The sequence below is a fragment of the Chanodichthys erythropterus genome, chromosome 3 (genome assembly GCF_024489055.1).
Source record: "Chanodichthys erythropterus isolate Z2021 chromosome 3, ASM2448905v1, whole genome shotgun sequence".
NCBI classification, from domain to species: Eukaryota; Metazoa; Chordata; class Actinopteri; order Cypriniformes; family Xenocyprididae; genus Chanodichthys; species Chanodichthys erythropterus.
In genome coordinates this window covers 44,500,446-44,572,534 of record NC_090223.1, presented here as the reverse complement: position 1 = coordinate 44,572,534, position 72,089 = coordinate 44,500,446, and the positions used below count along the sequence as shown (strand labels likewise).

The 72,089-nt window shown below is 36.8% G+C and overlaps 1 protein-coding gene across 4 annotated transcripts; it reads right to left on the bottom strand.

Annotated features, from left to right (window-relative positions):
• Positions 1 to 50,802: 50,802 nt before the first annotated feature.
• micall2a (mical-like 2a) lies at positions 50,803 to 66,395 on the bottom strand. 4 transcript variants are annotated; one of them, XM_067382460.1, is made up of 19 exons: positions 66,067 to 66,192; positions 65,711 to 65,848; positions 64,244 to 64,292; positions 62,524 to 62,665; positions 61,609 to 61,931; positions 61,320 to 61,450; positions 60,713 to 61,222; positions 59,547 to 59,743; positions 59,138 to 59,210; positions 58,598 to 58,734; positions 58,407 to 58,511; positions 58,230 to 58,331; positions 57,929 to 57,987; positions 57,716 to 57,839; positions 54,193 to 54,295; positions 53,374 to 53,447; positions 52,160 to 52,274; positions 51,967 to 52,013; positions 50,803 to 51,735 (listed from the first exon to the last, which is right to left on the bottom strand). In XM_067382460.1, exons 4-19 carry the CDS (start codon positions 62,606 to 62,608, stop codon positions 51,650 to 51,652), a joined length of 2,271 nt encoding a protein of 756 aa, XP_067238561.1. In that variant the 5' UTR covers positions 62,609 to 62,665; positions 64,244 to 64,292; positions 65,711 to 65,848; positions 66,067 to 66,192; the 3' UTR covers positions 50,803 to 51,649. The 4 variants fall into 4 exon arrangements, 3 of the variants coding, with proteins under 3 accessions (XP_067238561.1, XP_067238559.1, XP_067238562.1); XR_010894645.1 differs by lacking the exon at positions 65,711 to 65,848 and having other exon boundaries at positions 51,967 to 52,046; positions 66,067 to 66,395; XM_067382458.1 differs by lacking the exon at positions 65,711 to 65,848 and having other exon boundaries at positions 66,067 to 66,395.
• Positions 66,396 to 72,089: the final 5,694 nt, after the last annotated feature.

Sequence of the window (72,089 nt, the reverse complement as noted above, 5' to 3'; positions counted from 1 at the left end):
CAATGGAGTGGTCTCTAGAAACCCAGCTGGATAATAACAAAGCCGAGCGGCTCAGAAAACGCCAGACCGCCCATGTCACGTATTACTCAGGCGTCCCGGCCCACCTCAGTGTTGACATTTGTGTTGATATTGTCATTGAAGAGAACAGCAGTGACATGGATTCTCCCAAGGCTTATCATCAACACTTCAATGGCCGATTTAAGATGACCTGTCATTGGTTGAATCACCACGGCATACCAAAACTTTTCGGATCTGGTTTCACTGTAAAACTACGACAGCACAAACACTGTTAAAGCTGAGTGACCTTATCAAAGACTTTGGAGTCATTCAGTTCACCGACGCAACACAATATAAACACTTAATGAGACACGTGAAACAAGCGCTTATGAATATTAGGACCTTGGTGTGTGACATTACTTTTAATATTAGCTGGATTTCTAAATTACACAATTTCCATAAAATATTCTTGATGGGATAACGCTCTAACCTGCTTTATAATAAAGCTTGGCTGGTAAGGTTAACACTGAAGAGCTTTGTGCCATTAAAATTATGCAGAGAAACATTAGTTTGCGCATGAATCCCTTTTAATGGATTAGAGGGTGCGCTCGTAAATAGACTCCACGTTAGAGAGGTGCCTGCCACAGTAACGGGCTGAAAGTAGAGGATAACAGCCAAACTTTACACACGTTTCACACGGTGGAAAAACTCTCCTATATGTCTATGGCAGAAAGAAAAAAATCATTTTGTTAATCAGTAGTTTGGTCTTGAGAAGCAAAATTGCGTAGCATATTAAATGGATAGTTCATCCGGAAATTAAAATTCTGTCATCATTTACTCAACCTCAATGTTTTTCCAAAACCAGCATGACTTTCTGTGGAGCATGATTGAAGATACTCTGAAGACTGTGTTGGCAGCTCATTGCCATGCAAATTGCATTGAACTGGGACTCGAAAAGGACACAAAAGCAGCATGAAAGTGGTCCACGCAACTTTTATGTCAAATCAAGTTGGTTATACAGAGCTTTATTCAATACAAATGAATTCAAAGCAGCTTTACTTCCATTCGAATGTTTTTGCGTTTTAATATTAGCATCCGCGCTAATGCACAATAATGTTCTGTTTATTATAAGCTTATGCTGTAGTTTCATTGCCTGATGCTTTAAATACTCAAGCTCTTTGAAGCAAGATGGATTGTGATTGGCTGTCAATGTTTTTATTGTTCATTAGTTGGAAAAAAAAATAAATCTGAAAGTAATTCCAACTATATTGATACTCTGTTCCATAACTGTTATAGTGACTTCACTATTCTCACAGACAACGATTATTAAAATTTATAGTTAACATTATAGTTATCATCCTTGGAGTGAACAGGCTTTTAAAAAATTGTTAAACTTCTATATAAAAAAAAAAAAAAAAAAAAAAAAAAAAAAACCTCTTGAAACCTTGCATTTTTTCCCATTCCACTGGCCTGCATTTCACATTTTTAAGGCAGAGGTCTTAAACTCTCCAGGACAGTGGGTCCCCAGGAGCAGGGCTGAAGACCTCTGTTTTAAGGCATAAACAACAATTTTCCAAGTCTCGCTTTGTGTAAGAATTGCAGTGTTGGGGAAAATTACTTTTAATGCATTACAATATTACGTTACTCCCTAAAAAAAGTAACTAATTGCGTTACTTATAAAAAGTAATGCATTATATTTTTCTCACCTGGGCGGGGCGTGTTTGTTTAATAATAATAACAAAAAAGTGCTATTTTTGGCGAAGGTTAAGGCCCTTTCACAACAAAAGTGTGAATCAATAAGCCTCAGGCTGAAGGAAATGCATATTTATGCCTGTACAGTAGAGGGCACAACTCAAACAAACCTTTTAGCTGTGCTGCCATTCTGGATTGAAGAAGAATAGGATACAGGAGAAGGAAGTTTAACACTCTGGCTGCGTCCGAAAACCTAGGTAGCTGTCTTGCTGCCTCGCTGTCTTATAAGAGAATCACATGTACGGCAGCGTTTGTTCATGAAGGTACCTCACGAAATAAATTTCGGACAGACTTCTGAGGCAGCCAAACAGTTTAATGATCTACAGCAATATAGCACGAGCTTTGGTGGGAACTAAACAAATATTTAATTACTACAGTAGTAATTTCTCGATAGAAATGATATCAAAATTGAAATATGTTGGTCAAAATCGTACTTTTATACACAAACTGAGCAGCGAACGCAACTTTCGGACGCCATCTTTATTTTTCTAGCTCAACTGTCAATGGAATGGAAAGCACAGGATTGTGGGATATCAAAGGCAGCTAAGGATACATCTATGCTTCCTTCAAAAAATCGATCTGAGGAAGGTATCTCATGAGAGAGGAAGTGAAGATAACATTGGATTCGGACGTGCCTTGATGCCTTACTACCTTGAAATGTGTCCTCAGAAGGCAGAATTTTCCAGTTTTCGGACGCAGCCTCTTATTTCTAAATCTAAAGTCATTTTTGCTTATTAGATAATTGATAATATTAGGTTGAATTAGATAATTGAAGGTCAGCAGCAAAGACACTGGTTAATAAAGTGAGATTAAATACATAAAGTATATTTGTGTAATTAATGCTGCCTTCACATGCTCTCGGAATTATCGTAAATACGAGTTTCCTAGGTAAAAATTGCATATGAACGCCCTCCCATTTCGAACTTGAATGCGATGAGCTTGTAATCATGACTTCAGAAGTGGGAATTATCAAATTTCTGATAGCAGCTGAAGGCAGCATTAATATAGTTAATTATTACAGGTTTGCATACAATTCTGAGTTTCACTGTTTTTATTCATTTTGAGGAATACTGAATGTTTTTGTGCAAGTGAGATGAGTAAACGCATATTCACATTTAGTCTAGAGCTACAATAAGCATCATGTTCACACAGCGCACACAACACCTTAGCACTTTATTTCTCTCAACATGGGGACAGGAGGGCTGTCCGTCAATAAATGTGAAAAAGTAACTTAGATATTTTGTTGTAAACTGAAAAAGTTATGCATTACTTTACTAGCTACTTGAAAACGTAATTTGATTACGTAATTCGTTACTTGTAATGCGATACTCCTAACTCTGAAGAATTACTTTGTGTACAGATGTGTAAGTAACAGACCGAAATGTAAGTTGTTAGTTGCTAAAATTGAATATCACTACTTGACTCATCCATGAGAGTTTGGAATGGCATGAAGGTGAGTAAATGACTTTTGATGATTTTATAAGACTTATTTTGGGAGAACATAATGAGGGTTAAGTTTAATTTTCTTACTCTGTTTGCATATTGTTGTGCATACTACGATTTGTAAATTTCTCGTTTTTTTACTGGAAAACACGACTGATTAGGAAAATGATTTTTGCAGTGCAGCAATAGAAGCTCACACAGAACAAAATCATCGGTGATGCACCGAAGTGATTGTGCTGCTGGTTTTTGCACTTGCTCATAGTTTCATCATGTTGACGTAAGTAATGAAAGCAGCAGTTTCTGGTGCCGTTTATAACACTGGAGGCTGGAATCTGAACAAGTCTCTTCTCTGAGGCATTGAAGGGGTCTTTTTTCTTCTTCTTCCGTCTCTGGAGCAACAGTAATATGAGCATTTTCTACCTATCAGTGGATAATGGATTTGGTATTGGGTTTTCCCATGACATTTAGAGGTTAATTTGCACTGGTTTCATGGTTACTTATTGACGGCTAGCCCGGATATTTGCATTCACTACGCTTTTTATTGACACAAATGATTAATATCCTGCCAAATCAAATAGGATAGCCAGTCAGAGGGGCAGAGTGTTGTGCTCATACTCTGTACATTTTGTAATCTGTTTCAGTTTTGTAGGATGCATCAGCCAGATAAAAAAAGAGAGGATTATTTCAACCAAATTCCTTCCATGTTACTGTCATTGTTTTTGGCTTCTCCTCACAGATCCAAACCACTCTGCCAAATTCACAGCTACTGTAACTCACAAACGTATTTCGCAATGAACACATTCATAAATCTCATTTTCACCCATAAAATCATGACTTTTCATCACGGCTGACATGTACGCTCAGCTGACGGAGGACGGCGCAGTCATGGAGCCGCTGCTGCAGCTTTGATCCCTTCCTTGGCAGGAACTGCAGGAGGAAGAGGAAGAGAAGATTCTTCACGGCCTGCCGTACAACTCTGACCCTGGATTTGTTTTCATCCCTACTAATGTGCTGACAGGCTTGAAGAATCAATCATGTTGCTGGTTCTTTCCCTCTCTGTACCTACTTCTGAACAGGTCTTTACAGCATCGTAAGTTTGGAAATGAACTCTTTTACTGTCAAGAATAATTTCTTGCTACTGTATTCAAGAGTTTTGACATTGCTATATGGTTCTTAAAAATCGTTTTGACACATTGATGGTCCTTCAGGTCAGTGTATTGGTTCTAGCAATCATTTGTTATAGCTCTAACAAGTTTTGAAGCACTGTTACATCCATTTTTTTTTTTTTTTTGAACCACAGAACTTTTAATTGTTCTCTATAGCATCTCCTACTGCTCTGTAAGAGATTCAAAGTGTTGTACAATGTCAATGTAGTCCAATGAGGTCACTGACTTGGAAATTTTTGAGCTTCTGTGTTCTTCAATGATATCATAGGAGCCAAAAATGCCTTTCTACAACATCAATGTTCTCAAAAGAGCTGTTCTCCCTTCTATGACATCAAAGGAGCTTAAAAATGTTCTATTATGATGTCATACATTGTAGGCGCTTACAAATGTTCTCCTACAATGCCAATGTTCACCATAGCAGGAGCATACAAAATGTTCTCCTGTGACATCATAGGAGCTTAAACATGTTCTATTATGATGTCATAGGAGCTTAAAAAATTTCTACTAGGTTTTCATGGCATAACCCGCCAAAAACTAGTCCAAAACCAGCCCAATCGTGTTTTGGGGGGTACCCCAGAAAAAAAAAAAATCACATTCTGGGGGGGTCAAATCCACATTTTTGTGGTTTCCCTGGTAAAATTCACATTCCAGGAGCTAAATATCATGTTATTTGGGGTCGCTTCAACCCGCGGCAACAGTATTAAAGTAGACCAATTCCACGGGAAAAGCGCGGACATGGCAACACTGGTTGAGCGTCTGTGACCTAGCCTACTTTCAGGTTCATTTACGGAAGTTTGCGCGTCGGCTTGCTGTTGTGATGCGTGATGCAGTAGCGCTGTCATATCTGGCTAAAACATGTTATATTTATTTCGCCTATAACACGCTCTCGCTTTTATTTTTTTATATTTTTGGGAGGAGTAAAATGTACATATGTGGTTTCAACAACATTTAGGCCTGTTCAGTTGTGATTGGAATGTGTCTCAGACCACTTCCTAAAGTGGTTTGAGCGATTGGATTTAAAGGTGCCTTAGAATCAGAATTTGAATTTTCCTCGGCATAGTTGAATAACAAGAGTTCAGTACATGGAAAAGACATACATTGAGTTTCAAACTCCATTGCTTCCTCCTTATGTAAATCTCATTTGTTTAAAAGACTTACGGAAAACACTCGGATCTCAATATAACACCAACTGTTACGTAACAGTCGGGATCATTAATATGTATGACCCCAATATTTGCATAATGCCAGCCCATTCGACGCATTAGACAAGGAAAGGCAGTATTAACAGCTGGATCTGTGCACAGACAAGGTAAGCCAGCAAGAACAACAGCGAAAAATGGCAGATGGAGCAATAATAACTGACATGATCCATGATATGATATTTTTAGTCATATTTGTAAATTGTCTTTCTAAATGTTTCATTAGTATGTTGCTAATGTACTGTTAAATTTGGTTAAAGTTACCATCGTTTCTTACTGTATTCACGGAGACGAGAGCCGTCGCTATTTTCCTTTTTTTAAACGTGCAGTCTGTATAATTCATAAACAACTTCATTCTTTATAAATCTCTCCAACAGTGTGTAATGTTAGCTTTAGCCCGTTAGCCACAGAGCACAGCCTCAAACTAACACAGAATCAAACGTAACCATCTAAATAAATACTTTACTCACATAATTCGAAGCATGCATGCAGCATGCATGACGAACATCTTGTAAAGATCCATTTGAGGGTTATATTAGCTGTACGAACTGTGTTTATGCGATGTATATATAGTTGATAGCTTGTGTGGCAGAGGAAGTGCATCTCTTAAAGGGGCCGTGCTGAAAAAAATCAGTGCATAGTTAATGATGCCCCAAAATAGGCAGCTAAAAAAATTAATAAAAAAAAAAAATCTATGGGGTATTTTGAGCTGAAACTTCACAGACACATTCAGGGGACACCTTAGACTTATATTACATCTTGTGAAAGAACAATCTAGGGCACCTTTAAAGCAGTCTCGAGTGCATTTCGGAGGGCATTTCTTTTCAGGATCGGATAGCTATCCAATTAGAGAAAAAGCATGAAGTGACCAGGTGTAAACAAGCCCTATGAGCTTAAAAATGTTCTCAAATTACATCATTGGAGCTTGAAAAATCATTCTCTTATGATATCATAGGCGAGTAGAAATCTTCTCTTACAATGCCAGTGTTATTCATTGCTTGAGATGTTTTCCTATGATGTAATAGGATCCTAAAAATAACATTGGTCCACAACTTTTCAAGTCATCTGTTTCAGAGATAAAATGTGCTTTTTATTATGTATTTTGATGTGCTGAATTCAAATATGACCCTTCACAGGTAGTTTGATTGACAGGCAATCTAACCAATCATAATGCCAAATCCACCATTTTGTCAGACAAAGCAGTCAGGGGAGTTAGTAGATGTCGGTGGATTCGAATTTGAAAAATGGTGTGTACTGATATCTTTCCACAGTTGAAACAACATTCCTTCTGATGTTCATTCATGTTTATTTGATGCTATAAATTAGGAAAAGATGATAGGTTCATGAGCCGCTTGAACTGAGGTGATCTGTCACGACACATTTAAGGGTTAGTTCATCCAAAAATGAAAATGTCATTAATTACTCGCCCTCATGTCGTTCTACAGCCGTAAGACCTTCGTTCATCTTCAGAACACAAAGTAAGATATTGTTGATGAAATCCAATGGCTCAGTGAGGCCTCCATTGAGAGCAATGACATTTCAACTGTCAAGGTCCAGAAAGGTATTAAAAATATTTTTGAAACAGTTCATGTGAGTTCAGTGGTTCTATCTTAATATTATATGACAAGAATACTTTTTGTGTGGCAAAAAAACCAAAAAAAAAAAAAAAAAAAACACTAAATTACAAATCGAATCAGTGAATCGGAGCCCCAAAGTCACGTGATGTCAGCAGTTTAGCCGTTTGATAGGAGATCCGGACCACTTATTTGAAAAGATTCATAAAGCTGCTTCATGAAGCAGTGTTTTGAAATTGCCCCATATAGATATTGTTGAAAATTCGTTATTTTAGGGGGTTTATTTGGCACACAAAAAGTATTCTTGTTGCTTAATATTAATATTGAACCACTGAACTCACATGAACTGATTTAAATATGTTTTTAGTACATTAATGGACCTTGAGAGGTTCAGTGGCTTTGCTCTCAATAGAGGCCTCACTGAGCAATCAGATTTCATCAAAAATATCTTAATCTGAAGATGAACGAAGGTCTTACGGGTGTGGAACGACATGAGGGTGAGTAATAAATGACATTATTTTCATTTTTGGGTGAACTAATCCTTTAAAGATGCAATACAAAACGATTTTGCTTAATTTAAAAAAAAAATAAAAAAATAAATAAAAAAAAAAAGACAAAATTTGACATTTGAGACTTGTTTCATATCAAAAGTAACCTACTCTGTCTTGTCTGTCGGCACGTTGTCAGTGTCCTCTTTGCTCCGCAATGTATTTTTCACTCTGTGAAAAATTATGTATGGCTTGAGAGCGGCATGGCTTGTCAGACGTAGCAACACGCGTCTCGGTCAATTAAAACAAATGATTGGCTACGGTTTCCAAGATATTTAGGTTTTTACATATGTTTATGTATATTGTGTAAAAAAAAACAGGAAAAGTGACAGGTACTATGTAACACTTTAAAAATCAGCAAAAGGGTTTTATAAATAAATGTATTATGAAACAAAAGGGAAAAAACTATTATGTACATAGTTTAGTCAGTTCAGCACTTCATGGCTTGTCTTTTGTATTCATTAAATGGAGCATCTGTTGTCACCATCCAGCAACAATCTGCAAGCATTGATGGGCTTCATTTGCCCTGATAGTGTTTCTCCATTGTTGCAATATCCTGGTGAAATCACTCACCGTGCTCATTGCTCTCTGCTCCGCAGTTCAGTTGGAAGAAAATCTAGATGAGTGTGCAAAAAAAAAAAAAAGCATCTTTAGTGACGTGTTGCACACTCTTAGCCCGGATTTTATATTAACTTAAAAATATAATTACAATATACTTAAAATATTTAAGTTTGGTTGCATTACTTATAAAATATAAGTAAATTCTACTAATTTGTGGGTGTATTTGAATGTGTTAATAAATGTAAGTTAAATGCACTTAAATTATGAAGTTTTTCTCCTGACCACGCCTCCTACACACTGGTTTGCGGCAAGTAATGACGCCATTTTGTTGTGGTGTGTGTGAATTCAAGGAGCTGTTGATGAGCAGTTGGAACATTTGTTTTGGCTGTTCTACAGGCATTTTTTCCAAACAGTTACCTTTTTATAGTTTTTCACCAAAGGAGAAAATCACAATTTTTAAGTTACCATCATCGAGGGTCAGGGTTTGTTTTAGTTGAGCTCTTGACCCTTAACTTTTTAATATTAGATTTTGTTTGGGCAGTTTTAACTGCATTAAAACCAACCAGACAAGCAAAGTCAAAAGATGATCAGGTGTTGGGTATGTTTTCACATAATCATTATTTGATCTAAATCACTGAACTCATTTAGAGTCCAATCTCTGAGTTAGATTTACATTATTGATTACAGCAGAACTGTGATTCTACAGTGGAGGATCAACTTTTATAATAAATTTTTTTTTTTTTAAGTTGTCCTTATCACAAAAAAATATATATATATATATATATTTTAGGCACATACAGACATCAAGAATCAGCCTGTGAATCTCAACGACGGTGACAAGCAACATGTTCTGATAAACAGATCAACTCTGAACATTAGAAAACAAGCTGCTAAAAAGTCACAGAAAAACAGCAAAATTTAAATAGTGAGAATAAAGAAATTACTAAGACAATTCAGCTCATAATTTATTCATGCAGCAATGCATGATGGGAGGCATGGATGAATTTTGATTGGTGGCAAGTTAACTTGCTTAGTACATTGAACTTAAATATACTAGTTGTAATAACTACAAAGTAATTAATATTACAAAACATTTTAAGTTAAATGAACTTGAATTATTAAGTTCACATTACTTAAAAAATTTGAGGAAACTGGTTGCCCTAAAAAAATTAAGTAATGATTAAGTAAATTCAACTTATCCGGGCTAACAGTGCAACCAAGGCTTTTATATAGCCTTGAGAAGGTGTTCCACCAACAACCAGTAGTTGTCTACCTCATTGTTTCCAAGAAAAATTGCCACTGGAAGGCTTTGCATGCAGTCTAATCCTTGCCACACAGTGCATGATCAAATGCATCATCTCAAAGAAGTTCACGAATCGGAGGACCAACAAAGACACCTTCCTTTATCTTAGCTTCACTTATCCTTGGTAATTTACCATGGAAGTACTTGAAAGCTGCTTGTATTTCATCCACGGTCTTGACAAAGTTCTTCCTCAGAACCAGCTTGATGTGAAAGGGTGGTAACAAAATCTTCCTTGATTCAACAAGAGGTGGATGCTGAACACTTTTCCTCCTAGGTTCCATTGACTGTCGTAGTGGCCAGTCATTCTTGATTTAGTGGGAATCTCTTGCACAACTATCCCATTCGCAAAGAAAACAGCAATACTTTGTGTATCGTCCACAGAACAAACAAGAGAGCAACAATCTTCAAATTGCCACAAAGCTGCTCATAGTTTATGATGTTCCATGTTATCATACGTTTCCTTCATATGGATTGCATGACCAACTGGAATTGATGGCAAAACATTGTCATTTTGCAGAAAACACAAAACAGCTTAAAGACTGTTCATACTGTCGTATATACTGACCCAACAGCCTAGAGCCAATTAACAATTTTCAGCATAATTTTCGTTCTCAGTGACCCAGAATTAGTCAAGTTTGACTACATTCAATTCCAAAGCATTTTGACTGTAGACCACAGTATGACATCACAGGAGCATAAAAATCTTTTCCTACAATGTCAATGTTCTCCAATGGCAATCAGAAGTTAAAAAGCTCTTATGGCATCAGGCTGTAAAATCCTTTTGTAACCTTTTATATTTAGGAATTAATAATATAATCTTTATGTAAGATTACCCTTAAACTGATTTTTAGATTAGTTCCGTGTGATTTTTTTTAGATGCAGTATATTTTCTCATAGTTCACTTTAACAAAGCCTATCATTCTTTGCGACTGGCATGAGTTTGCGTGGTAAGAGATCATAAGTTTCAGGCACATCAACGGGGAGGAAACACTGGCATTGCACCTTCAACACCGTGGTGAATCACACGGCTCTTGATATTCAGCAAACTCCACAATGCATCTTTACAGCCTCTCATCTCGCACCTAATGCCGAGCAGTTGTGCTTAAATGTGTATAATTTTACATCCTCAGATTCACACGGCATGTCAGCAGCTCAGAGTGAAGTACACTAATGTTCAAAGGAGTTGTAATATGGAATGATGGGAGGCCTGCAGGAGCTCAAAGTGGTTGACACACAGCTGTCTTTGCAATAAATCTTGTAAATCCACAGTACAAAAAAAAAAAAAAAAATACAGAAAAAAAAAAAAAAAAAAGTGTCTCTCCAGAGGCTTCTTTGTGCGGTATTACCAAAGCTCTGAACAGCTAGCTGAAGTGTAAAAAAAATGCTGTAGGACTTCAGCTTTACTTGCTAGAAAATCTCAGCCCTCTGTGGAAATAAATTGATAATTAGTTTGAATTAGACTATGTAAGTTGCGGTCAACTGACTGCCGAAAATGAAAATCCAAATGACCTTATAAACAAAGCTATGCCCACAAGATTCAAGCATGCAGTAAATAAAAAGAAAAATGACAAATTAAGGTTCAATACAAGCTCACATCAACAGCATGTGTCGCATAATGTTTCAAAAAGTAATGTTAACATGAGCTTATAGTGTGAAAAACAGCTTACATTTTCTCTGTACACTATACCCAATTTTACAACCATAAAGAAAAACAAGAAGAAAAGTTTACAGCTCAAATAATACAGAAGAATTGATGCAAGTGCTTATATCAAATTATAAGCTTGACAATTCAGCTTTTAAATCTTGACCATATTTATATTGTGACTCAGCAACTTGTAATATCCCTTTTAATACACAGAATAGGATATGCTTAGGAGACAAGGTTAATCTCATAAGTTACAACAACTGCCTTACTTCATAACATGTGATTTTCCTTGTCTGCAGGGTACAGATATATGGGAAGGTTATGATGTAACGTCAGTTCATGCTTTGGGTCAAGAACAAATTGCACCACTTAATATTTTAGCTTTATATTCAGGCTGGGTGAAAAAAAGAGAAAAATGCAGCTTCACATTTTTGTGTAATGAATCTTACATTATTAATGATGTGAATGGGGAATATACTTGAACTCTATCTGAGCTATGAGACCCTCCACTTTAAGATCTGCTTGCAAGTTCATTAATGTAGTTATTGAACTGGGATGTCGCATCCAACGTTATGTACCTTCCTGTCCCAAACATGTTCAATGAATGTTTGAACAACCCAGAGGGACCCCGATTCTCTCGTGCCAAAACTTACTCAAATCCATCCAAGGCTTCACGCAGAGATTTCCCTAATACTTTAAATGAAGGACTGTAGCGGAAGTCGAACTTCAACGACAGTCGTAATACACTTTGCAACTTGGCACACAATGGCACAAAGCCGAGAGCCGAGGTGCTCGCCGTCAGAAGCGCAATTCATGCTGAGTTTTTAACCTAACCTTGCTTTATTAGCTTATTTGATTCGCCATTCTTCTTTTAGTTGATTCAATACATCTCCTATTTGCATAAAACTGGCCGGTAAGATTATCTTCACTTATTCGATCTATCCTAAGAGTCACCTTGTTCTGGATCTTCTACGAATAATGAGATTTTAAATTGGAAGACACTCACACAGAGAGGGAGCCATTTACAGTTAATTCATCTCATTGAGGTACATTGCTTAGAGGTATTGGAAGGTTTAGATTTTCATTCAAGCATCATATTTAACAACGGCTGCCTCCTCCACTTCACTCGCATTCAAATTTAAATGGCTTGAATTTGACTGATCCAATATTGCGTTTGACTGTTGTTATTTTCCTTAAAGCAAACATTTTGGCAAAATTCCTTTCTTGCGAGAAAATTACGTGGTGGCGGGGGGAAGAAGGGGATGTGAGGGAGAGAGAAAGCATGTGTCTTTTTGTGTGCACTTTGGAGGATTTATTCATTTTCTTCCACAGGCATCTGGATAACACACAGTAACATGTCCTTTGGGTCATTCTTTGAAACGGGTGGCTTTACCAGTTTGATAAGGTAGCTTTATCTAAATGTGTGTATAATTTTATACAGTCTATCAATAATGTGCATAATTATGCCTTCGGACAGTAACAGCACTGACCATTTTACAGTTTAATTTGACATTACAAGCTTTGTGCTAGGAAGAAAACGTAATGCTAATATATCAGCTGTACAACATCATGGTAACAGTCGACATTTTTAGAACAAATAAAACTCCACTAATATTATAATGACAGTATCATCATTCATCCTTATAAAGAACATAAGAGTTCGCTGTTTGAAAGGATAATGATATTATGTCAGCTGTTATATATGTTGTACACTTGAACCCATATACAAGTAGTAACTACATTCATTTTTTAAATGCACAGTATGTTAAAAATACTACGTTACATTTACTTAATACAGTAATCTCAGGTGGGGAAAAAAGTACACTTCCATAATGTACTTAAAGTGCTCTATTTTCATTCAATAATTTTGTACTTAAAGTGTAACTGATTTTTTTTTTTTAAGGTGTACGTGTTACAGTGCAATTATAATTGTATAAAGGGATATGGTTAGGCTGAGGGTTTGGTTTAGGGCTAATTGCATGAAATTATTCATAATTATTACTATGTAACTACATGTAACATGTAACAATGACACTAAAATAAAGTGTTACCAATTTCTCTTTAGTAGTTCTTAAGATAATCTTAAGTGTACTCAACTGTGCTATTTTGAGACACTATGAATATGAACTAAGAACATAAGAGTTTGCTGTTTGAAAGGATAATGATATTATGTCAGCTGTTATATAAGCTGTTATATATATGTTGTACACTTGAGCCCACATACAAGTAGTAACTACATACATTTTTTAAATGCACAGATAGTATGCTAAAAATACATTTTAGTTCATATTCATAGTGTCTCAAAATAGCACAGTTGAGTACACTTCAGATTATTTTAAGTACTAAAGAAAAATTGGTAACACTTTATTTTAGTGTCATTGTTACACGTTACATGTAGTTACATAGTAATAACTATGCATAATTTCATGCAATTAGCCCTAAACCAAACCCTCAGCCTAACCCTATCCCTTTAGTAAGTACATGAGTTAATTATTATTACTCAGTACTTACAATTATAATTACACTGTAACACGTACACCTTAAAATAAAGTAACTGGTATTTTTTTTTTTTTTTTATTATTGCATGAAAATAGAGCACTTTAAGTACATTATGGAAGTGTACTTTTTTTCCCCACCTGAGATTAATGTAGTAAGTAAATGTAACGTGTAACAAGAAAAATTAAGTGTCACCTAAAATATATATATGTTACTTTATTTTATAGTTCCGCAGTCCCTTTAAGACAAGTCATTTCACTCGGCGGACATCTTTGAAACGCCTCTCGGGCATCCTGGGCATCATGCAGCTCCTATCACTTTGAATGGGGAAACATCAGATTCTCCAAAACTGTTCGTCAACCTTACGGTTAAATTTGATATATTCGAAATCACCAATGAAATCTAACAACAACTGACTCATAAATTTAGTTTCTAAACGCTCGAATCATGACAAAAAAACAATTTTTTTCAGGCTGCATCAAGCTAATGCGCATGCGCAGACCTAAATGTGCGTCTCTTCGGAGGCGTGCGTCTGACTGTTTCTATAGAAACCGGTGATTCTAACGGCCGCTGAAGTGACGCGATGACTTTACCAGTCGGCGATTGGCTCTTATTTAGAAGGCGGGACTTATTCCGCCATATTGCGCGTTACACTTTCTCCCATTCAAAACAATACGAGTGACACGTCTTGTAGTTAATTACTATTACCAAAGGCTATAGAATAACACATGTACTTACTATAGTTAGTTACAGAGTTACAGTTAGGGTTAGTTACTTGTAATTATGCATAATTTACTGTTATTACTATAGTAGGTGCGTGTAGTAAAGTGTAACTATGGCACTGTAAAATAAAGGCGTTACCTTCAGCTCTTCATTACTTACATTCATTTACATTCACATTCATGCATTTGGCAGACGCTTAATCCAAAGTGACTTACAATACACTCTTAAAAATAAAGGTTCCAAAAGGGTTTGCAACGATGCAATAGAAGAACCATTTTTGGTTCCCCCAAGAACCTTCAGATCTTAAAATAACCATTTTCTTCATTTTTTACTTTACTTTATGCGCTTTCACAAATTCATCAAAAAATATTAATAACTTTCAAAATAATTACACACATTAAACATTCAGTGCGAACTCAGGAGTAGGATGAAGAACAAATTCTTATTTAACCTACCCCAATCTTATTACAAAGAAAAAGTAACAAAAATACAGATGGCAAAAATTAAGAACCTTTTTCCACTATAAAGAACCTTTAGTGCAGTGGAAAGGTTCCATGGATGTTAAAGGTTCTTAAATGGAACCATCAATGCCAATAAAGAACCTTCATTTTTATTTAAGAGCGAAGGTGTAAACCATTTCATACAAATGTTTAAACGACGAACACAAAAGGCAGCGGTTCTATAGAATGACCCCTCACGTTCGTCCACCACACAGACAGTACCTGAAGGGTAAAGCTCGGTGATGCGGAACCAGTAAGTTTCAATGGCCACATATGCTTTGCGCCCTCCCTTAAGCGGGTTTGCGAATGTGTGTGCGAGTGAAGGTGAAGTTAATTGGCTTTTTATGACTTCAATTATATAACATTATGAACATACAGGCTTAGCAGCTCGTATGTGGCCTCTATTAACAATGTCTTTTGGATTAGCGACTGGGCTTAAGGTTTCTGGCACTGAGCTGTAGCTCATCATAGATTTTAGGAGCATCCGGTGAGAAAGGGCTTCAAAAATGTTCCTCGGGACCGTAATCTTGAAAGAGCGATTGCAAACTTGACCACTCCAGATAGAAATCTGGTATTTCAACGAGCCGCCCCGCGACGGCGTCGCTGACCTCAGCGATTCTTTCACACAAAATACAGTTTCAAAGCGAAAAACACAGTCTCTCTTCATTAAGCCGTTAGTTTATTCTTTAAAAGCAAATGGTGTGGAAGCAAAACAAGCATGTGCCCGTCCTGAAGCGCAGCTCCTGAGGTGTTAACTAATCTCCAGTGACCAGTCTGTGTGCTGCCTTCACTAATTGCTCCCTGTATTTCAGTCTGGTGTGAGAGCAACCATTGTAGCGAGCGCCCGGCTGGCCCCCAGAGGTCTCACACCTTCATTATCACTCTTTATTGCAAAACCTTCCATGGGCACTCAGCACCAAACAGCCTGTGCGATAAAAATAGAGCCTTTCCCCTCCTCTCCTTTTGGTGGTTTCAGTTTTAATTACCAACACAGCGCCCGAGCCCGAGTCCTCAGCAGGCTGGGCTTTTTGTTCACTAATTAAAGCGAGGAGGGAGTTTATTGAAGGGACCCCAACTATGTGCTCTCATCTATTATTAAGAGGGCAGGACAAATCATTTTCAAATTTAAACGCTGAAACCTGTCCAGGGACGCACTGGGGTTCGGGGAGGGGGAGGAGAGACGTGTCGAACGAGCGAGCGAACGGACGGACTGAAACGGAGAAGAAAGCCGGCTTTTGTCTTGCAGAGGGTGCGTGTTGGCACCCATCACGCATTATGACGCTCCTGTCAGGTACAGTCTGGCAGAGATTCTGTTCCCACCCTCTCGGAGCCTGCCATCTGTCTGCTACGTCACCTCATTGACGCTTTCTGGGTCAAACCGCGTAGCATCGACGCTAAACTCACTAGCGACCATCCACAGCTTGGATCCCACCCTGATTTAATTGCTGTACCCCCTATGTGTGTTTTGGCTAAACAGAGGACGCAAATAAGCAAACAGCAGGCAGGTAATAAGAGGGTGGGACGGAAGACGAGATTGATGTGGGGAACTTCCTCTCTTTGACCCGTTTTGCTACAGCATTTGCTCCCGGTACTGACCAATCGGGCCCGACCTTGACAGCTGCATAGTTCAAGGGTTAGTTCACCCAAAAATGAAATTTGTCTCAATTACTCATCCTCATGTCATTCCACACCTGTAAAACATTTGTTCATCTTCAGAACACAAATTAAAGGGTTAGTTCACCCAAAAATGAAAATTCTGTCATTTATTACTCACCCTCATGCCGTTTCACACCCGTAAGACCTCCGCTAATCTTCGGAACACAAATTAAGATATTTTAGTTGAAATCCGATGGCTCAGTGAGGCCTTCAAAGGGAGCAATGACATTTCCTCGCTCAAGATCTATAAAGGTACTAAAAACATATTTAAATCAGTTCATGTGAGTACAGTGGTTCAATATTAATATTATTAAGCGTCGAGAATATTTTTGGTGTGCCAAAAAAACAAAATAACGACTTATTTAGTGATGGCCGATTTCAAAACACTGCTTCAGGAAGATTCGGATCATGAATGAATCAGTGTATCGAATCTGCTGTTCGGAGCGCCAAAGTCACGTGATTTCATCCGTTGGCAGTTTGACACGCGATCTGAATCATGATTCAATACACTGATTCATTCATGATCCGATGCTTCCTGAAGCAGTGTTTTGAAATCGGCCATCACTAAATAAGTCGTTATTTTGTGTTTTTTGGCGCACCAAAAATATTCTCGTTGCTTTATAATATTAATACTGAACCACTGTACGCACATGAACTTATTTAAATATGTTTTTAGTACCTTTATGGATCTTGAGAGAGGAAATGTCATTGCTCCCTATGGAGGCCTCACTGAGCCATCGGATTTTAACTAAAATATCTTAATTTGTGTTCTGAAAATGAACAAAGGTCTTACGGGTGTGAAACAGCATGAGGGTGAGTAATTAATGACAGAATTTTCATTTTTGGGTGAACTAACCCTTTAAGATATTTTTGATGAAATCCAAGAGTTTTTTATTTTTTTATCCCTCATAGAAAGCAACGTAATTACCGTCATTCAGTGTCCAGAAAAGTAGTGAAGACATGGTTAAAATGGTTAAAACTACAGTAGTTCAACCTTAAGAAGTGAAGAGAATACTTTTGTGCTCAAAACAACGACTTTATTCAACAATTTCTTTTCTACCCTGTTTTTGTGCACAAAAAGCATTCTCGTCGCTTTATAACATTAAGGTCGAACCACATTGACTACTGGACCTTGAATGTGGTAATGTTGCTTTCTATTGGGGATATAAAAAAAATATATATTTAAAAGAACTCGGATTTCATCAAAAATATCTTAATGTGTGTTGCAAAAATGAACATGACATGAGGGTGAGTAATAAATGACAGAATTTTCATTTTTGGGTTAACTAACCCTTTAACTCAGTTTAAAATAATTGACCAAACCACATGAACAGCATGAAAACGTATCGTTCAAGTGGACGTGTGGTGTTCACAATTATAACAGAATCACGAAAAAAGCAAGCCGTCACTTACAGTATTGGATGTTTTTCCAAACCCAACCAAAAACTTGGGTTCACTGTAATGGAGCTGGTTGGCTTATTCAAATTAGGCTGGTTTGGTTGCTGTAAGTTGAAGGGGTGCAGTGACTAGCGAAGAGAGGATAATGAATTTAGCTTGGCTGCGGAGTCTGTGAAACTTCCACCGGCCTAACAAGCACTACGCACTCTTTGAGCAATTAGTCACTGTCAAATAGGGGCAAATGTAGCACTCTCTACATGCTTGTTAGGTAAAAATCTACACAGAGGTCAGTGACACTAAGGAAAATACAGCATTACCCACCGCTTCATTGGAAGAACAATACTATTTCTTAAAGCCTAAAGGCAATGGTTTTCTTTTACTGCAAAATAACCAATGAAGAAATTCAGCACAGAATTTGCATAGATTACATCCTTCTGGAACTGTGGGAAGAACGACGAAAAGGAGTGTTGTATTTGGAAATAATCAGTGTTGGGGAAAGGTAATTTTAAAGGTAATGCATTATTACAATATTGCATTGCTCCCTAAAAATAATAACTGATTGCGTTAGTTATTTTTCACGGAAAGTAATGCGTTACGTTACTTTTGCGTTACTTTTTCTGGGCAGTTCTTTGACAAGGCCTTTTCACACCAAAAGTGAAATGAATAAGCATCAGGCTGAAGGAAATGCAAATTCACACCTGTACAGTAGAGGGCGCTTTCACATTGACTGCACTTACGATTTCTCTCAACATGGCAACTGGGCAGCTGTCAGTCAGTAAATTGGAAAACAAAGTAACTTGCGTTACTTTAAATAAATAACTGATATTGTGTTATAAATTTAAAATACGTTACTTTACTAGTTACTTGAAAAAAGTAATCTGATTAAATAAATCGCGAATACTTAATCCAACTTTTGCAGTCAAAAAAGTGTTTTAAATTGGGCGAGATATTGCATTTTGAAAGATCGCTTTGCTATCTCTTGGCTTTGTTGTACAAAGGCGACGGCATGATGTGGCGTCTTAAATTATCTACATCTTCCATTTAATATAGTTCACCATTGTGACCCTTTAAGAACAGGCACTTATGAAGCACCGGTCTTCCGTTTGTTCAGAAAATCAAACACTTCACTAGTACACCAGTCCAAAATAAATGTCACTGCCTCTTGCAATGCAGCTCTGCTCACTTTGAAATATAGATTTTTCAATTACCTACAGAGAAACTACATTTTGGTATCAGACACCCCACCAAGCACTCGTTCACACAAGTGATTTTTATCTTTTTTTTTAACTTTTATGAGTGAGCTATAATCTAACAGCACTGACATTCATTGACGTCAGATCTCTGCAATTTCTCACAATATATAATCAAGATTATGAGTTCGTGATTATCCTGTTTTTATATTTCAAATTATGAGAGTGACATTTTAACACATTTTTGCATTATGCTTTTTTTTTTATCCAGCTAACAGACTGACACCAAATGCTTTTCCCTCCATTTTCATTGTGAAAAATTATTTAATTTCAGGATATGCATTTAAAAAGGTACATTTCTCCCTTGGATGGATTTTTCCAATATATAGAAGGACGGATATATAGGTCAGAGACCCTAACGCCTTATCAGAAATTCACCATTGCCTGGTTATTAAGGACAGCTTAGGTGGAGAAGGCTGAAGTACCACGAGGGGTTAAGGTGAATTGATTGCCTGTGGACATGTTAAACATGACCCTGTCAGGCCTGCACTCCACTCCTAAAATGCGCCAACCTGTGCACCTCACTGCAAGTAATCAGCTGTAGAAAGGGTTTAATAAAATTCGGAGGGCCCGAGAACTGGCCCCAGGGGGTGTTTTCTACCAACTTGAAAATAATCAAAACCCGCGGCAAGAGACATTTGCGGTGTGTTATCGCAGAGAGCATAGTAAATGCCTCACCATATCAGAGCCCTTTAAAAAAAAATATAAATAAAATTGCCGCATGGTCGCGTCGTGCCAAAGCTGCTTGAAACACATGAACTTGCATTGCAGCCCATGTGGACAGGACGGGAGCACAACAATGGCGCGGGGTGTTGGGTAAATGTTCGCCACATTCATAGGCACCAGCTTGCGGCACGGGGGCAATGAGAGGATAATTACGGGGGTAACTTGGGCTCAATCTGTCTGTGTGCCCCCTCCCCCTCCCTCTTGAAGGGGTGTTTCCCTTGATTAGCCCAACTCGGGGTGCAGCCCCCTCTGCGGATAGCAGATTGAAGTTCATCACGGGGGTCTCAGCTGCCAGTGTGTAGCGATGAATTGCCTGCTGTAAGAAGGTGTTGACAGGAGCAGCTGGACATCAGCGAGTGATGAAAAGAAAGGGAAATTCATTGAGACCCGAGACAGAACGGTCCGCTGGGGAGAGAGGGGCCTCGGAGAGAGAATCTGGCATCTGCTGGATGATAACCGAACTGCAACCTGTCCTGAAGGAGTCAAGGAAATCTGGGAGGCAGTGTTATGTCATCAAAAAAAAAAAAAAAAAAAAAAAAAAACCTGTGTTTTAGTATCAATCACTAATTTTTTTCACCTTTTTATTATTAATGTAATAATTTGTGTTGAATGTAAATGTATTATTATTATTATTATAGATACTTTAGATAAGTTAATATTTTGAAAGAAAAAAAAACAAACATTAAGAGTTTTAACAAGCATATTACTAATAATAAACATTTAACATTAAAAGTATTATACTATTACTATCATTATTAATGATGTTAAATTTCAGTGTAGAGTGTGAATTTTATAATATACAAGCAAGTTTTAGATTAAAAAAAAAAACGAATTTCCCCCCACCTTTTTCTTATTAAGAGTAAGAATTTGTTGAATATGATTTTATTTTTATTATTATTTTTATTATTATTATTATTATTATTATTATTATTATTATTATTATTATTATATACTTATTTAGATGCAGGTTTAATAAGTTTAATAATATACACAAGTTTAAATATTTTGAAATAATTAAAAGTTTTTAACAGCAAGAATGATACTAATAATATACATATAACATTAAAAGTATTACAATATTATTACCATTATTATTAATAATAGTAATTTTGTAATTCAGTGTAGAAAGTGAATTAGTATTATTGTTAAATTTTAATAATGTTAAATATTAATAATGTTAACTTTCAGCATAGAGTGTGAATTTAATAATCTACAATTGAATTTTAGATTAAAAAAATAAAACATTTTTTTATTAATAAAGTAATAATGTGTTGAATATGATTTTATTATTATTATTATTATTATTGTCATTATTATTATATATACACTTAATAAACCTGTATAAATAAGTTTAATAATATACACAAGTTTAAATTTTGAAAAATTATTTTGAAAAAATTATTAAAATAGTTTTACATGAATAATACTAATAATATACATTTAACATTATAAATACTACAATATTACTATTAGCATTATTAACAATAATAGTAATTTTATAATTCAGTGTAGAATGTGAATTAGTATTATTATTGATTGTTTTAGATATATACACTGGCTTCCTATCAAATTTAGAGTCAATTTTAAAATTTTACTTTATGTTTATAAAGCTCTTAATAATCTGGCCCCTGAGTACTTGACCAGTTTACTTTCTCACCACTCCCCGTCAAGAACCTTAAGATCATGTGACCAGAGCTTGTACCACGAACTCTACTTAAAAAAACGAGGTGATCGGGCCTTTGCAGTTGTGGGACCCAAATTATGGAATAGCCTACCTTTATATATCAGGCTAGCCCCTTCTGTTGACACATTTAAGTCATCCTTGAAAACATTTCTCTTTTCCTTAGCCTTTCCTTAGCTCTTTATGAATATTTTGCTTTTTATATTATTTTTATGTTTGTGACATGTACAGCACTTTGGTCAGCATCAGCTGTTTTTAAATGTGCTTTATAAATAAAGATTGAATTGAATTGAAATATAAAATAAAAAAAAAAACATTAAACAAATAATATTTCCGTTCAACATTAAAATCATTACACTTAATAATTAGTTATATTTTAACATGCATTCTACAATTAATATTTTAATTTGATTTAACAAGTCATTAAATTATACATTTATAAAAAAACCCACATTTTTTATATTAAAAATAGCCAGTGTTATACAGCGTACATATATTTTTTGTTTTATTAAAACGCATTCAAATGAATTAAAGATCCTCATAATTCCTGTAGGCTAAATAGTGGAAAATCTCATGTGGTTTCACTCGCCCACCACAAAACTGTCAGAACGTCAACAAAGTTATCATGCAAATTGTGTGTGAAAAATAATGACTAATGTCTCAAACCGAAGCTGCTCATGTGAGTAAATAGTAAAAACAAATAGCCTGGCTAGTTGTGATTCCCAGTGTAAATGAGGTATGATCATGGTGAGTGTGCTGGCACACTGAACCTCAGCCTCTGCCAGTGCCCTGGGGTTACACTTGGCTCTATTGGTGTGATTTCACTATCCTTTGCATTAATGAACTGCCTACCCGTGCAAATGAGCTTTTAATGGGTGTTACTCTGCTAGTGCGGTCCCTACCTCGCACAAAAGGCGTTTTACGCACCGACGCCACCCTCCCAATTTCGCTCAAGTAAGTAATTGTGGGTTGCAATCACACCGGCACTCCAATAAAGTGCTAAACAAGGTCACTGCTGTACTCACTGGAATACGATCACCTATTAGGTCTTTCCAAGGGATGCGGCCTACTTTCTCCCAAAAGGTTCTGGAACTGCGCACACTTGTAAGGTTCTTCGTGGACTAACTATATTAGTGGGTGTAAACGTCGCTCCGCTGTTCCAAGCAGCCCTGTGCAGACACAGACGTGATGAAAGCCTCTCTGTTCATGGCCATGTTTGCTGGGATGGCTTCACAGCTATGAGAAGGAAGCCTCACAGCCTTGCTGACACCCGCTACTGCTTAATTAGCCAGAATCAGCCCAGCCCTGTAGGAGAACGAGAGAGACAGGGAGAGAACGACTAATGATTAATGATAAAACTCCATTTGAGTACAACCGCTGACACAACACTACATGTCACAGCGGAGTCCACGTGTAGTACAGCGAGGATTACTCCTCTTTAATGTTGCTTCCTATTTCAGTGCATTAAGCCTCTAACGGCGAGTCTGCACACCATGCCGGTATATGACACCTCTTCTAAAACTCTAAGTGTATTGCTAAATCAATTGGCCGATTGATCCAGGACTAATTAGGCCAGGATAAATGGTTGAAGTACACAAATATTGGTCCACTGATGAGCCAATAGACTGCAAAAGGCATAAATTCAGCGATAGATGGAGAGGTGTCAGACAAGACTTGTTAGTGCCTGTGCTAAACTAAATGAAACGGCGTATGAGGGTATCTGTCAGCTAAATGCTCTCATTGAGAATTTACTCAATCTTCTGGAACCTCACATCAGAGAGATTTATGTGGTGTGGTGAAATGAGACTTCCTTAGTTGGTTTAATAGCATCTGTTTATTCGAGATCCATCGATACACTGCATATGATGATTGTTACATTTGTATAGAAGCGCTTGTTTAGGTGAAATTAAAGCGTAATCATTTATCTCATTATTTATGCATTTATTTGTATTACTAAAAACCAGCAGTTCACTAAAAGGGACAGTTCACCCAATAAAAAAATAAAAAAATGTAATTTATTCCTATGATCAAAGCTGTGTTTTCATCATCATTATTCCAGTCTTCAGTGTCACATGATCCTTCAGAAATCTTTATATGATTTGATGGCTTCACTTTTGATTGAATCAAACATGAATTTTTTTTCAACAAGGATGTAATAAATCAATTTCTTTATAAAAAAAAAAAAAAAAAAAAAAAAAAAAGATACTGACCCCAAACTTTTGAATATTTATTATTACTTTGCCCTCAAATTCTTTTAAGAAGTTCTTCTTATATAATCAAAACAGATGGTAGAAGCTCAGTTTTCCCTTTTCTGAAATGTGACTGATATCCATTTTAGTAATGTTTCTGTGTGGGATTAATTTAACCTCAGCAAAAAAAACATAGAAGAAAGAAAAAACAATTAAACAACTTGATATTTTGAGCACATCTGGGGGTCTCCGAGACCCCAAGCCGAATATGTGGTTTAGTCAGCCCATTTTAGCGGTTATCCCCTTTTATTGGTAGATGGGTGCTGTCCATTTTAACGTCACGGCATTTGACACTTCCCTTATTTTCATTTATGTCTTTTTCTCTCTAAACAGCCCCATTTTGCCATTAGACAGCGTTCCGGTCACACGTCATCAAACTCTAATTAGTTTCAGCTGACAGGGTGTGTCCTTCAGGTCAAAGGTCCCGACCGATTGTAGGGGGATGATGGCGAGTAGAAGGGTCGTGGCAGAGCTCAGGGATCAGAATCCTCATTACAGCGATCCGTTTGCCCTTAAATCAACCTGGCAATGCAGACATCCACTGTGTCTCCCACAGCCCTGTGTTTGTCATACACACAGAGCCTTTCCCAGAGATCTTCTCTTCATCGCTGCTTGTTTGTCCGTTCTTTATTCCCGATGCCCCCAGTGCTAATGTCAAAACAACAGTTGATGTTATTTCTCCAGGGGTGAGGGGGCTCCGCTGCGCCCTCTGCAGGCCGGTCGCGGAAGCACGCTTCAAAAGCACACAGCCCTGACACGCAGCTGAGTCATTAACCCAGAAAACACACCATTTGCTGGGATTGTCAGAACAGATGTTTCAGAACTATTTCCCCGAAAGCTTAAAATCTGGAATACGTCTTAAATTAATAACCACCCCTCCGCCCTTCAGTTCCTCAGTCAATGCTAAGTGCCCTTGTTGACTCAATTGGATTAGCACTAATATGTAAACACAGGAGGTAAAAGAGTAATCCTCCAGTGAAAGCAAAAAAAAAAGGAGATAAATAAATCGAAACGGCATGTTCTCTACTTTATAACAATAAACACGAGACGAACTGAGAATTGATTGAATGAGAGGTTTGATACCGCAGACCTGAATACATTCGAGACGAGTGTTTTGACCATCCAGTGGCAGAGTAATTACCCGTTCGTAACTCAGTTGGATAATAAGAGGCAAACCTTTGGGGGATAAGACACAGAGTTGTTAATTATTAAACGCTTACATCAGCCAAGCGCTAGAGAGTTGCAATTATTAATGTTGTTGTTCTTGTTTGTGCTTAAACACAACTGCTGCTGTTAATATCCTCATTAACCAAAATGAATGATTTTATTACTCTTGATTTGGTCTGGGGTTTGCTAATGCATCTGGGTTGTGTCGTCAGTGAGAATTGAGGGATAAACATCGCCGTCGGATGCACTGCGTCGACGACTGCTAGGGGGGTTTGTTTATTCTCTCCCCCCCACACCTGAGATCCCACACATAACTGGAATATTCAAACCAAACAGACAAACGTGCTGCTCACCTCTAAAAATACACCATAATTGAGCAGTAGAGCCGGTGGAGAATAGCGCGGATGATAGCTGTGGATTTAGACTCAAAATCATTAAAAACTTGCCTGAATTACGCCGCGAATATGCGGCAGAAACAAAATAGTCGGGATTAAGTGGAAACGGCTGAGATGGAGGCGTGTCATTTTAATGCCTCATCTAAAATGGTCTGAGGTTTTTGAGTTTCTACCCCACCCTAGAAACACCAAGGTGTCCTCAAAACGTCTTGTTGCATTAGAGCAAGTCACAGTATTAACATTCAAAATAGGCTACCTCTTCTTTAGAAATCACTTTACAAGGCAAAAAATAAAGTTGAATTAATGAGCTTCACCTTGGATTAAAACGAATAACTGACTATTAATTACATCCAAAATATCAAAAATATTTAAGCTCAAGGATCAAAGGGACATCTGCCAGTATTCATAGCATGGATCTTTATATAGTCGTTTATTCAGCGTTTTTAGGTCAAAAAGGCTAAGCATTAAAGAAATATATTCAGATATTAGACAATCAAGTTATAAAATGCTAATTTTCCACTCTGAATCGTTCTATGAAAGCTGAGAGGCAGGGAGCACAAACAGTCGAGTAAATTCTCATGCTCCCCATAGAGCTGACACACTGCTTTGTAGTATTTACTATTTCAATAATGTGCTAAAAGATTGGCCAATCACTGGATTAGGACTGTTATAACTCTTAAACAGTAAAGCCTCTCTTGACACGGCGATGACACAGTACCTACTTCAATGCCATCGCCTTCTTAAAAAAAATCTTTTGATTGGTTAACTCATGTCAGGGAACAACAACATCTTTTATATTATCTAAACACAATGTGAGTGTTGCTGAGACAAAACTTGCCACAGGGCGTTCCTACAGGGCCCTGTTTTGGTTGATCGGATCACAAGCGGACGAAGGAGACATACCCGCTTACACCTGGTATTTTAAATCGGTCTCTTTTGTCCACTTTCAACCACTTCGGTACTGATTTCTTTGAAGTGAGGGTCTATGGGTGGGTAAATGTATGTTTTTTTTGCATATCTTTTGATCTAACGGACAAAATAAGCTTGCGCAATTTACATATGAACGTGTCCAGAGAAACCCCACACTGTAATGAATTGCTGTAAAAATTACAGCAATATTTTACAGCCGATGGCTGTATTTTAATAATACAGCATATTGCTGTAAATTGCAATGAATTCCGGGGGCGTGGCGGTTTGAATCAAATTTACAGAATGATGCTGTAAATTTCAAATATACAGAGGCATTATGGGATCTCCAACGGTCAAGATTCGGGTAGCAGCAAGAGGAGTGATTTACAACTGTGGTAAGTGACTTATTATTTCATTTCCCCCCTCAGTCTTTGGTAAATATGTATGTATTTACATTCGCGATTCATATTGGTAACCCCGGATTGACGCATCCTCCGTCCGCGGGGCGCGAAGCAGACTTGCGCGGGGTTTTCCTCAGCGCGGTCGCGGTAGGATCTCACACATTCCCCGGTGCTTTAGCATAGCGGCTATGGGCCAAAAATTAATCATTAGAAACAGTTGGAATTCACGAGAACTTCGTGTTCATCAGCGCACTTGGTCGTGATTATTTTATGGCGTAAATCACATTTGTACAGGCAGACAGTCATCTGTTAACGGGCCGAAACGAAAAGGCCTCGCGAGTCGCGACGCGATCAGGCCGCTCACGGAGGATGTGTCACGCAAAATGGTGCTGCTTCATGCTGTTAATGTAACCAATGTGATGTATTTGTTTGCATTACCTTAAGTTAGAAAATGTCCACACTTTAACATATCTGTTTGATATAAGTTTGCCTTGTATAGTTAATTTAATATTACCATTACCAAAACCAAATCTTTTTTTAACTTGAAATGAAATGTGCTATTTAACGTTACAGATATGAACAAACTGATCATCCTGTATCTTACTTGTCTTTTAGATGTACATTTTATATCTATTGAGGCCTTTAACACAACTACAACTAACTATTTGTTTCTCAACTAGATTAGACATATTTTTAGGGTGAATGTTTTAGATGTCTCTCTATTTGACCCTGGCAAACAAATTAGTTAAATAAGGTGTTTAGATTAGTGGGACATCTAAAACTTTCAGGGAGGTAAGTATTCAGGAATGGAGTTGTAGGCTAATACTGCTCTACCACATGGTATAATTTCAAAAACATGATTACATGCCTCAAAAGCTAAAACCAATCTGAATTCTTGACCCTTTAGGCACTTTGTAGGTATTTATCTGGAGAGAGGAACAAAGACGAAAGGAAAAGTGCCATCTAAAACAACAGGCCACAGTTCAGAAGAAACGGGTTGCGTTCAACCTACATGTTACCACTCTTCTGTGCAAAGTGATGGATTTTCAGTGGAATTTCTGAAATGTAAGAAATACACACACACACCAAGATCTATTTTTCCTTTTATTATATACTTTTATTATTCTATATCTGTATCTGACTGTATCTATCATCCCTCTATCTGTCACTGACTGTATCTGTCATCCCTCTATCAGTCTCTTAAAGTATTATGTTTTGTAATATATCTAATATATTGTCCTCTGTGTTCCTTTCAATATTTCTAGCCTCTCTTTGCATCCTGGGATGGAACATCATCTGGAGCAGAATTGTTCTTTTTTGATCGCAAGTTTGTTGGACTTATTGTTTGGCCATGTTGGTATGTTCATGAAGTGATAAAAGTGATCTGGGTTTTAAGAAATGTTTTTATATGACCCTGTTGGTCAAGTTATAGTTATAATTGTATTTCTTTGTGTGAAGGGCCATGATGGCCAATAAGTAATTTAAAAACATTTTCATGACAAAATTTTGTCCCTTTAAAAAATAAAATGATTTTCTAAATAAAAAATAAATTCAAAATAATACACCTTTTATTGCATTTTTTTATGTAAATTTGAAAGATATATTTATTACATTTTGACCGTTTTTTCAAGATTAAGAAGCCTCAAATATCTTTTTTTTTTGGGAGGGGGGTGAATTAAGTTATGCATTATACAACACTTTATGCAGTTAAAATTTGTTTAAAGCTTATGCAATTAATAGATTAAATTTAAAATTCAACTCCCATTAAGTGAGCAATAGCGAAAATATATTGTATACTGCATTTTACATATTCTACTTGACTAAACTACTTGAATGTGTGTATTTGCTATTTAAAGAAGTATGTTAAATGCAGTATACAATATATTTTTTTATAAAAATGCAGAATACAAAATATATAAATTACTGTAAATTTTACAGTAAAATACTGGCAGCAGGGTTGCCAGCCAGTTACTGTAATTTTTACAGTAGTGTTTCTGTAATTTAATTTACATAATTTTACTGTAATTGATAATACAGTAAAATTCTGTAAAATTACAGAAACACTACTGTAAAAATTACAGTAACTGGCTGGCAACCCTGCTGCCAGTATTTTACTGTAAAATTTACAGTAACTTTTTAACAGTGCAATGGAAAAACTGAGAGCATCAGCTTTCGTTTCTGCTCTGACAGCCTCAAGACCACGGCAAATGTGGGTGTTAGAAATCAGGTATGGTGAGCGAACATTGTGCTTGGTACATTTTTCACCTTCAAACCAAACTTGGGTCTTTAGCCAGATGAGATTTCAACTTTGTCGGCTGGTGCGCCTCTCATAATGTTTAAGCATTAGGTCAGTTGGCGGAGAGTAGGCTAGGTGGTCTTTTGTGGCTGTTTGAACGCATTTGACCACATGAGTGTTTACACTATGAAAGCAATCCAGTCGAATGCATTTTCAACTACCTGTGGTCAAAAGTTGACAAGCTCAGACAGTTTTAGACCCCGTTTACACCTGTATTTAGTCACCCACTTATGATCTGATCTACCAAAACACATCTTAATACCAGGTGTAAACAGGGCCTAAGGTGTTCAAAGTGGTTTTTAGCACCTTACTATGCAGTTAAGGATCTGAGGTGATTGCTAACTAACCCAAGGGAAAACAGCCATTTCCCCCCATTTTATTGCCTGTCAAGCAAAAATCCTTAAATCAAATGCTTAGAAAAGTAATTGCACGCCTCTTCTAAAAAAAAAAAAACCTGACAATTTGACGTATCATACATTCATAGAGCAATGCGAGACGAGTTATACATGAAAGCTTAATACTAAACCTAAATCAAAACCACAACAAACAAACAAGTCTTTTATGAAACAGAATGATTTAGAGTTAACTAATACAATAAACTCAGAATAGTCTTAATAGTGGTGACGGCACAGAGGAGTCAGAGGTCAGTTATAACCACAGTGCATGTCTGTGGTCTTTAGGGTCCTTGGGTCTCTTAGCAAAACATTTCCCTCTTCTCCATAACAAGCAGTGAACAAGACATGATAAATTTACAAATCCAACATATACCTACACACACCCACACACATACTAATAAAGATGTCTTCTTAGCACGAAATTGTTTAACAAACCAAACTCTATAGGAAAAGCAAATAAGGCCATTTATGGTGCTAGTTGCTCCTGTGTAATCTGAAGCATATGCAATTTTAAAGGGTGTTTCTCCTGCTAATGGGCCCCGAGGGGCCGGGAGGTTAATTGATGCAGCTGTTGATAGCTTTTACACATGATGCAGGGTTCATCTCCCTTGTGACTCTTATTCCAAGGCACTTTTTAATGAAGTGTTAGACAGAAGGCTTTTTACAGTAGGTTTGTATCTTGGAGAATGCTTCAAAACAAACCTAAAGAGCAGCTTTTAGGAAAAAGCTCTGCAGATGACCATTGATTTAAACGTTAAATAAGAGCTTTTTTGCCACATCGCCATGTTGTTGATTTGCAGCTCCTGATGGGGGGGCCGGAGGCAACAGAAAGTCAGTCACTCCCTATTTTTTTTCCTCGTTTTACACAGGATTACTCACCATTACTATGTGCGCATAAAGATATATTTTGCATGCTAAAACATAACATCTAAGCTGCTTATGCTGTTATTTAATGCATTAAAAAAAAGACTGAAAAATGGTGTTTATGCACATCTGTTGCCAGCTAAAAGCACATGATCCATAGAATGAGACTAAGACTTCAGCTGCTGACATATTAAACGTAAAAAAAGGCCATCAGGAAAAGGACGGCGCAAAAACGTCACCGATTTTACCGCGCTCTTTGTTTATAAAACGTCTGCCTATAGCACTCACACTCACAAACCCTGGCATTTGACAGCTACTTAATTTCACATCTGAGGGTTGAGGGTGACAAGTTCACTTTTTATATTATAATCTCTGGCAGATTTTAATTAAATAGTCATTGGCGAACTTCTATAATTCCTCTGAAGGCCAGGCCTCCATGGGAGCCGGAAAAAACCAATGGGTTTCCTCACAGCTAAAGGGGCTTCTTTACAGAGCAAACATTTACAGATATTTGAGCATTGAAAATTAAATACAAATACATAGCTAAATTTATTTGATCCGAGGCTGTGGAAATGAGCGTGGAGTGTGGAGAGAGCGGGATGTGATGACAGTGTGATGAACTGGATAGCAGCCTCACCCTGAGGATTATACTCCCACAGTCACTAAATTCTGCTCATTAAAGTGACAAACCCAAACACAAAGCCAGTCAAGCGTGAGATTCAGCTGTGTACAGCATCTGGCCCGTACCGGCAACCCCGAGCGCAGCCGTCTCCGCCACAAACACCTCTACACACTGTAACCTCCGTCAAATCTAAAACAATCAACTTGCCTTTCATTTCCAATTTCACCGCCTGCCACAAAGCCCTATTAGAGTCCATGATCATACGCTGCTGCTGATTTACAAACGAGTACGGGGGAGTCCCTGTCCTTCCCGAACCTCTCCTCCGCTCGGTCTCTGGTGCCATCCGTCAGCCTCCTCCATCCTGATTATCTGGAGACAGCAATTTCAAAGAGACATCTTAATGGTGATGTCAACGTATTAATTAGAAGTGTTAATGAGCTAAAAGCAACCCAAATTAAATTAATGCAGCAATAGACACAGAGAGTGAAATTAGCTTCAATTTCTGTAAATGATTCTGAAGTGTGCACAACATATCAGCCTGCCTGAACATTCCCATCCCCCAAAGCTAATCAAGAACTACATTGCAATTAGCTGCTTAATTAAAGCAACACTCTGCTCGGAAAATCCGGCACAATTAAGTAATGGCTGTTATAGCATGAAGGCAGGCCGTATTTGTCTTCGGGAGAGGCGCAAAACACACATGCGCGCGCGCACACACAAAGCATATTATATTTCCAGCGGCCCGCGGGGACCGAAGACGGCCAAGATCTGCTGAGACGGAGATGGTTTGGAAAGTGGAGTGGGTCTGGAGCTGGAAACGGCACGACTCAGTCTGTGACAGAGCGCCAGATCGCACTCCCTAGCCTGAGGTTTCATAGACTGCCGAATTGGCTCGGACTCAGGCGAGTGGGGCCTAATCGCCACTTTCTGTGTTGTCACCTCAACACTTTCCAATTGGACATGGCTAACCGCAGACAGTTGGAGTATTCTTCACTGTTTCAGCTGAGGATGTCTTGGTGACCTTCCAATCCGCAGATTGGCGAATTTAACCACTAGAGCGGAGCCGTACGCTCACGTCCGTGAGAGAACGGCCACCGGATAAGAGCAGACCTCGTGCAGATGTTTCCTCACGCCGAGTCCAGGTGGCAGCCCCTCCCGCCGCAGCGTATTCGGCTTTATTTACCAGTCTGAGCGAGGGGCTGAGCTGTGATTAACACCCCAGCTTGGCTGGGCCGCCCAGGGACGTGGGTGTGAGCGCCATCCTTCAGCAGGTGTAGGCCACTGCAGAGCATATGCCATCAGGCTGCGAGGAGCGCTCTGTGGAGACGTTTCTCCGGCGTTTCCTGGGGCCTTGCTCGACTGGGAACGGGCATCACTCACAAACACCATCTGTCAGGTACGGCCTTACCTGCTAGGAGCATTTAACTGAGAGGCGACGAGTCCTTCTCCCATCTCAGATCTCGTTCACAGCTAGAAGGAGAGGGAGATGAGGAAGAACATGCCATGTTCTTCAGCAGGCTTCTCAGGTTTCCTCGATCACACTGGAGACAAAGAAGAGCCGAGATGCTCCGGGACAGATTTCCCCCTCTCGCGAAGAGACACCTGAAGTGTTCGACGCTAAATTAGGTTTTCAAAAGACAATAATTAGACTTTCTTCCCTAAAGGTAAATTACCTGCTTCCCAATTGATCTGCATTCTAATTATAACAATTTGCCCATGAGCCATTGCTATAGAACCTCACCGTCTACTATGAGTAGATGTTAAACATAGGAAAAGACGTGTAGATATGTGGGAAGTGCTGTAATCAGTTTAATAAGCATTCTGCACCATAACTGGAAGAAATTAATCAACAGTTCTGTGCACCTCTGAGGGTGATAAATTAAATGAATATTAGTGAATATTAGGAGGGCAGAGGACAAGGTCTTTCTCCCCATATGCTGCTGTGAGGTTTCATGATCACAATACAGTCTGAATGGCAAAATCTGCATTTATTCGCCAGCCACTAACTGCATGAAACCTTGATGGATTGTTGCGCGTAGGAGGTCTGAAATCAATAATCAATAAAGTCAATCTTTCCAGAGTATATTATCCCCAAATGCCCAATGAAAAATATACACATAAAAAAAGGTTCTTTGATGGTTTTTTTTTTTTTTTTTTTTTTTTTTTTCACAGCCCTTTACAGTTCAAATGTTTAGAGACAATAAGATTGTTTTGCTCTTATGCTCATCAAGGCTGCGTTTATTTTTGATCAAATTACTCAAACTGTAATATTGTGAAATAGTATTACAGTTAAAATAGTAGTTTTCTGTTAATATATTTTAAAATGTAATTTATTCCTGTGATGCAAAGCTGAATTTTCAGCATCATTACTCCAGTCTTCAGTGTCACATGATCCTTCAGAAATCATTCTAATATGCTGATTTAATGTTCAAGAAACATTTTTTATTATTATCAATGTAGAAAATTGTTGTGCTGCTTAATATTTTTATAGATTTTTTTTTTTTTTTTTTAGGATTTCAATGAATGGAAAGTTCAAATCAGCAGCAGTTAAATTGAAATAGAAGTCTTTTGTGACAATGTAAAATTTTTCTTTCTTTATGATCATACTGACTTTTAATTGGTTTGTCTTTGTAAACCCTTTGAGTCTGCCATCTAAATCTTTGGCAATTAAAATTGATGTTACACTACAAAAAGGACCATTCCAGTTCTGGCTTCTAATTGGTCAATACAGTGCTTTTAAAATTCACTTTATTGCAACAACTGTGACGTCAAACTATCATGGCGGATTCATTATTTTTAGTGCAACACTTTTATACCAGGGAATATCCCTGGATCCGAATAAGTATTCATATGCTAAAAACAGTAGGCAAAATGTTTTTTTTTTTTTTTTATGTAAAAAGCAATATGCAGAATTAATAGTATGGTAGATTATGAAATATAAAACAGTAGACAAAAAAAAAAAAAAAAAACTATACTCTAATGACCTACTAAATCTGCAGTGATTATGAAGTGTGCTTCTGATGAGCACTTTACTATTGTATTAGGCCATGGGAAAGTCAGCTGTATTTGTAAATGGTGGGAAACCGCGAGAGGGCTGGCGTCATAGGTCACATGACAACGTAACGGATGCAGTATGTTGTACAGTACACGTAATATACAAAATATTCTGACAGAATGTGATTTGACGCAATCTACAATAACTTTTTTATAAAATGTTTTATTGTAAACATGTCCTTGATTTTAATTATATGAGGATGTAATAATCAAGACAGATCTGAATGAGAGGGATATTGACATTAATATTACAAATATAACACTACTTTTTTCTTTTCGAAAAATGTCAGCTTAAAAAAAAAAAAAAAAAAAAAGTGAAAAAGGTACTCTGTGGAACAAGGTAAACTTTTGTGCTCTAAAAGTAGAAAGAAAAAAAAAATGGTGAAAGTCCTAGCTGTGGGCAATATTTATTTACATACAAGTGGGTGAAGCTGGCTATTTTAAATGCAGATGTTGGATAATGACAGTGTAGGTGAAGCCGGGGTCCATTAAATCCAGAAGTCACCTCCACACGGCGGCAGTGTGACTGCACACAGACACTTCACGGAGACTGAGAGTGGATATTCAAATTCAGCCCACAGTACCCAGTGCTAATTAATATGTAAATTTCACATTGTTTGTTAACTCCGATGTCAATTTTTGATGTGAGCAGCGGCTTCTATGTTAACAGAGATTCACTGTAGATTGGACCTGGGTTATTGCCAAACCCCTGTCTGTCCATAATCAAATATTTTTTAGGCTGCTAGACTAATATACGTCTCTGAAGCTTATAACTTGGGAGACATGCTAATGATATTTTATTAAGCCAGAGTAATTGAAGGCACCATTTAAATATGTAATTAAGCACTTAAGTATAATTATGCAACACAGTAGGAAACCAAATGAATTAATTTAAAAATACGCCAATACATCAATTTATTTAGGCTCTATTGTGCGTTTCTAACATAAGATGATTAACATTTTAAATAACGAGCTTCAATGAGACAGAATAAAGGAATTTCACATCCGCCTGGAAGTGCGTGGAAAGTTCCTATACACGAGTTGGAAGAGAATAACTGATAGGATAAAGACCTCTGCGCAATTTGAAGAGCAGAGAAGCGATTTACCGTCTAATATACCTGTATGCACAAGCCAGCGATTACTGGGCAAGTTTCCACAGCACTTTTCTTACACTAAATCTCCTATCCATTAGGCTGAAATGATTTAACAGACACTGTTGTGTGGCTTATAAAACCGCGGATGGAGGCGGAGATGGAGAAAGAGAAAATCTGCGTGAGTGTCATACATCCCAAGAAAGAGTGTGTTCATTTCTCCCGGCAGCCACTATGTGGCCCGCTTTAAGAGAGGTTCACAGATAAACACACATCTCCGGCCCCGGTGGAGTCATTTACCTTTCTCCAAGTAGATTCAAGATATTAATTAAGATAAATCTACCTCAATTCTGTGATTCTGCCATCTGGTTATTTATCCGAATTATGTTAATCATTTCTGTAGGGCAGGAGAATGATTACCCATTTTGCGTCTAATTTATATTAATATTTGAAATTAAATACTTAAGCAATAGGTCCATCTGTTTCCTCCACAGCGCATTTAGAACGTACAGTAGCAAATCGCGAGCAGAAACGCACACGGCGGCATCGTCTCCCAAGCAAACAAACAATATGGCAGCATTAACCCCTGCTCCCCGCGTTAACTACTCTGACAAAGTCTTTAATGAAGTTAGCCGAGCGAGTCCAACCATGCATTTCAAACTAAACAAACCTCTAACACAACGACTTACAAGATTTACCACCTCATATGGTTCCAAATCCCACTGATGATCTCACAACCTCCGAGGATACAGACACCCTCGGCCCGAACAGGCAATTAAGGCACCGGTGGCTTTGCGCTTGACTTTGAGCGTTAGTTTGTTAGGCGGTCACGTGTGCAAGGCGCGTGGAGGGGGTGAGGAGAACCCGATCGCACGCTCCGACTCAGGCCAGCCACTAATTAGGGTGAAGAGGAGGCCAGTGGACACGCGGTGTGATTAAATTTAGATCTGGAGGGAGATCTTGACCCTGCGTGCCCCTCATCTAAGTGACATTTACCCAGGATAACCACACTGCAGCTGAGGCTTATTAACCTTTTGTGGGCCTCAACACCACTGACTGGCTTAATTGGCAGATGGATTATTAAATAGAGCAACTTCAAGATGATTGAACATCTCATATCTACAACGCACAGGTTAGTCAGTAAAATCTTATTATCACTTAGGCTTCGGGGTACAGCGGCCTACATATATACCAGAATGGATCATTTTTGGCATTATACTACTAACAATGCAGGCGAGAGCGGAAAAGAGAGGAGTTTTGATGATAATGGTGTTGAACGCGTGATCTGTCAAAGGGTCACTAGCAGAATATCTCCGGTTTCTCGGCATTCACAGTCCCTCGGGAAGTAAAATCCGCCGTTAATCATCAAAATGACCGTTACGCATTGCCAAGCGCTAAACGGTGTCGGATCCGCCCGGAACGACTTAATCCATCACAACCGATTTGGAAACTTTCGAAAATCAGGTTGCTTCTGTGGGGAAATCTCTGAGAGATTTAAGAGAGGACAGAGATGGCGCTCTGGGCCTCGTACAGTAGCGGGCATGTACAGAAACAACCGTTCCCCTGACTCGTACAAAAGAAAATGCTGTACGCTCCTTTTTCTGCATAGCCAAACAGAGCTGCCAGACGTGTGTTTAAGCATGATCCATTCACCAGGCTGCCATGTCAAATCAATGCTTTCAACACTGTAAAACTCAATAAGTTCAGAATACTCAAAACATTTGAGGAAACTTATTACCTCAAAACATTTAAGTTAACTAACTTATTTTTTTTAAGTTAGTAGAACTTAATTTTTTTGTGACAAGTGGGGCGGGGCCGAGAGCCATGGAAGTGGATTAATGCTAGTGTGGTGCACAGGTGTCTCTCATTAACAATCACATCACTGGCATTCCTTCGCTCCCACAGTTCTCAGCCTCGCCCTACTCAAGTACATATAGTTAATTTACATAAACATCACATTCAAATCTTGGTTAAATGTTAGTTAGCAAAAAACACATGCTATTATAATTATCAAAGAGACTGTCAATATATACTTGCATGTATATAATCAAACAACATACAGTATATGTGGTCTTAAAAGTTTTGCAGCCCATCCTCAGCCTAACCACACAATCTACTCTTCACCAGAATGGTAACCCTACAAAACTAACATAACAGAACCCCCTGTCAATCCCAACATAACACAACATTAAACACTAACTTATGTCTCCCTATTTTAATCTTATGCAAAAACACACAAAATAACACTTTATTTCAACATTTAGACAGTCTGATGCAAAGCATGCTGGGAATTAGAAATCTGCTGCAACTAAAACAGTTTAGTTTACTTGAAATATGTCAGTGCTGTGAACTCAAAAGTAAAAGAAAGTTTTAAATACTCATAACTGTTAATTTAACTGAACTAATTTGTTTAATTTAAGTTTGTCCTACTCAAACGAATTAAGTATTTTGAGCATTAGGGTTTACAGTGAAGGGAAGCACGAGTCAGCCATGTTGGATTCGGTTCTGCTTTTGGGAAATAAGTGGATCATATTGGACGCATTACCATACTTGTGTGACTGAGGCGCTCGCTCTCTCATATTCAAAAAGGAGATCATTGCACAGCATGTGATAAATGTCACCTCAGAGCAATGACCCGCATTATGTATTACCCCTGCTGCAGGCGTCCTCCTGCACCTCTGTGATCAGCTGTGGCTACTTACCCCCCATGTAGGCTGCCTCCGACCGTCTATATGGAAAATCAAAATCCTGACACTGGAAAAAAAAAAAAATTGAAAGAGCATGTGTTAAAAACACAAGAGGACTGGTTTGCGTTTCATCTTCTGAGCATTTGTGTGTCTCGATAGGTCAAGCAACCAAAAAGCAAGATATACAAGTTTTAAAGGAATAGGCCACAAAAAAAAAAAATCATTTACTCACCCTCATGTTGTTCCAAACCTGTAGGATGTTGTTCACTAAGAAATACAGCTTTAAAACACCCAACACAATGATGTATCACATTAAATTTGATGTTAATGTCATCAAATACCATTGGGAATTGTGCCATACTGATAACAAGCTAGTTTGATCGTATGGGAAGCATGAATTAGATTTGTAAAGTGTAAAGAGCAGCTCTTTGTCCATTTTAGCTCCAAAACAAAAACATGTAAAAGGTTCTGGGTATTGTGTGGACAGTTCTGGAACTCAGGCTTATTTAGAGATATTTGTGTGTTCCCAGGGAGAAAGAGGAAATAAACGGCATTTCGTTAAGTGGGCTTATCTTGCAGCTGAAAAACTTAAAATCTATACCATTCAGAAGTTTGGGGGTAAAAAAAAAATAAAATAAAAAATATCTATTTTAGCATTGTGATGTCAAAGGTGAATTTTCAACATCATTACTCCAGTCTTAAGTGACACATGATCCTTCAGAAATCATTCTAATATATGATGATTTGCTGCTCAAAGAACATTTAATTCAATTTTTCAAACTTAACTTTTGAACAGCATCTAAAATCTCAACTATGTGTGACCCTGGACCAAAACCAGTCATAAGGGTCAATTTATTTAAATTGAGATTTATACATCTGAATAAATAAGCTTTCCATTGATGTATGATTTGACAGGACAATATTTTTATATTATAAAAATATTAATATTGAGAAAAATCACCTTTAAAGTTGTCCAAATGAAGTCATTAGCAACGCATATCCACTCAAAAATAAATTGATATTTTACAGTAGGAAATTTACAAAATATCTTCATGGAAAATGATCTTTACTTAACATCCTAATGCTAATCTTTGGCATAAAAGAAAAAAAAAAAAAAAATCATTAATTTTGACCCATACAATGTATTGTTGGCTATTGCTACAAATATAACCGTGCGACTTATGACTGGTTTTGTGGTCCAGGGTCACATTTGTCTAATTTTACAGTCAAAATATCTGAACAGAAAAAGTATAAAAGGAACTTAAAACATTCTCTGAAATAAAGTCCTAATATTTTTTGCTCATTTTTAATCTTTTGCTTGATCAAGCTAATTATTCAAATATTTAAATAGGTTAATGACAAATATTGTAATTAAAGAAAATGTTTTGCAGTGCATATTTAGTATTTTTCATAAAATTGTGAAAACCCAATACATATTACATCCTTCAGAAATCATTCTAATATGATGATTTGCTGCTCAAAGAACATTTTTCAAACCTTACTGACTCAAACTTTTGAACAGTATCTAAAATCTCAACTGTATGTGACCATGGGCCACAAAACCAGTCATACATTTTTTGAAAAAGCTGAATAAATAAGCTTTCCATTGATTTGTTTGGTTTGTTAGGACAGGACAATGTTTGGATGAGATACAACCATTTGAAAATCTGGAATCTGAGGGTGAAAAATAAATAAATTTGCATTTAAGTTGTCTAGATGAAGTCCTTAGCAATGCATATCCACTCACAAAAATAAATTTGAGTCAGTAAGAAGATATTTTGTAAATTTCCTACCATAAATGTATCAAACTTTTGAACAGTATCTAAAATCTCAACTATATGTGACCCCTGACCACAAAACCAGTCATAAGGGTAAATTTTTTGAAATTGAGATTCATATATCATCTGAAAGCTAAATAAATAAGCTTTCCATTGATATATGGTTTGTTAGGATAGAACAATATTTAAAACCTGGAATCTGAGGGTGAAAAAAGAAAAAAAAAAAAAAAAAAAAAAAAAATCACCTTTAAAGTTGTCCAGATGAAGTCATTAGCAATGCATATCCACTCACAAAAATAAATTTGATATATTTACAATAGGAAATTTACAAAATATCTTCATGCAACATGATCTTTACTTAGTATCCTAATGATTTTTGGCATAAATGAAAAAAAAAAAAAAAAGATAATTTTGACCCATACAATGTATTGTTGCCTACTGCTACAAATATCCCTGTGCGAAATGTCACATATTTATTAATTTTCTGGTCAAAATATCTGAACAGAAAAAGTATAAAAGGAACTTAACATGCTTTAAAATAAAGTCCTAATATTTGTTGATCATTTTTCCCTCTTTTGCTTTATCAAGCTAAGTATTCGAACATTTAAATAGGTTATTTATTTATTTTATTTTTTTACAAGAAAACAAATATTGTAATTAAAGAAAAGGTTTTGCAGTGCATATTTAGTATTTTTCATAAAATTGTGAAAACTCAATACATACTAATATTCAAAAACATTCTCCAACCAAGCAAACATTATCCTCCTCTATAAAGAGGTTAAGCTCTTTTGTAATTAGCACACACTCTAATACATACCACGATTTAATGGCTTTAGTGAACAAGACAGGCTGCTTGGCCTCTTCAGCAAGGCATTTTCAACACTAAAATGAGTTTAACCTGCATTTGTGTTTACATGAACAACAACAAATACAAAAAAAAAAAAAAAAAAAATTACGCATGAGACTTCACAAGGAGCACTGCATGCAATAAATAAATCCAATTGATAAAGGTGTAATAGTGTGCTTTGAACTTGAAAGTGCAATTATTTTCCACATCAAACACACTTTTGCACATTCGCACAAGAACGCAGCTAGGAGATGCTTATTGCGATATAATTACAGGCTTTCCAAGCTTTGACTCCCATTCCTTAGCCTATAGGCTCTAATTGCAAATCTTTATTCATTAAACGAACACCGCTTCACAGCATTCTTTCCATGATAGACATCTGAACAGAAAACATTTTTCAGCGAGCCATGGCCAATTAAATTTAACGTACGACAATACAGTGGGTCGTGTAGCATACTCCCATCAAACTATTTGGACAGCACGCATCCCAAACTGTTTGTTTGCTCTCTAAATGCTTATAAAAACCCTGAGATGCTCAAAAGCAGACCAAGTGGAAAAAGTGACTTGAGAGATCCATTTCTAATTAGAGATGGCGTTGGGGTTTTATCATTAAACCTCGACACTTCGGAGCGCAACGAAGCCTGCGGTCGCCTCGAACGCCACACGGAAGCAGACGTTCATCGGGGCTTTAGCACTATCGCACTGTAATCTGTCTGGGATTCCACGTGTGTTAACACAGCTAAAAATGTAGAAAGCAAACACTCCAACAACACCGCATGAATGTCTCAATATATTAACCGCACAATAAACAACCTATTCAATTCCAGGGATTTGCATGAGAAATGGGAGTATTAACGTGGAAGGATGTGTGTAGTCATTCAAAGTGCGAGCTGATGGCGGAGGCAAGGCTTTGAAAAGCCCTTCCCAGCGAGAGGGTAGAGAGAGCCCTGCTGTGGTAGAGACTAACACTTCCTCAGTGTTGGCATATCACTGAGCACAATGGCCTAGATTAGCAAAGTGTCAGTACTGAGCTGAAATAAGCTAATTGCTTAATTAGCTGACCCAATTCGATAAGCCTCTTCTAACATATTAGCTCTAGCTATGTAACAAATAGCTTGAATTCATGTAAAAAGTACGGGCTTAATTACAACCGTGAGTATGAAAAGCTAAATGAGACGGCCAGCGTGGTATGAATGTTATTGTGTCGGAGACTATTACCATCCATATATTTATAAGCAGAAGAATGGCATGACTGCGACAGACTTATTGGCTCCGAAAGTATGAAATGGAAACGCGATACTAAAGCGTTTGTTTGTTTCTTCCATTCGGGCTTTGTACCGAAAAGACCTGCTTGTTATTGACAGCTGCTGCACGTTCGCTTGAAACAATTATGGCGCGTATCGGTGAAAGTGATGTCAGCGAGCCGTTGGAAATAGAAAAGTCGGGTTAAAGGTAAAACCATTTTCTCATTAGACTGAACGATGAGTGGGACAGATTAATTTACATTTTCCCCTGACATATTTTACATACACAATCTTTTGCTTAGCACTGGGACTTATGGGCAAAAGAGCTCTATTTGTATAAGATGAAGTCATTTATATGCTAATTCATTGGAATGTAGACCTTCCAGATTCATGTTTACCTATTAGTGCATATAGATGCGAAGGGACATTAGAATATTGGAAATGGAAAGGACGGGGAGGGGGAGCTATGGGCAACAAAAGTATTAGCACAATGTTTCCTTCTATTAATCTCATATTATGAGCCATTTCTGGTTTATTTAAGCAGCACCCAAGAGCCATGCTGGAAGTCGTACAGTAAATGACCATTTTCCTGAATTGACTTTGGTGGCAAAGTCAAAAACATGCACAGCGAATAAGACACGGTAGCCTAAAAGTCCCCAAATGATTCTTAATTCATCCACCTCATTAAATGTTAGTAGGTGTCTGCCATAGTTTAGAGAAAAAAAAATAAATAAAATCTTGATTAATCAAAACAAATTCAATGCAAAAGATTCCCATTGTGTTTGTTCCTGAATATTTCAGCCCACACAATCAATTAGCCATCGTACTTCGCATAAAATCCAGAAAATGAAGGAGTGGGTTGTCAATGCCAGAAAAACAGCACCCGGCCCCGCCACCACTGGCTGGCGAAGAGGTGTGACAGATCATATTACAAGCAAGGCTAAAATGCTAATGTAATTCCACATGAGCCGGGTTTAAAGAGATCCAATCGACCATTCCTGATACCCAGTGTCGTTGTGTCTAAGAAGATGACGTTCCTCCTCTCATTGTCTCAGTAATTCACCAAAATTGCCACTTAGAGCCGCTCCAAGATGTGCGTTTCATCTCCAAGCTTCCTCTGGTCTCTGCTAGTCAGTTCATTTTTACTTCCTCCAAGAGTGCTAGCACTTCATTAACCTTGCCAGGCTCAAGATAAGAGAGGTAGAGCATCAAACGAAGCCAGCCAACAGAGAGAAAAGACAGCACAGTCTCCACCGCACAGCGGCCATCAAACAGACATAAGCACGACCACACACACAGTGTCCCGTGCAAAACACTCAATGAGCTCTCTTTAGCATATCAGGGCTGCTTCTGTGTCTGTCATTATAAGCACCAGAAGCGAGTTAATCACAACCCCTTTATGGATTCTAGGGTTAAGGTATGATAAAGAATTCAAATTTTTGTTTTATTGATAAAACATGTGTACAGCTTTTATATGATCCTTGGCATTGACAGTAAAAAAGAAAAAAGGGTGGGGCAAAAAAGTCAGTTACAGATTCCGAAACATTAAAAAAAGGGAACAAAATTTGATGTAGGCCTACGTAAAAAAAATGTAAAAAAAATTCACTGGTCATACAGAACCAGTGAAACCTTCAGATAAAAGATTTTTTTTTCTCCAGGATTCAAAAGACCTTTTGTAGACAAATAAACTGTCTATTAACTGGAGAAGGAGAGAAAGAAAAGCAGCTACCAGTTGCCCAGTATGTTTGGAATCCCATTTGCTGGAAGAGTCACAGGGAATGACTTCTGATGGCCAACAGGTTTACATTAAATATTCCTTTTAATTATTATAAACTCAAAACTCAAGACCACACAAAAGGGAGTCAAAATGATCAACATCTGTGGAAAAAAACACATGTACAATTTAAGTTTGAGGAATAAAGACAAAAGAAAATACATCAGAACTACGAGATTTAAAAACTCAATATTCTGAGATTTTTTCCATCAGAATTGCAAGTTTACATCCCACAGTTGACTTTTTCCCCCCCTCACAATTGCGAGTTTATATCACAATTCTGAAAAAAAAAAAAAAGTAAATTGAGGTAAAAATGTTATAGGTTTAATTACTAATGTAAAATGTTACAGGTATAAATATTTAATGTTTTAAATGAAGGGATAATAAATATGTCCCCTATGAACTGCATATGTGAATAATACGGAAGAGGATTAGGGCCAAGCAATAATAAAAAAATAAAACCATTGAGATTAAAGTTGTTAAATTTCGAGAAAAAAGTCGAGATAAAATGTTGAGAATAAAGTTAAATTACGAGAACAAATTCGTTAAATTACGACTTTCTCGAAAAATTATGAGAAAAATGTTAAATCGAGAAAGTCGTAATTTAACGAATTTGTTCTTGTAATTTAACTTTATTCTCAACATTTTCTCTCGACTTTTTTCTCGAAATTTAACAACTTTAATCTCGAGATGGTTTTATTTTATTATTATTGCTTTGCCCTAATCCTTTTCTATAGAATAGCGTAGTTACTGTTTACATCAAATTCATGCTTTAGAGTAATTGTCGCAGATTTCAGTCCAGTCTGTCCATTTAAAGGTTTGCAACCATAAACATGTTGTTTTGATTTAAAAGGCATCTTCGACCATCTTTTTGCATTCCAATTCTGACATCCACCAGACATTTTTTCCCCCTCTTATTCAGTGGATCTCTTCCGTTCTCCTCCACTTGTTACCACTGCAGTTGCGCACACATTGTGGTGGCAGAAAAAGAGTGACACAACTGCTCACAAATGGTCTTTCAAATGAATTTCAGTGGTTCCCAACCCTGGTCCTGGAGTATCCCCAAAACTGCACATTTTTGATGTCTCTCTTATTTGACATGAGCTGATGAGTTGAATCAGATGTGCTTGATTAGGGTTTGATTGATCTAAACTGTGCAGTGCTGGGGGTACTCAAGGACCACGGTGATGAGAGATATTATATTCAGTGTATATAAAAGGTGTAATTTCATGTCCCAGTTACTCAATATTGTAATTTTCCTGGTTAAATACACATTAAAAACCGTGACTGATTCACGAATGCACATGGAAACAAGAGGCAGGATTTATCGCACAAACCAATCATAGCGCAATGGAGGCATTGCCTCCTCTCACCCCTTCATTCTCAATCACCCCCCACTAACCCCACAGCCCTCTTTAGGGAGTCTGTTAAAACTCAATGGGCTCAGGGGAGGCAGAGGCCTCCTGATGTAATTTTACCTGAAGGTGTCGCTGTTGGGCAGCGTTAAGGCTTGTGTACACCGGGACGACTATCACACATGCTTTTCACCGACGTTTAACACCCCGTGACTAAACAAATGTGAGTGTGCACACCGTCGCGCAAAACAGCAGGCGTAAAAGCATAATTTAAAAACAAAAGCCTCAGGTTCGCTTTTTTGGTTTGATGCACCATGTTAAAAACTGGCCGACCAAATGAGATTAGTGCTTTTGTTCACGTGCCTGGAGCTGCTGAAGTTACAGTAAAACACAGCTTGGTGGCACTCGAACACAAAACGGTCTTGCTGAACACACACTGATACCAAGATGACGAAGAGAAAGTAGACGAAGAAGACCCCTACAAACTATAGCCTTGCCCAAATACCCATGCTTGCAGTCTTTGCACTTGACCACTTGTCTGCTTATATGACTTATTTCCTGTATTTGGCCCAAGTGTTCAAGTGGGCTTGAAGACCGCAAGTGTGTGTAGAACTTATTTTCAATACTCAGCATTTTAAAATACACTTCTGAACAGACATTTAGTGGTCGCTATGTAACTAACAAGACCATTTTAAAATTGTGGTGCTTCTTTGAGTGATAAAAAGCAGTTGCAATTGTTGTACAAAATACACAGCCTACTCATCTTTGCATCAATAAAATGCGGCAAATTATATGTATTATATAATTAATTTAACTTACATTCGTAATGTTTTCCTTGACATTTTGGGGCATGCGAGTTCCCAAACAATGCATGCTGGGATACGCTTAGCCTTGAATACCACTCAGAAGCTATATTCAAGATAAGTGTGGGTTTAGTGTGCATTAAGGGCAATGCACTTGGGCTTTAAGACATGGGACAGTCTTGCAAACTTACTTCCTGTCGCGTGCACGAGCTCTCAAGTGGCCAAGACCGCTAGTGTGGGAATTTGGACAAGGCATATGGGTGCTCTGCCAGTTCTTAGCCACATCAATAGATGTGTATTGTATGCCATTTTATTTCTGTATTTTATTCATTCATTTTTTTAAACACATTCAAGAAATATAGTTGAGAATGTCCATTTCATAAATGTGTTTATTTGCACTACCGTTGACTTGCACTGCTGTCATTGTGACTTATTTGCACTACCGTTTCTGACTCCCATCTCATGTCATGTATATGCCATTTTATATCTATTTTTATCTTCTTTAATTTTGTTAATTCATAAATATGAATTAACAAAATATACTGTCAGGGAGTGAATTTTCACGTTCAATCTGCGCATCGCTGGGGGGGTAAAATTTTTTTAAAAATTAAAAAAAATCATTGCTTTGGTATGAACACAAAAACGTGTCGAAAAATGTCTCTGGCGATAAGCACACTGTAATCGTCCATGTGCACAAGGCTTTACTTTAGATTTAAAAAAAAAAAAAAGTATAAATAACTAGTTGGTCACATTTTGTAATAATTTGCATTGTTTTGTTTTTATAATATAAATGATTTTCTTATTTTCTTTATTACATGTCTCCTTGGTACAGCCACCTCCAGACTTTTAATATGCGTCTACCAAAACTGTACACCTAAAGCATTGATGTATGCATAAAATTCTGTTCTTACACAGCATGTTCACCATTAATCTCTCCCTTCATTTTGCTATGAAGAGAACAAAATTATTTTTTCTTGGGAGGGAACTGTAAATCCCTGTCTGGGTTCAGTTAAAAGGCTTAAAATGTCACTAAATGACAAATTAAAAGCTTCCTCTGGCGTTTTAAGATGAGATGTTGTGGCATCCGAAAGTTACCTGGAAATTAGGTTAACATGCAGTAAATGTTGGAGTTATTAAAAGCGTCGACTGTCTCATTACCAATCGCCATGAGATCTCAACAGCCATTCAATTGTATAGCAAAGCATTTGTTCACCAGAAAGTGTCACAAGAAAGAGCTCCCATGCTGAGAATTTCAACTGAAGACATTTCAACAGATTCCAGCTGCTTACTGGAAAGCTAAAAATATTCATTTGAAATTCTGAAGAAAAAAAATAAATGAAATAATACAGGCCCTCATCAAAACTGCAATGCTGAACATTTACTTTTGCAATTGCAGAACATGTGATACGAGATGAAACGACAGTTTTTCTGTTCAGCGCAATGCTGTGATATCTCTGTCAGGAGTTGTGTGCCAATGCTGGACATCTAGTGAGCCAGCTCAGATTGTGGCTGAAAAGAGACTTTGGCATTTGTGAAGAGTTTCCATATGTATCACTTCTGTTGTGGGGCCCGTTCCACTGATCCACAAAAACCAGCCGAAAGGATAAAGCGGCAAGTCTCTGTGCCAGTGTAAAGAGCAGCAGATCTTGCGAACGTGTAAAGAGGGAAAAGTTGCCTTGCCGCTGAGCAGAGTCGGGCAGAATCCTGCAATGGCGCTGATAACATGCTTGGATTAGGGATGTTTAAGGGAAGGGAAAATTATTCATTTGAGAAGGATGAAAAGCTGCACTTGTCAAGTCTCCCAGTCATGCACTTTCCATCTCATTCCTAGGAGCCAGTGTGCATATTTTCCCCCTCAATGCAAATGTTCGCACAGTGAAATTGTGAGCACATTACCTCCTCTCTTTAAACACACCAAATGACACAGACTAAATGAATTTTTCTCTGCAAAAAATAATTTTGGGGTGGGTAACTGAAGTTTACAGTGTGATCAGATGAAAAGCCTTTTATATATATATTGTACTATATATTGAGGCGCAAGTACATCAGAAGTGGAAAAATCTTTAGTTTTTATCTCTACAACAGTGGTTCTCAACCAGGGAGACGGGACCCACTAGGGGGCCTCAGCACACCACAAGATGGCTTACAACTATTAAAAATAATAAAAAAAGTTTAGTTTATTTTAATTCATTCACTTAAGAGGGATAGTTCACCCAAAAATTTAAATTATTCCATGATTTACTTACATCCTTAATCTTCCAGACAAACACAATTGGAAATATTTAAAAATATACTTAGTCCTCCAAGGTTTATAATGGTTGTGAATGGCAGCCCAAATTTTGAAGACAAAAAAAAATAAAAAATCCATATGGCTCCAAGGGGGTACATAAAGGCCTTCTTAAGCGAATCAATGCATTTGCGAAAGACAAATATCCCTATTTAAAACTTTAAAGTAAAATAACAAGCTTATGGTGCGACAGCCATACGCATTCAACGTACATCCAAAAAGCGTTAACTTTCGCAACGTAGTACACAATGACATGACGTACTAGCGTAATAAGTCATGTCATTGTGTACTACGTCACGGAAGTTAACGCTTTTTGGACATACAAATGTATGTTATATATATATATATATATATATATATATATATATATATATATATATATATATATATATATATATATATATATATATATATATATATATATATATATATATGCATTTTTTTTCCTTCAAAATTTGGGCTGCCATTCACAACCATTATAAACCTTGGAGGACTAAGGAATATTTTTAAATATTTTTCAGATTGTGTTTGTCTGAAAGAACAGTCATATATACATAGGATGGCTTGAGGGTGAGTAAATCGTGGAATAGAATTCATTTTTGGGTGAACTATCCCTGCAACAGTTATTTTATTTAAGAACCAGGATTCTCATGGTCTTGGAAAACCTGGATGTGAATGGATTTTTAAAAGGGTGATTTCTAGACCTAGAAAAGTCATGGAAGTTTATAAATGAATATATATTCGTCATTAACATTTTACAATAAGGTCTAATTAGTTCACATTTAGTTGATGCATTAACAATGAGCAATAAATGTTAGCATTTATTAATCTTTACTCATGTTAGTAAAAAAAAATCTGTTCAATTTGTTAATGTTCACTCAAATTTATAAAGAGATTTGATTTTAAATGATTCTTCATGTTAATGTTAACTAATGAAAAACAATGTTAACAAATGGAACCTTACGGTTTTTCTAGTTATGTCAAGCTCTAAAATAATTTAATTGGGTAGAATGTATTTTTAACTGTCAAATAAAACACTAACTGTTAAAAATCATTGGCAGTATGGTGTAAAACCTCAACATTGAGTTTAAAACTTTTACAATTATGGAATTTATTTATAATTTTTATAATATAATATATTGCCACTCCTATCAGTAAATAACACATGAATAAAAAAAATATATAAAAAAAAAATTATAAATGCATATAAAGCCAAAAATGATCAAATAAATGTTTTGCCAATACAGCAAAAGTACCAAAAATTTCTTGAGGGGCCTCCAAATATGGCCTTTGCCAATGGGCGGCCTTAAAGTGAAAAAGGTTGAGAACCACTGCTCTAAAAATCAAACTAAGCTATCCAGCGTTTAGAACGCAGTTACCAATTCCGAATCTTTCCTGCAGCTGGATGATACACGGAATATATCAGCTCCGCTATACAAACATTATGATCCGTCTGATGAGAGCCAGGGCTCCAGTCTGGATGGCTAATAAATTAGAAGCACGCTTCTCGTTTACTCATCAGAGCTAATGAGGCTGATAAAATTACCTTGAGGATCATAATTACAGACTAGTGGCAGAAGCACTAGCACCACATCTGCAACGCGCGCGCGCACCTACAGGAAGAGAACAAACAGATCAGCGGCCGCCGCTGGACAAACAGAGTTTGACCTTTAGAATAAACTACGTCAGATAAGTGTAATGTATGCTTTTAATTAAACAATTAAACCACGTCGCATTACACTGAAAGCTTGCGAAGCGTCGCATTAGCGCACTTTCCACCGAAAACACAAAAAAATGCTTAAGTACACTCCATTTTCAAATCCATTTTGTGTTAGTGACCTCCGTTTAGCTGGCCTTGATCAAGCAAATATGTAAATGTCATTCAGTTATGTAGCGAAAGGGAGACGCGTGCGCGCACGCTTGAGTTTAGCGATGGTGCATTTGAGCTGGTGGACCGATTTTGAAATATCAGGCTGGTGACAAACAAGTCGAACCCCGGCATCCTTCATCCCTTCAATTTCATCAGGCGGCTCATATACATTAAGCACTTGATCAGTAATGGCATCTTTTGATGGACACGGGCGGCGTGGACGCGAGCGCTCACCTCGGAGAATTTCATTTCATCAGCCATTCACAGGACGAATTGTTTTACTTATGAATATTAATGTCCGCCTAATTTGAGGCTGTTGTTAATGCTTGTCGCTAGGAGCTTGGCAAATCAGGTCCCATTCCTGTTAAAACCATGTATTAGACACCCCCCTGACACTAAGCCCTCGCCTTTGATTCTTAATTGCAGGAGTGCGAGCATTTGCAGGAGATGGGGCGCAAAGCTTTAATTAACTCTAATATCACACGTATTCAGTCTCGACTGTCACCCGCATCACGCGTGGCGTTCTGCACCAATATCCTCCTCGGTTCCTCTCAGCTAGAGAGAGATGGTGTTCCAAGTTCATGATCACAATTTCATGCATCTTAAATTGGGGATGGATGGCCTGTAAGCAGTGGCATGATATTAAATGTGAGTAAATTATCTTAATGCATTTTACTAAAACCCATATTAAATGATGGCTGTATAAACGGCCGTTTTACAGCACGAGCAATGATAGGAACAACAATTATGGTTGCTGCAGCGAGCGTGGTGTCATTTTAATTTTCGGAGAAGGGAACCGACTGGAAGTTTGGGATAAACCGGGCATTTTGGTTATTGTGTACTTCTGACCATTTCTGCATGGATGGGTTTTTCCATTTAACATTTTTGGGCCTCACAATTCATATGCAGACATCTGAAATTCACAGATTGTGAGCATGAAGACATATATAAACTTAGTTTTTCAATTAAAAAAAATAAATAAATAAATAAATAAATTGTTTGAGGTGCAATACAATAAGAAACTTCATTAAGATTTATTGGATTTACTCATTTTAAAAGTCAAATATACAATAAATAAGCACATCCATTTGTAAGCATCTCTCAAGAGAACTTTAAAAAAAAAAAACTTAAAACATTCCTTCAGCGGGTTTTTCAAACAGTTAAGTCAAATACTTATATTTAAACACCATGTAAAAGACATCTTTGGACAGACTATATTTCTTAGATAAGTTAAATGAGGTACAGTTTTAATTGAACTAGGTTAGGGGACTTAAAAAGAGAATAAAACCAATAATCCGCGCCTCTCCAGCACACAAGCTCCTCTGCGGTCTAATCTCCAGCTTGATTTAGCATTCTCAGGAATATAAAATAAGAAACTGGAAAACTGATACAAATGCATGTGAGCTCATAGTGCCCCCTTCAGTTCACCGCAGACACTGCATCTTGTACTATAGATTCAGCATGCAGCGCACAGTTCAACTTTTTTTTCCTTGGGGAGGTTAGGGTTAAATTAAGATGCTCAACAGATTCTTGGATCACAGTCAAGTAGCATGCTTCAGCCAATCTTGGACATCTGTTTATCTGCTAATATAAGTTAACATCTGAACAAGTGAGGGGGTGGAAGAAAGAAAAAAAAAAATGTATATTTTGAACAATTATTTAACCTAGCCCACACATTTAAAGCGAAGGCAAAAATAAAGTAAACATAAGTGTTAAACACTTACAGCAAATGAATAGAACTAGAATTAGCTAAATCAAAAAAAGTGAAAACCATTAGAACAGGACCATTAAAGAACCATTTTGCTCAAGGAACTCAAACTACCTCACTGAGCTGCCTGACAGAGTTGTGATTCTAGTCCCACCTTGTTTTAATCTTTCTTAGGCAAATTTTCACCAGACTACAGAAGAAGATCTGGATCGCTTCATTCCAGTAGCTCTGAAGTTCACTCTCCCATTGAGGCTTTTTTACTTCTCCGTCGAAATAACTTTGAAAAGGACGACTTGCGTTTGTTTTTAAACTTCTGAAGACCTGCATACAGACAGAAATAAAGCATGTTTTCATGTTAATGTTTAAACCCATAGTAGATCTTACAAGGGAATTATAATATAATATAAATATAATATAATATAATATAATATAATATAATATAATATAATATAATATAATATAATATAATATAATATAATATAATATAATATAATATAATATAATATAATATAATATAATATAATATAATATAATATATAATCAAGTTCTCACCCAGTCTTTGCATCATTTCATTCAACTGTTGATCTTCCTCCTCCTCCCTTGAAATGTAAGATTACATTTACTTGGCAGAACTACATTAACCACATTTAAAAACGCAAACAAATTTGTTAATCTTCACTTGCACTCAAAAAATATTGCATTTCATAAGTAGAGTGATATTTGGTGTGGTTTCTTCAGGACTTACCTTAACCTGTCCTCCTCCAGACCCTCAACAATGGCGTTCCTGTCATTCACAATCTTCATCAGTCTGTTCAACAGCTCAGTTTCCCGCTTCTTCTCTTCCAGAGTCTTGAGATGTTCTAACAGCCAGAAACACACATACGTGTTGGGTTTCCATGTTTTTGGGGACCCTCCATAGACAATGATTTTTATACTGTACAAACTGTATATCCCATCCCCTAAACCTACTCACAGAAAACTTTCTGCATTTTTACATTTTCAAAAAACATTTACAAAACATTTTACTCATAAGGACCAGAAAAAAAGCGTAGGGGAAATGCAGCCCACAATGTAGGGAATACCTGAACCACAAACACATGTTATGACTTCTCCTCAGGTCTTGTAAAATATGCAAAAAGAGACCAAGCAGATTAAACTACTACTGCTATTACATTACCCTTTATAAAGACTAGAATAGTTAACATGTTATTTTTTCCACTTTGTATCACCTTTCAAAGCCAGTTAAAATCATAATGGATAATTATTAAAATCATTACAGATATGATTTGAAGCAGCAGACATGAGTGAGAAATGTGTCACAAGAGATCTACAAATAAGCTTTATTTATAATTGGTGCTAAATTTCTAAATACAGACTTACCATAGCAACCAAAGAGAGAAGATATACCTCTCAAAGCAAAATTAAAAAGCTCATTGTAATTTAAGAAAGTTTAGTGCAGGTCATACTGCTAATGCTTCAATGTCTTATAATATGGTAGAAGAAGAAAAAAAAAAAAAAAAAACAGTGGTCCCACTTTATATTAAGCGGCCTTAACTACTATGTACTTATATTTAAATTAATAATTTGATACAATGCACTTATTGCGTACATACATGTTTTTACATTGTACTTATTTTAAAAACAAAAAATCTCATAGTTGTTAAGACCACCTAATATAAAGTGGGACCATAATAGTTCATTTGTAATATATTGTAATAAAAGTGCAATATAAGTCCCTTTGCACTGATTGACAAGTGTCATACATTTTCAATTTTACATATAGTTTTATATTAAGAAACATTCTTTTTAGTTTATTCTATTACATAAGTTCACAGTGTTAAGGTCTTAATGTACTTGCAGGGGAGGTTTGATTTAACTTAAATTTTAATTTTATTCAAAAAAAAGTTGGCGGAGTAAAATTTACAGCACTTTTCACTAGTTACCCTGCTTCATTTTTACCTGGTTTATTGATTAATCTCCTGAGCTCTCCTTCTACTCCCGGCTGCTGCTCCTCCAGATCCTGTGTTCTTGCTCTAAAAAAAATAAAAAGATTGAGATCTGTAAGGACCAAATTAGACAGCAAGCAGACACACTAGCTGTTTTTCTCCATTATTTTGTTTATTAATCAATATTAAAGGGTTAGTTCACCCAAAAATGAAATTTCTGTCATTAAGTACCACACTCATGTTGTTCCAAATCCATAAGACCTTTGTTATAATAACCTAACCCTTATATTATAAAGGTTATAATAATAATAATAATAATAATAATAATAATAATAATAATAATAATAATAATAATAATAATAATAATAATAATAATAATAATAATAATAATAATAATAATAATAATATTATTATTATTATTATTATTATTATTATTAAGTCGGCGTTCGGATGTAAACACTGAAGCCTGCAGTGCATTCACTACATCAACTGCGTATGACAACAGTTCAAATTCTTAAAGTCTTTATTTTTGTTTTTGCGCACAAAAATATTCTCGTTGCTTCATAACATTAAGGTTAAACCTTGTTTTTACTACCTTTCTGAACCTTAAAACGTTGCTGCCTATGTGTGCTTCAGAAACCCTCAGATTTTAATCAAAAATATCTTAATTTCTGTTCCGAAGATGAACGAAGGTCTTATGGGTGTGGAACGACATGAGGACAATAAATGACAATTTATTTTTGAGTGAATGAACCCTTTAACTATTAAATAAGACAGTAAAAATAAAAAAAGCTAGATGAAAAAGTTGGTGAAAACATTAAAAAGTACTTACATGTACATCAACTCTGACTCCCTGCGTATGTAGCTTTGTTTTTTCCGAATCAGGTTAAACCAGTCCACCATCAAGGGATCCATCAGAAGGTCCCCATGACCCTCTGTAAAACAGTCCAAAGTCACCAAGGACACCAGGGTCCTAACTGCACCGTTCACATCCAACCACGTAAGAGACACTCCACCTCGAGCCACAATTTAAAGTGCTCTAGAGACGGGCATCTCCAAATACTCACTTTCAACTTCTATTTGAGCTATGATTGAATTCTATTTGTTTCCTAATAGAGCACTGTAATACGGTCTAAAAAGCATGTTTTCCATTGACATTGCCTTGAGGTGGTACAAAAAACATATAAGTACAATCATACGCGCGCACACACAAACTTAATTTCATCAAGTGGTGGTTTTGGCCTTGGTGGGACCGAGAGGCAGTCAGGTTCTATGAAATCCCACCGGCTGCTAGCAGCAGGACAGGTGACTGGAGATGATATTACTGTGCCATGGTGACCTTGAAAAGAGCCAATCAAGTGCCCTTGCCCCATACAGCTAGCAGCCTCTCATTGCAGCCCACCGCCTCTTCTCCATTTTCATCCCAGCATCCCACAGGAGGAGAGGGAGCTTCCCCTGCGCCTCGCCTCATTTGGCCCTGGCTGCTGGAATCGAGAGCCCTTTATTGGCCACAGCCTTCCCCTAAAGGCTACACTGGAATTCCGACTCCCAGGTGGACGGCTCAGCTAACAGGTTCGGAATGAGTGCGCGTCTCACAGAACTCAATGAACCACACACACACGGTGCTGCTACATGCTGTCTAAAACACATCAAATGAGCAGTCTTGAATAGCACCAAAAGGAACATCTGATATCCAAAAGAGCTTATCTTGTCCTAAACAACCTGAATGGTAATGCATTGTTAATTTCTCACCTGGACTGGGCTTGCTTCTTTGTTTAAAAAATAAATAAATAAATAAATAAATAAATAAATAAATAAATAAAAATCAGGCTGAAGGAAGAGCAAATTCACACCTGTACAGTAGAGGGTGCAGCTCAAACAAACAAGCCTTTAAGCTGTGCTGCCATTATGGATTGCAGAAGAATAGGGTGCATGAGAAGAAAAAGTTCAACACTTACTTTAGCAATAAAAATGTTAAAAACTAAAAACAAATGTGATGTTTATCTAAAGTCATTTTTGCTTAATAGTGTGGTTGAATTTGATCACTGAAGGTCAGCAGCAAAGACATTGGTTAATAAAGTGAGATTAAATGCATGAAGTATATTTGTTTAATTTAATATATTTAATTGCAGGTTTGTGCAATATTCTAAGGTTGTATTTCACAGTTATTCATTTTGAGGAATACTGACTCTTTTTGTAAAAGTGAGATGAGTAAATGCCTGCTCAAAACTACAATAACCACCATGTTTACACAGCGCACACAACACCTCTGCACTGTCACGATTTCTCTCAACATGGGGACAGGAGAGCTGTCAGTCAACATATGGGAAAAAAAGTAACTTGCGTTACTTATTTGAAAAAGTAACCCAGATATTTTGTTGTAAATTTAAAAGTAGGGATGCACCAATACCGATACCGGTATCGGGCTGATACCAAGCTCATGTACATGTACTCGTAAAAATACCCAATACCAAAGACAGATACCTCACGTGACATAATTTTCCATGCGCAAATGCACCGATGGCAGCAGCAGAAGCACGGTCAGCCTCAGGGGTATGGAAATACTTCAAAATTAATGACAACACACACATTGCGAACGGCATGCTTCCAATCACAATTCGTTATTGATTATTGATGGCGGGATAGGCGGAATCGTGCTGAATGACAGACCAGAAGCGCTCGCTTGCTCTCGTGTGTGCGTTCTGTCTCTTGCGCGCGATCCCCGTTCTCTCAGCGAGCGCGCAATCAGTTCTCCTCGCGCCTGAATGGTCAAATGCACACACATAGTTGTCAACGTCCATTGTAGAGTATATCACGTAAATACAGTCGGTTATGGCTTAAGTGGATGTAAACATTTGGGTGAAAACAGGATGTGTGTCAGTATCCATAGATTCAGTCTTAAAGGGAACATAGCCTAATTAAATATTTGCCATTAATGTTAATAAAACAACAAAAGATGTTAAATGTATACCTGGTATATAAACCTACTGTATCACAAAAACAAGTTTATTTAATTTGTATCTCTATAGTATTTGTTGTAATTTGTAAGTTTCTTTATATATATATATATATATATATAATGCTCTTTGAAGGTTATTGGACACTGAAATTTTTGGTCTTTAAGTTTGTGACAAGCACATAAAAATTACTACTTTTTTCATTGGAGTAATAAAGAAGCTGTCCTACATTCATTAGTCTCACTGTGTTGTGATTGGAAAACTACATCACCAAAAAAATAAATAAATAAATAAAATAAACTAATAATAAATTTAATTAATTAACATGAATAAATGTATAGGCATCAGTATGGCTGGATGATTTTAACCTAAAATCAAAACCGATTAATTGAACATTTTACCTCGATTACGATTAATGAACGATTATTTTGTTTGTTTTTTTTGCCCTCATAGTTCACTTACAAGGTTTGTACTGTAAATATGCTTGACTATTAAAAGGTGGTATTTTTATTTCCTTTTGAATGTGATCTGACATAACAGCTCATTTTTTATCTATGGTTCATAACATTTATTACTGATTTCTGCTCGTTGTAAATCAGATACAGATAAATTAGCACAGTACCAGTAATGAGAGCGACTGCATGTGTGAATTAGTCATACCGTCTCTGTTAATTGTGAAGCTGTGGGTTGTAAATAGTTACTTCAAAAGTAGAAAAATATATGCTATAATAAGTTGAGTTTCTAAGCTTCTTTAGTGATAAATAACAGGACAGCTCTGATAACTAGTTTCTGCTCCTCAGTGCGCACAATCTTCACACAGCGTGCAGCTACTGTTTGGGAGTGTTCGTGCCAAAATGCCACTGCGCGATGGCAGTAGCTCGATATAATACACATCCGATTGTCTAATCATTTGAATGTCTAAACTGGCAAACCGTAATACACATACAACTGACAGTTTAGTGAAGACACAAGGCTCACCGCTCACGCGCCTTCTCTGTGTTGAATCTGCGTTCACCTGCGTGTTGACTGGAGGGGGAGGAGTCACGTGGCAACACATGCGCTAGTATGTTTTTAAGTGGGAAGCATTAACAGGATTAAAAAACCGAAATAACCAACATGGGAAAATTACGTCGGTTAGAGGTTCTGAATTTTGGTTTTCGATTAATCGTCCAGCCCTAGGCATCAGCATCGGCACTGGCAAGTATCAGAAGAAAGAAGAAGAAAAAAAAAAAGTTATCAGTGCATCCCTATTTAAAAGTAATGTGTTAATCTGAAAAAAAGTAATCCGATTACATAACTCAAGATACTTGTAATGCGTTACCCCCAACACTGCTCAGGACCTTCAAATTTTACTCATTTTGTGAAAAAATTACATGAATTACTAATATAATCTCAAACCTTCTTCATAAATGCGAAGTCTCCTCTCCAACTCCACGCCTTCATTCTCCAAATCATTCAGTGTGTTCTCAATGTCCTGGAGCTCTTTTGAGATCTGGTCTGGAGTGATGTAGCAAGGCTTTATCTGAAAAGATACGCAATATAATTAAACCATGGTGATCAGATATTTGATAATTTGGCCAAGGACAGTATTAAACATTTACAAAAACTTACAGTAGGTGACCTTGTTTCACAGAGTAAACCATTTTTAGATGACATATTTCCATTGTAACCTAAAATTTAAAAAGACAAAAATTTTTAGTGTAAATGAAAAGCTGAAGAAAATGAATTACTGCAATTTCTTTTAAACGAATACCTCAAAAGAAAATGTCAAGTTCAACAACAAACAGAGCTTAGAACAACCATGCTTCTCTTTGACTATACAAGATGGTGATTAACTACAATAAGATAAAATAAATTTCATCATGTGAACTATTCCTTTAAGGTTTAATAAAAATAATTGCTAAATGCTTACTGGACATCGCCGACCTGCGGCGAGGTTGTTTTGGAGATGAAGGTTTGTGGCAGGACTGAGAGGGCAAGATACATGAGGACAAGGAACAGTCAGGTTTTGAACCTGTGGACAGAAGAAAAGTATGATCATCATGAATTCAAATCTTACCATGCTGCAGCTGATGTGGCCTGGACTTACCTTGCCCATCACAGGTCTCTACCAAGCATGGGACAACAGGACTGAAAGGCTGGATAAGGGCAGAATGTACACATGTACCTGTTGGTGTACATGCTCCACTTTGAACTGAGGGTAATAAAGTGGTAAACATTATGCAGTGTTCAAGGTACATCATTTGGTATCTGACATTTGCTGTGAAGTGACTGGCTTACCCAAGGCACCTTGCTGCTGTTCCCGTTCAGTTTTCTGGGCAACATTGGAGCAATGAGAGTTGTTTGATATAGAGGAGGTTGGAGCATCTTGCACCTTTAAACAAGGGTCACTTTCATCCTTGGCATTATCAGGAGATCTACAAAAAGCAAAATAACTTCAATACAACATGACAGACTCAAAATCATTTTAAACCAGCATAAGTAGATGCTCACCTTAGATACAGTAGACGCAAACAAAACTAAAAGAACAATCAGAGGAACTCAAAGTAAGAGCACAGTGTTTCAGAGGGGCTGGTTTAGGCGCAGCACTCCTTGGGACTGCTGAGGATTGGGGATAGAGTGAGCGGATGTGCTCGGAGGCAGTCAAACACTATGGGGGAGGCAGGAGGCATCCGCCGGCTAGAGGATGGATACATGAAAGGCCCCACTGTCAGTACTCCAGCTCTGAAGTGTCATTGCAGCTCACACCCGAGTGACTTTGCCTGCTTCCCCTCGTGTGGATTAGAAAGCATTAGGGATAACTAGGCTGATCGAACTTACTTTAGTCTTGGTCCATTTGGAACGGCCTTTGGCTTTGATCTCCAGTCAGTCGGGGCGTTGCAGCTCTGAACATCTGTGGTTGAAGCCGAGAGAAGGGAGGAAAATTATGGAAAAACAAAAAGTCGCACAATATCAAATCATGCCATTCGAAGCAATGCTGTCAAACAGAAAGGATTAAAATACTACAGGGCAGAAATCAGTCTTGAGATTCAATCTTACTCTTGTGGACTACATGAGAAAAACAATGGATACTAGCCCATGGCTTAATTTAACTGCTTTCCTGCCTATATTCTCGTCCCCTGCTTATTACGTATGTTTATGGTAATATTTCTTATGTGACCTTTAGAAACCATTTAAAAAAAAAGACCACAATCCATACAAGCAAAGGTCATCTGTGAGCGAACAGCACCTTTGGCAGTAGAAAGCAGCAGGGATGGAGGTCTGCTGCGCTCCTTGCTGATGGCACTGAGGTAGAGGGATTCTTTGGTGCTCATGCTGCTAATGCTGATAGCAGGGCTGGATGGAGCGGCCCTTCCTGTTGCATCTCGTCTGTGTAACTCTTGCCGCCAGCTAGAGACCTCCGCAGAAGAGCATCCAATTTTTAGCCTGTGAGAGATGGTATCGAGGTCACTTACATTCAGCATTCACACCATGATAGATGAGCCAGCTTTACTGATGTATAGTAACATTCAAAAGTTTGGGTTCAGTACATTTTTTTTATTATTATTCAGCAAGGACATATTAAAGTAATGTAAAAGTCTTTGTCACTTTTGATCATTACAAAAAAAAAAAAAAAAGTTTTGGTAAACTTGCCACAAAAGTTTCCACAAAATATTAGAGCAGCACAACACATTGATAAATGTTTGAGCATCAAATCATCGTATTTGAATTACTTCTGTAGGATCATGTGACACTGAAGACTGGAGTAATGATGCTGAACAAACAATTTCAGCTTTGACAGAGGAATAAATATCTTAAATATTAAAATAGAAAAGTTACTTTAAATCATGATTTCAAAAATATTAAATTTTTAATTAAACCGGGCGTTGGGGTACATAAAAGACCCTTTCAAATAAATAAAAGTTTTGAATGGAAGTAAACTGTAGAATGGCAATTATTTGTCTACTCAAAACATGATCTCAGTTCTCCCCAAGCATTCATTAAAGATTTTTTACAGTAAAGTTTTTTGAAAGCCAGGTTAAAGCTTAAATTATCTTGTAATTTCTAAAAGGCATCAGCTAAAAGGCAAAAAAAAAAGCAAATGCACTAACTGTTATACTTGCCAAATCAATGTTATTAAAACATTGTCAGTGTTAACCAAATCAGTGTTATTAACCTTGTAAATATGCAAACAAGAACATTAACACAGGGTCTGAGAAATTATGAAACCAAAATACTAAGGATCAACTTAAGAACCCAGGATTTGTAAACCGTGACAAACAACCCAGACTTTAAAAATTATGTAAGAGTTCATTTCTGGTCTGAAAAGCCAAATTGCTAACTTTTCACCAGAGAAACGGTTGATCAGTGATCAATAATACAGTAAACCATGACAATAATCAGTTAATCACTCACCGCTGGTGTGCTCCTGGGTTAGAATTAAGCGCATTGTTGTTGTTCGTGTTTCCTTCAAGTAGTTTTCCGTTTGTCAGAGCACAGGTTCTGCCTTTCTCCATCTTCAGACTGGTGTTCTGATAGGTGAAGGACTCTGAGGGGCCTGACTGCGGTCTTGTGGTGGGCTGATGTTCTGCTGCTGGGCCACAGGACTGAAAGAACTTCTGCCTGGCTGCCTGAGTCCTCTGAGCAGAGGCTGTCCATGACTGTGGAGCGGGACTGAGCTCCACTGGTCTGGGCACAGCTTTGATGGGTGCAGATAATACAGAGATGTAGCGCTGTGCAGACGGCTGATCTCCAAGATCAGATTTGGGCACCAAATCAGCAAGCGTAAATCCACTGCTCTTAAAAGGCTTAACAGTAGGCTTGAAGCCGTTTTGGGCATGTTGGTGAATAGTGCAGACCAGTGAGCCATTGTCCCCTCCTAGTTTATATGCCCCTGATTTCAGTGTCCCATAGCATACACTACACCTGTTTAAGAAAAAAAAAAAACATTGCAGGATGAGTTACATGCCAAACTACAATAATTATGAGCAATACTTTCCAAGAACCACCAGTAAAAACTCACTTAAAGCAGCTCCGGTGGTAGAGCTTCCCATCTACCAGGTGTCTCTGGACCAAATGTACATGAGTTTCACACACTGCACATTTACTGTTCAATGTGCCGGTTTTATTTGAGCTCTCCACCAAGACAGTTTTCTATAAAAGATCAGATGAAAACATAAATAAAAATAAAAAAAATAAAAATCAATTTTCTAAAATCATGACTGAATCATTCTAAACTCATCCTTTTATAACTAGCTCTGAAAGACCAGTCATTTGGATGTTGAATAATCAAGGGAAAGCCAAATTGACACCTCAGCATCTCTGTGTGGTTGTGGAGATCTCGCTCTGAGGGGTGTGATGGGCGCCTGCACACATTTCGCCCCTGGAGATTTCTGCAAGTCCGTGCCAGTCTGCCTAGCTGGAGTAGCTAGAACGTGCTTCTCTGGAGCACTTTTCTGGATGTTAAGAGATGGACGGTTGTCTCTGATAGTTTTTGGCATTTCAGTTTGAGGAGGACGGTTCTCTGTATTTGTTTTGATATTGAGGTTTTTGGCAACCACAGGCAGATTTTTCTTCTCTGATGGCACCTCCTTTGAGTCTTCAGCATGCCGCTTGATACCTCCAACTCCCCCGACTGAAAATAAGAGACCATTGAGAAGAAAGTCTTAGAAATTTTAATACATTAGAAAAATTAAAAATCACACACAAACATTACCGTAGCCTATATTTGTCATTAATGTTAATAAAACAAAATATGTATACATGGTAAATAAACCCACTGTATCTGAAAAACAAGTTTATTTAATTTGTATCTCTATTTGTAATATTGTTTTTAATTTGTTTGTAAATTACTTTTTATATAACAATATAACAATAATATATTGGAAATTATGCCCTTAGAAAGTTAATGGACACTGAAATTTTTGTTTGAGTTTGTGACAAGCACATAAAAATGGTTACTTGGAGTAATAATAAAGAAGCTGTCCTACATTAATTAGTCGTGTTGTGCTTGGAAAACTGCAAAATCACCACAAAAAAAATAAATAAATGAATAGGCATCAGTATCGGCGAGTACTAGAGAAAAAGAAAAAGAAAAAAAAAGGTATCCGTGCATCCCTAGATTTAAGAATCGATATCGGTTCATAAAATTTTTTTTTACCCAGGCCTATAGTAAGCAGTTTAGTAGTATTCCAGTATGAACGGTCTAAAATATAGACAAGTCTTACTTGGTGAGCGGCCATGGAAGTAGTTATAGTATTGTGAGACATATGTGAGGATGCTGAGTCTGTCTGGGACAGGCAAAGCCACCATGTCCTCTGCATCCAGAAGAGCCGGGATTCCCAGATGGTCTTCAGCCACACGGAACGCCTGGAGTACATCACATGACAAAAATAAGCCATTAAGTTCACAACTAAAACACCACATAATAGAAGGATGCATTCATACAGAAGAAAACAATAATTAGACGACCACAACGACAAAAGACAAGCACACACAAGACTCCCTGTGTTTATAACCACCACTGAACATCCTCATTCAACATGACCTCATATGATTGTTTCAGGCCGCCATAATCACACTGTGGCACCGGTTTTCTAGGGGAAAGGAACTTGGCCAATTAACTGTAAACACAGACAAGGCACAAAAAAAGGACTTGTCAAAAATAGAATAGGCCAGTAAGCAGTACAATCTGGCACCACATCAGGACGACCCGGCCAGGGAGCGCATAATGAATAGCACATTTCCTGTGCGCGCCACGGCCTGGGAACAGGGATAGAATAGGGGGATGCCATGGCATTGTCTAGGTCTGACCTGGACATGCTCATTTTACAGGACAGCTGAGGAGAGGCGGCATATCCTTCATGATGCAGCCGCAGCTGTGTCTTCCTGTTTCTCTTTTGTACTAAAGCACTGTGAGGAATAATGATATGAAATCAAAATTTCAGGCAAAAACTGTCTGGGTTTAACCAAAGGACACTCGCAAAACAGCCATTCTATGGTGTTTAAATTCACTGATGAACTAACATTTGTAAAGACAGTAGTAGAACAGAGGTAAGTTAATCTTGACGGAGAGGATCAGGTGCCCTGTAGATGACTGTCACCCTTTTTTATAATGCATTAACTGGACAGACTCCAAAAGGCTCGGGTTCAAACTACAGCGGTGTGCTTCCTATAGAAGTGGTGAGGGTTTGTAACAGATCTCGGAGCGTGTGGCCTATAATCTACAGTCTCTGAGGAAGCAACCAGAGAAAGAGCTCATCATTATGACAAAGTCCCAGTTGTGGCACATCTCTTATAAGCACTTCCTGACAGGGAAAAAAAATAATTAGGGCATCGTTCCTGGTCGGACAGTGTGTCTACACTCAAATACAATGTTCCATTTGAAAAATACACTAACAGACTTGTGTGTTATTCACAAGTAAATTGAAGATTAAAAGTTTCCTGTGACACATAGAATGCTTAAAGTGTGGAATTTTTAAAATGAATAAATATGTCAATACACAGGACAAGTCTGAAACTTAAGACAGTTTTGCTGAAAGACCCTTTTTGCAGGATATCATTATTGTGATAAAAAGCTATCGCTCTAAGACTTGACTCATAAACAGACTCTTTTATTTAGCAGCAACAAGTCTCTTTTGAGAACGCTGCAAAATTAGATCACATGCATTTCACAAGCTGTGGGAAAAGGGTCTCAAGCTCACTTATTCAGGTCAATATTAAAAGAAACAATGCATGAATGTTGCAAACTACACAAAGCTGGGTTACAAACATAAAAAAAAAAAAAAAAGAAAGTTCAATAGTGTGTGCATAACCAAAGGACAGTAGCAGACACAAATCTGTACAGGATACAGCTAAAATTGCCTGTGAAATGTAAGCAGTGAGTCACTCTGCATGAGGCAAGTCTGTCGTAGTTTCCTATGATCAAGACCAAACACAATAACTTACCAAGTTGTTGTTGTAGTACACATTGTCTTTGGAGAGAGACTCAAAGTTTCTGAAAGAAAACAAGGACATGAATCACCTTGAGAAGTGTTACAATAAAATGCTAAATTAAGTTGAAGCACACAGAAATAAAGGAGGAGGTGTAGTTTCAAAGTGTAATACCATCAAAACTGCAAATTAAAACGTAATATTGTGACAGGTCCCTTGACTAGTCAGTTTATATCTTTTTTTTTTTTATTACATTTTTGCCTTTACTAGTTCATTTTAAATAGTCCTCTAAATGTGAAAAATACATACACTACATTAAACTATTATTCCATGTAGTCTCTAAATATTAAGTCATAAAAGCTGCTGTTTCAACACTTAAATATTTTTAGATTGCAGGATGTCAACTACCCATGAATCTGCTCTCATAATTTCATTAGTATAATACAGTGGCCTCTGAAATTTGGACAATTCAGCTACATACTTAAAGGATTAGTTCACTTTAAAATGAAAATTACCCCACGTTTTACTCACACTCACGATCCTAGGTGTATACAATCTGAGAAATATTAAATATCCTGACGCATCCAAGCTTTATAATGGCAGTGAACGGGATAAACGAGTATGGGTAACACTTCACAATAAGGTTCATTAGTTAATTAGTTAACATGAACTGCACTTCTACAGCATTTATTAATCTTTGTTAATGTTCATTTCAACATTTACGAATACATTATTAAAATCTTGTTAACATTAGTTAATGCACTGTGAACTAACATGAACAAACAATGAACTACTGTATTTTCATTAACTAACGTTAACGAAGATTAGTAAATACTGTAACAAATGTATTGCTCATGGTTAGTTCATGTCAGTTAATACATTAATGTCAACAAATGAATGAACTTTATTGTAAAGTGTTACCGGTTAATAAAGGCCTTCTGAAGTGAAGCGATGCGTTTTTGTAAAAAAAATAAATAAATCCATATTTAACAAGTTATGAAGTAAAATATCTATAGCTACCACCAGACCGCATTTCATATTGAACTTACGAAGAAAGTGTAAAACTGTCATGGTTCAAAAAGCTTATGCTACGTCCTACGCCTTCCTTATTTAACTTATGGAAAAAGCGACGCCAGTTTACTCTTTCTTCGTAACTTGAATACGGAAGGCGATCTGGCGGACGCTAGTTATTTTACTTCATAACTTGTTAAATATGGATTTTTTTTTTTTTTTTTTTCCACACAAACACGTTTCGCTTCAGAAGGATATTTTGGAAGCACTTTCTTCAGCTCATACTTGTTGGTATCGCTCACTGCCATTATAAAGCTCAGATGCGAAAGAAGAAAGTCATATACACCTAGGATGGCTTGAGGGCGGGTAAAGCTTGGGCTAATTTTCATTTGAAAGTGAACTAATCCTTTAAAAACTGACAATCAACACTCCATTTTACCCTGTAAACAAACAATGCTAGAGTGTACTAACTTTTCTTTGCCATTTTCTTCTGCCACTCAAGTGGATGTATGAAGTCAGTTCTCCTCAAGTTCACAGTAACTACAGGAGCAGCTCATCAGATTTGAACATGTTCCACAAAGGGTCCAAATACTTTGTCTTAATTGTGACCTGACATGGATTCAAATGTAAATGTCCAAATACTTTTTGCATATAATTGCTATATAAACCACACTAGAAGTATAAACATTCCACACTACTTTTAAAACGCTTGTTGGTTAAATATTTGCCTATCATCTTTGAGTTACACAATTGTATTCCCATAAACACCTGTTTGTTACCTTACTCTCATATATTAAGTTAACAACTTATAAATAAACGACTCTTACATTAGGTCCGGTCTGAACTTGTGGATGAGAGCGCAGAAGGCCAGTCCATCTCTGAACGACGTGCTCATGTTGCTGATGGTCACATCTCTGTATCCATCGCACTGAATCTTACACCACTGCTGAAGCGCCTTGATAGCCGCCATCCTCTCCAAACACCCTTACTTACTGCCAAAACACGGGAGAGAATGTCTTGTAAATGAAAGACGGCGTTTGTTCGACGAAATAATGGAGCGTTGACGAAAATGACTGCGGAGAGAGTGCGGAAAGTCACAGTGAAAGAGAAAAAGAGTTGAAGCGGATGTGAGCTGAAACCGGCGTGCGTCTCCTCAGATCTGTTCACTGCTACAGCAGAGCAGCGCGCGGCACCTGTGGAATAGAGGAAATTAAGGGGGAGGAGCCTCAAATCATCAATAATTAAATGCTAAATGCTTCATTTGTTCTTTTTATCGAGTCTTTTTCGGTCGTTGATGTATCTGTTTAATATGACAAGCATGTTCTTTAAAAAAAGACTTGCGGAATGTGATGAAATTAAGGCCTACATTAATGTATGTGTCAATCCAATGCTGTTGGAGTCAAATGGAATACCTACAGTGGAAAAGGATAGAAATTGTTCTTTTGTCATAAAATTAAAAAATGGGGTAAATTTAAAATCATTTAACAAAACTTTTAACATGGAAAAACTGTTAAGTTATTATATATATATATATATATATATATATATATATATATATATATATATATATATATATATATATATATATATATATATATAAACATTCAAATTAAAATGTTTCAAACAATTTTATGAATACATATTATTTTAACTAACAAAGTTTGTTAAGCTTGGTGTTTTATGCAAAATAAAGACATCTTTATGTAATTATATTTTTTAATTAGCCTAGGTTATAGGTAGTTAGGAATATTTTTAGTTTTGTGGCTATTACAAATTATATTGAAAATGTAATTTATTTCAGTCCTTTAAGCAAATGAAAAAAATAATTGCAGTATATATTGATCAACCACCTTTTGTGTTATAATTTGCTTTTCCTGATAATTCTGTGTAAAAAAAAATATATATATAATTAATAAAGTTTATATATGTTTATATATATTATATACTTATATATTTATATATATAAGTTTGGAACCACTAAGATTTTTAATGTTTTTAAAAGAAGTTTCATCTGCTCAGCAATGATACATTTATTTAATTAAAAATACAGTAAAAAACAGTAATATTGTGAAATATTATTACAATTTAAAATAACTGTGTACTATTTAAGTATATTTGACAAAGACATTTATAATGTTACAAAAGATTAGATTTCAGATAAACGCTGTTCTTTTGAACTTTCTATTCATCAAATAATCCTGAAAAAAAAAAATATTCTACACAAATATTTTGAAGGATCATGTGACACTGAAGACTGGAGTAATGATGCTGAAAATTCAGCTTTGCATCACAGGAATAAATTACTTTGTGAAATATATTCAAATAGAAAACAGTCATTTTAAATTGTAATAATATTTCACAATATTACTGTTTTTACTGTATTTTTAATTAAATAAATGTAGCCTTGCTGAGCAGACGAAACTTCTTTAAAACATTAAAAATCTTAGTGGTTCCAAACTTTTGGACTGTACTGTGTATATATATATATATATATATATATATATATATATATATATATATTATATATATATATATATATATATATATATATATATACAGGTGCTGGTCATATAATTAGAATATCATGAAAAAGTTTTTTTTTATTGTAAATTATTTTTAAAAATGAAACTTTCATATATTCTAGATTCCCTACATGTAAAGTAAAACATTTCAAAAGTTTTTTTTTTTTTTTTTTTTAATTTTGATGATTAGAGCGTACAGCTCATGAAAATCCAAAATCCAGTATCTCAAAATATTAGAATATTTCCAAAGATCAATCAAAAAATGGATTTTCAAAACAGAAAAGTTCAAGTTCTTTAAAGTATGTTCATTTGTACACTCAATACTTGGTCGGCAGCACATATTACAGCAAATGACTTGCTCCTAGCACAAATTACAGCATCAGTGAAGTGTGGCATGGAAGTGATCAGCCTGTGGCACTGCAGAGGCACTATTGAGCCTTCAGATCATCTGTATATTGTTGGATCGACTGTTTCTCATCTTTCACTTGAAAATATCCCATAGATTCAGGTGTCAGGCATGTTGGCTGGCCAATAAAACACAGTAATATCATGGTCAGCAAACCACTTGGAAGTGGTTTTTGCACTGTGGGCAGATGCTAAAGTCCTGCTGGAAAAGGAAATCAGCATCTCCATAAAGCTTGTCAGCAGATGGAAGAATAAAGTGCTCCAAAATCTCCTGGAAGAGGACTGCATTGACTTTGCACTTGATAAAACACAATGGACCAACACCAGCAGATGTCACGGCCCCCGAAATCATTACTAACTTCAGAAACTTCACACTAGACTTCAAGCAGCTTGGATTCTGTGCCTCTCCAGTCTTCCTTCAGACTCTGGGACCATGATTTCAACATGAAATGCAAAATTTACTTTTATATGAAAAGAGGACTTTCGACCACTGTTCACTGTCCAGTTCTTTTTCTCCTTAGCCCAGGTAAGATGCTTCTGACGTTTTTTCTGTTTCAGAAGTGGCTTGGTAGTCCTTTTCCTGAAGATGTCTGAGTGTGGTGACTCTTGATGCGCTGACTCCGGCTTCATTCGACTCATTGTGAAGCTCTCCCAAGTGTCTGAATCGACTTTACTTGACAGTATTCTCAAGCTTGTGGTCATCCCTGTTGCTTGTGCACCTTTGCCTACCCAATTTCTTCCTTCTAGTCAACTTTGCATTTAATATGCTTTGATTTATCACTCTGTAAACAGCCACCACATTTAGAAATACCATCTGTGACTTACTGTCTTTGTGGAGGGTGTCAATGATTGTCTCCTGGACCATTGCCATGTCAGCAGTCTTCCCCATTAGTGTGGTTTCAAAGAACAAGAGATACCTGGAATTTATACTGTAGGGATGGTCATTTAATGAAACTCAAATGTAAATATTCTAATATTTTGAGATACTGGATTTTAGACTTTCATGAGCTGTACGCTCTAATCAACAAATTAAAAACTTTACTTTACATGTAGGGAATCTAGTATAAATGAAAGTTTCATTTTTTAAAATAATTTACAATGAAAAAATTGTATATTCTAATTATATGACCAGCACCTGTATATATATATATATATATATATATATATATATATATATATATATATATATATATATATATATATATATATATATATATATACATATATATAAAAATATTTCCTTAAATAAATCCAACAAAAGCACATTAATTTTTTCAAGAGGTACTTCATAACAAGAATGGCCCATATTTTTATGGTACAGGCAGTGTAAACAACGTGGAATGTGTTTAGGATGAAACCACAGGGGGCAGCAGAAGATGTTTACAACCATTAGCATAAATTCAGATTATTAGAGCATGAATATGAATGTTTATAATGGCCTCTTAACAAGGTCAGACTGCCCATCTCATTTGCATAGGCGTATATATAAACCCTGATGAAAAACAAAGCAAAAACCCTTTAACATTCAGCTCCCTGCAATGAAGAGATCTTGTTGTACTTTAACAATAATATAACATATATTTTTCTTAAAATGGTCTAAACCTTATTTAATAAACATAATATACAATTTATAAGTCTCTGTGTTGATGTCCAGGATGTATATAATCCTTGTGTGGACAGAAATAGCAGCACCATTCAGCTGTCCCAAGGCAGAGAGATTGTTTTCAGTGTAATTTCAGATGATCCACCTCCTCTGATGGTTTTAAGTTAGACTCAAGTGAGCATCTCAAGTTGTGGATGGGCGCAGAATCAATAGGATTATTTATAGCTTGACACCGAACTTCAGAAAGACAGAAACCTGAGTATGATGAAGCTGTGACAATCTGAGCTACCTGTTACATTTTAAATCCTCTCCCAGATTTCACATGCATGATATTCCAATAGACAGAGTAATGACTGTTCTGATCAAACTTAATGTCAAGACAAGATGCCCTTAAACTCAAGAGGACCTTGTTGCCCAGAGGAGGGCACTCTTACGCCACACTGGCTCAGAGAACCAATGACCTAAAGACAAATGCAATTGCTGGCTCTTCAACAAGGGCTTTGGTTGCACAAACACTGCATGAAGCTGACTTTGCAATTCTGCTGATCCCTCAGGAAATTCCCTTATTGAGGACCTTTAAATTAATTTGACATGGAACAGGTGCTGTGTCCACATTTTCAAATATACCAGCAGGGTCCTGCAGTTCAGAAGTTATATTGTTCCCAAGGGTCGCAGCCCTGAACAAACATTTCTCAGGATTGTCTGAAGAGTATTTAAGTAGCAGATTTTCTTAAAAAGCATGCTAAGCATGAAACAAGGGATACAAGTGATTTCCAAATGCATGCAATAATTATATGAGCACAATCAGTATCTATTGTGGAAAAATATACATAAAACAGTTTATCTTGTGGAAGGCTGTGTCAAGCCGAAACAATTTTTTAATTTTTTAATGATTTAGCTCAATTTATTAAAGGCCTTCTATGCTTAACCATGTAAGTGCCTTGGAATTTTGTTGTTTCATACATACAAAAAAAAGTGTGTTGAAATCTTTAAAAAGCATTTTTTAGAAAAGACAGGCATTTTTTTTCAGTCATCCCATTGTGTTTATGGAGGGCTTGTGGCAGCTTGCAGACATCCTGTGTTTCCACACAGGGTAACAGGATAGCTGATAGAAGAGCTGGCCATCGATGAGATCACTAAGAGTTTCCTCTTATAGTTTTTCTTCTTCACTCTATAGCTGTCAGTCCAACAACATTTGAGAAAACATTGTTATCTGTGTAGATGTAGGCATAAAGTGAAGCAAACAAACAAACAAACAAGATTTAAAGGCTGTGTATGAATTGGTGCTAATCATAATAATCAAAGAACATTAAATACTTCAAATAAAAATACGAAATTAAAAAACCTAAAATGAATAATATAACCTCACATGTGTCTGTAGTCAAAAAAGTAAAACAAAACTTGTATGGACATAGTATTTGCACATTTTACAAAATACATGCAACACTGCTGACCAACTAAAAAAAAAGAGAAAAAGGTATTATGAGTTATTAATGGCTTCTCAGATAATACATGACATTGTGACCAGTGTTGGGGAAAGTTACTTTTTAAGTAATGCTTTATAATTTTGTATTACTTTCTAAAAAAGTAACTAATTGCATTACTTACTTACTTTTTATGGAAAGTAATGCATTACGTTACTTTTTCTCACCTGTGCTGGGCTGTTTGTTTGTTTTTTAATAACAACAACAACAAAAAGTTTTGGCAAATGTAAAGGCTCTTTCACAACAAAAGTGAAATGAATAAGCCTCAGGCTGAAGGAAATGCAATTTCACACCTGTACAGTAGAGGGCGCAGCTCAAACAAACCTTTTAGCTGTGCTGCCATTCTAGATTAAAGAAGAAAAGGACACTGAAGTTGTTGAACACTCTTACTTCAGAAAAAACAAAACACAAATATGATGTTTATCTCAAGTCATTTTTGCTTTTTAGTATAGTGGAATTGGATCATCGAAGGTCAACAGCAAAGACATTGGTTAATAAAGTGTGATTAAATACATAAAGTATTTGTATTATTTAAAGGTGCAATATGTAATATTTTTGCAGTAAAATATCCAAAAACCACTGGCCCAGTGATATATATTTTGTTCACTTGAGTACTTACAATATCCCAAATGTTTCTAACTATTTGTAAATCGTGAGAAAATTGCAATTTTAACCAAGGCTCCGGGACGTGTGAGGAGTCACCTGTCAATTGCGTTTTATTTTGTAGAAACCATGGAAACACCAAAGACGCTTTAATATATTACACATTATAATAGACAAGGGAACAAGTGTTTGGTTACGTTTATAGACAGAAAACGAATTGTTATATAGCTCAA

What these genes read in the sequence shown, in the direction of transcription:
- micall2a (XM_067382458.1), bottom strand. Translation starts at nt 66,209, where the DNA reads ATGGCGGCTATCAAGGCGCTTCAGCAGTGGTGTAAGATTCAGTGCGAT. An exon ending in CCGCAGGTCGGCGATGTCCA is followed by an intron (nt 57,988 to 58,229) that starts GTAAGCATTTAG and finishes TTTAAATTTTAG; the next exon opens with GTTACAATGGAAATATGTCA. An exon ending in ACTTCGCATTTATGAAGAAG is followed by an intron (nt 54,296 to 57,715) that starts GTTTGAGATTAT and finishes ACTGTTTTACAG; the next exon opens with AGGGTCATGGGGACCTTCTG.